This window comes from Oryza glaberrima, chromosome 5 (genome assembly GCF_000147395.1).
Source record: "Oryza glaberrima chromosome 5, OglaRS2, whole genome shotgun sequence".
Taxonomy (NCBI): domain Eukaryota; kingdom Viridiplantae; phylum Streptophyta; class Magnoliopsida; order Poales; family Poaceae; genus Oryza; species Oryza glaberrima.
Window position 1 is genome coordinate 1,870,432 of NC_068330.1, and position 69,874 is coordinate 1,940,305.

Below are 69,874 nucleotides of genomic sequence, written 5' to 3' on the forward strand. Positions count from 1 at the left end.
CTTCTTTGTTCCTTGACCATCTCTCTTCTACACGCTGTCCACCGACCTAGCATATCCCCATCAAAGCTTCTTTTTTTCCTTGACCCATCTTGCGATCTAGGGCCAATAAAATCGAAAACGGGCTGAAAGTAGGTCTGGTTTTCTTGATTAGGGCCCAATTCCAGCCCCCAAGGCTTGTTTTGGGCCGTTTACACAAAATCTTGTTTTGGCTCCATTTCTCAATGAAAAATGGAATTGGAACTGAAAAAAAAAGGAAGACGAAGATGACAAATTTAAAGTTTAAACAGGCAAAAAGTTGGTGTCATTCCTGCTCAAAAACTAGCTTCCGTATATATCCGAAAACTGATTTTCTGATGATTGTAAGATTCCGGCTTCTGAAGATGATCAGAACTGTCTGATGGAACTCACGGTTGGTAAAACAAAAACTGAAAATTTGGTTGAATTGAAATATTATCTCATCACATGCTTTTTGGTTTCAAAGAAACTTTAATTTTGTTTTTACAGTTGGAATCGATTTGATTCGGATCACATCTAGCTTTTGTAACAAATCAATCCTGCAGGACCAATATAGCTTTGCAATGACCGGAAGAATGCATATGAGAAAAGATAAAAGCAAGCTCTTGAACCATGCATTTTGCTCTTCAGTTTTCACTAAATGTACTACAGGCCAAGGAATTGGAATCGATATATCGACTTGATCCAGAATGATATTGTTGCCGATTCATCGCGAGTCGCCATCCGTCAATTTCATTAGTTCACTGATGATGACCTACAAATCTTAATGCCGGGCTAGCTTGCTTGCTGCTAGCTGATGATCAGTAGTATTAGTCACGGTTCACAATTCTGACGAAAACTGGCCGAATTCAATGTTTCGACGAGGCTTGAAAGTAAAAGCCGTCTGAGATTTCGATGAATTTCATCCAAATTCAACTTTGAATTGATAAAAAAAGAAAAAAAATCTTATAAATAGTATGATATTCATAGAACCTATTGGAATATAAATTTTCGAAAAAAATAATGTATTCCATGTATTTACTGAAATTTATAGTAGGAAAGAAAAGAATAATGAATTAAAAAAGGAAAACAATTTCAGTTTACTCCTTTTTCTAGTTACCGATTGAAATTTCGATGATTTCGCTTGGAATTTCGCTAAAATCGACCGGTTTTCGCGAGCTAATCGGTAAACTCAGGGAATTTGTATTCAAATTTTGGTTTATGAAATTTGTTCAGAATCTACCGATTTTTTTACTGGATTTTGCGAAAACCGTTATTCCGCCATAGCTCAAAACGGGAGACCATCTCGAAATCGTAAACCCTGGTATTAGTACTACGGCAAGTGTTGATGATCATGGCCTAATTAGTGCATGCACGGTTCAACTTATTGTTAGGAGTACTAGCTATTTTAGCTAACAATGTTTGCGTCTAATTATTGGTTGGACTTCGACTCTGATGGCGATGAAGATGACTAAGGGGGTATTTAGGCCATGTTTTTTTCAGCTTGGGATTATTATAATCTAGATTATTGAGTCAGATTACTATAAGTTAGATTGTTATAATCTGTAGTAAAATAAGCGGTTAGTTGTTTCTTTCCTAGATTATTAGAGCCTAGATTATTGGGTTTGCAAGTCTAAAGAGAGAGTGGGGTGGCATGGTGGGTAATTTTTCACCCAATAATCTGGAAAAGCTCACCTAAATGAGCTTATCAGATTATAATAAGCTGGGCTCTAGATTATAATAAGCTACTTTAATAAGTTGTTTGTTTCTTTCAGTTTACTCCCAATAATCTGGATTATAATAATCCCAAGCTGAAAGAAACGGGGCCTTAGATTCAGGGGTGTAAAGTTTTGGCGTATCATATTGGGTATTATAAAGGGTGTCGCATGGGGTGTTCACGCACTAATAAAAAAACTAATTACAGTATCCGTCAGTAAACCGCGAGACGAATTTATTAAGCCTAATTAATCCGTCATTAGCATATGTTTACTGTAGCACCACATTGTCAAATCATGTAACAATTAGGCTTAAAAAATTCATTTCGCAAAGTAGTCGTAATCTGTGTAATTAGTTATTTATTAGCCTATATTTAATACTTTATGCATGTATTTAAATATTCGATATGATAGGGACTAAATTTTTTTTACGGATTAATAAGGCCTTAAACTCAGAAGAGAAAAAGAACTATATACAGTAGCATAATCCAAGAGACCTGTCTCTGACACGACATTACGTGTACATATACTTCTTCCGTCCCAAAATAAATCAACTTCTACCTTCTCATTCACTCTCGGTTCGTAAATTGAAAATTTTTATTCTTTCAATATCCCTTACCTACCTATCCACCAATACTAATTTGCTATTAATTAGGAGTATTTTAGTATTTTATTCTCTTCTTTAATCATGTATTAAGAAGTTAGGAGTTGTTTCTTTATGGGAGAAAGAGAGTAGTATGCATCAATCATGTACCCGATGACTGATGACGAAGACAAAGCAAGTCAGAAATTAGTCAAAGGGTGCTCCTTTCACCGTCTTGGTCATGTACTCCTGTACCTACTCCCTCCGTCTTAAAATATAAATATTTTCAATATAGCGAGAAATTAAATATTTTTAATTTAACTATTAATAGTAAAAAAATTAAAAAAATCAATCATATAAAATTGATATTATTAGATTTATCATCAAACAAACTATCATAATATGTACTTTTTATTTAAAACATCTTACTTTTATAGATATTGTTGGTTAAAGTAGTATCTCGGATATCGTGTTAGAGTTTAAAAATATTTTTATTTTAGAACGAAGGGAGTATATGATGGTTACGTGCAGGCTGCTTCTACTTATCAATTCGGTACAACATATGCTTTGCATGCTGACGCAGCAAAATAAAAGCGCCTGGCTAAGCTCAGCTCTCAACTAATCTGTCAAGCTTATAAATTCTAATATGATTATAGACTAGTTGTCAGCCATAACACGGAAGTAGTAAGATGGAGTTACGAAGATAGATATCGACAGAATTTACGGGTACAGAAACCTAGCTTGATATAATCTAGTATAATAAATCTGAATAATGTTTTTTTTTGGAGGGATTACTTATCACATACAGAAAATCACATGTACTCTTTCTGTCTCTAAAATATCTTATTTTTTGACTTCTTTATTTGCCCACAAATACTTCATTTTAAAGCACTATAGCTTGAAAATTGAAAGTGAACAACAAATACATTAAAGTTTAAGAAAAGCATTAAGCTTAAAAATTAAAAGTGAAAAACAAATACATTAGAATTTGAAAAAAAAGGTAAAGAGCAATATAGTCTTTTCACTTTTGCATTAATTTTGAGGGAAACTACGGTATGCGTTTACCGTCGGAGTAAACCTTATCAATAACGTGATAAAAACAATTTACAATGTAGAGCTTAAGGAGTTTTGTACTACCTCCGTTTCAAATTAATTGTTGCTTTGAATTTTTTTTTAACGTTTGACTATTTGTCTTATTTAAATAATTAGTGCAAATATAAAAAAAGATAAGTGATACTTAAAGTACTTATGATAATGCAAGTCACAAACAAAAATAATAATAATTTCATAATTTTTTGAATAAGATGAATGATCAAACTATACAAACAAAAACTGAAAGTGACTAATATTTTAAGACAGAGGTAGTACAGTTATACAAGAAGTGTCAACCCAAGAGACTAATTAAGAGTGGCTTGAGGCGAAGGGGAGCATCGATGTGACTAGAGGCGAAAATCATTAATGCAGCATTGTCTGAGATGGTGATCAGTTTCGTCCATGTTATTGAAAGCTTTGTTGTTTCGGCACTTCCAAATGTTGCAGGTTATCATGAGGAGTATGGTGCTCTAGATCCGCCGGGGAAAGGGGCGGGTATGCAGTATAAGTGTCAGACGACACTTTCAGTAAAACCAATAGCAAAGCTATTTATCCATATATATATTATAACATCATGATATAATCATAATTAGTATACTATGACACCGATAGACCCGTTATGACACTAACGAATTGATTTTCTGGATCTGCCACTGGTCGGAGAAGGTGAGTTGAGTTGGGGGCTGGACAAGCCAGAGGTCCTCAAGCGACGGTAGTAGCCTTGAGATGCCCACGCTCTGCGCCATGTTTAGATCCAAAGTTTTTCTTCAAACTTCCAACTTTTTCATCACATCAAAACTTTTCTATACACACAAACTTTCAATTTTTCCATCACAAATTTCAACCAAACACTTTTAATTTTGGTGTGAACTAATACACTCCTGGTTGCCCGGGGACAGCGTAGGAAGAGGTGCTCAACATCTTTAACGAGGGGGCAGCTGAAGTGGCAGTTGGGAGATGAAGCAATCGCCCTACGAAAGCAGTGATCGTTGGTGAAAATTCGTCTCCGGTGCAGCGTCCAGAGAAAAGTTGATGTGTGAGATAGGTAAAATTGATGTCTTTTCTAGGATGGAGGTAGTTGAATCGATAGGTGGCATATATATGCAGTAGGACTACACATTTGGGACAAGTGATTAGTAGTGGAGCAAGTAATGGCTAATATAATCAAACGTTCTTGCTTGATTAGTTAGTATATGCAGGGTGTAATTATGCGTGCCGCTGATCGAGCTGATGAAACAGTTGGAGAATCGAGTTAGAGTAGTAACAATTACAAGTAGTAGATGGGCGTGGCTGCAGGTAGCATCTACTGGAGTACTCTATCTTGTTTTCATGTACCACGTATCTATCTATCTATCTCCTCTCTTCGTCCGGATTTTGAGTTTTTATTGCACTGTTTGATCACTTGTCTTATTAAAAAATTTTGAAATTATTATTTATTTATTTGTGATTTACTTTATTATTCAAAGTATTTTTAAGCACAACTTTTTATTTTTTATATTTGTACAATTTTTTTAATAAGACGAGTGGTAAATAATACAAATAAAAACTTAAAATATTCTTATATTATGAGACGGAGGGAATATCTATCAGCTCATAGAAAGTGATCATTATATTCTCCAGCCAATAATGCATCACATTTTGCACGGTCACCAAGAAAAGCACAATCATACCACGTACCACGCCCCCTCATAACCACATGACGCGCATATACATATATAAACAGATCAAACATGTAAAAAGATTAAGGGTAATTTTTTCTAACGAAGATTAAGGGTAAATTAATTAGTCAAGGAGGAATTGCATGCCTCAGTTAGTTGTCGCATGATTACAAGTATGCAATTGAGCTATCCTACAAAGGAATTAGGATTATAGGGTCATCTCTCTACTAAGGCTATGTTCGGCTATAAGGGATGGAAACTAATCCCTTTCACACGAAAAACACAACAGTTCATTAGCGTGTGATTAATTAAATATTAGTTTTTTAAAAAATAATTAATATGATTTTTAAGCAACTTTTGTGCAGAGAATTTTTCCAAAAAAACCTTTAACAGTTTGAAAAGCGTGTGCGCGAAAAATGTGGAGAGTGGGTTCCCAACTCTAGGTGCTGGACGCAGCCTAAATACTTTTCTGTCACACTATACTAAATCGATCATCTCGCTCCGATCATCCAAAATTCCATCCAAATATATACGCGGATGGAATTTATACATGGGAATTGGTAGTTTAATTTGTGACAGAAATTGTAATGAATTTCAGTCATCTCTAATCTAGCACTGGAATTAGAAGTGAGGCGAAAATGAGGAGGGGATGATCAGAGGTGATAGCAACTCATCGGTGGCATCGCGGCGACGATGAGGCCCTCTTCTTTGGCAAAAAAGACTAAGGTTTTGGGGCGGAGGTTGGGGTGGAAAGGGAGGGTTCCCAAGAGCTTAGAGGCAGGGATGGTCTTGAGTGGCCATCGGACTGGTGGTGGGCGGTGAGGCGGCAAGAGCATCGTTGGAGTCATGAGGATGAAGATTGGTGGTGGGTAGGGCGACAGAGGCTGTGGGTGTTAGGACACGGTGATCGACGGCAAATCCGCCCGCATGCCATGGGAGAATGGTGTGGCCTCCAAATAGTTAGTCAGGTAGACCTCACGTGTGGCGCCATTGATAACTTTTGGTCAGCAGACGAGGCTAGGGTTAGTGCCGATGAGTTTGATACGCTCAATCGAGCTCCCATATGTATGGTTGTGCATGAGGAGGGGAAAAGGAGATGAGATGATAAGGTTCAATATTTATGCATGAATCACGAAGTTTTTTCGCGAACGTGTAAAAGGATTACACGTCAATATATTAGAAGAAAAGAGTTATAGTTACACAGCATGAATCACGATGTGATCCTGACCGTCCAAAAGATTAACTGAAATTATTTTCAGGCAGCTTAGAATTAGACAATCTCTTCCTGATTTCTATGTGCACATCAATGATGCATATCATGCAAACTAAACTCTAAGAGATCACTTAAGGAACACGTACGTACCTCTCTGTATGTGTTCTACCTGATAATCTATATCCAACAAAAAGTCATCAATTATGAGTGACCCAATTAAAACTTGTTTAATTTCATTCATCAATTCAGCATGCACGACAAAAACCATATAAATATAATAGTACATCATCGATCATACAAAATTGTTTTTTTTAATTTGTACTGCACTGCATATGGTTGGCATTCCTTGCATGCAACTACTATCTATAAATCTATCTAGGAAATTATTATGAAAGGTTAGCTAATCAATCTCTATAGTAGATTTGATCCCACATGAATAATGAATAGTTGGGGGCAGCTTGCATCAATGCTTGGATGGTCCCTGCAGTTCTTGATCGAGCTGGCTCGAATTATTGCAGGACAGAACCCTGCCGGCCAGATAGCTAAATAACCAATATATATGTACACACATATGATTCAACTTTCAAGGAGAAAAGATCACTGCACTATTATTAGTAGAGTACTAAACTACAGCCGAAAGCAAAACCTACAAGTTAAGAGTGGTTAAGTACTAACACACCTCACTCTAGCTCTCTCTAGATCTCTTTTCCTCCCTCAAAAGAAGAGGATTGAAAATGGAAAACAATGAAACTATAGCTACTTCCCTAATTTAATTATCAAATCAAAGTGAAGCAAAAAAAGATGAAACCTTTGCCGAGTAAAACCCGGAGATGGCTAGTGCATCATTGCATCTATGTGAAAGAAGGGGTTTTTTTTTTCCGGTTGGTACCAAATATGTGCTAGCAAATCTTTTCACTTTATACATATATATCAAGGATAAATAATTATCCTTGTCTGAACATTGCCAAACGGCTCATGATTATGTACTCCATGGAATTAATAGAAGAGGCAGAGATGGTGCACACAAATGAAAGCTGGTCCTCTGCAACATGTATATGATCTTTTTGTAGGGCACACTTCAAAGGACACAAGACATTTCTTCCCTAAAAAGAGATCGATGAACAGGACCATTCCTGCATAGGCCAGATCTTTTTGTTTGGCCTCATCACAGCAAAGTTCTATCCAAGTGCTTGCATCCAAAGGGAAAGGATTAGCAACTATATTATCACTGCAGAATGAAGCTGACCTGTCAAATATTTTTTTGTGCAACATCAATAATATGGATTGGCAATAATTAACATATATTGTGTGAAATGAGCATAATACAACTGGTTAGATTTTTGGTAGTGGAACAAATTTAACACATGTGCTCATATTTACGACTAATTATTTTTTCAATGGTAGGTGACGTACACGTTGACAGCGAGCCACTCATGGTAATTTTGTCAATCTCAAACTATACCGATACAATTAATCTTTCAGATGTGCTCATAGGGTTAAGGTGTGAGCATTTATACGAGTTAGTGTATGCAAGTTATGAGCATATGTGTTTATACTTTGTTTTTAAAAGAACAATTAACGTATATTCTAGGGGATAAAGAGTACAATAAATACCAGTGGTAGCTAGCTCGGAGGATTGTAGAGGGAAAGCATGTAGTAGTAGCTAGCTCCAAGGACAAATGATTGAAAGCAATGGCCATGATGAACAGGGCACATTCATCCATCCAACCATAACTGTGGTGAGAGGTAAGTGTATGAACACCAACGAAGTTGAGCAGGGAAGAACATCCATGTCCAGAGAAAACTATTTATATATCTAATTAATCGCTGGTGTACAATCCAACATTTCAACAGGGTCTTTACTGCAATCACATTACTGCAATCACATTACTACCAACCTGTGTTCACCAATCAATTCCAATACTGTTCACATGCTTGGAACAGTACGGTCTGAGGTGGCCTTGCCGGTCGTCTTCCTCCCCTCATCTTCTTCCTAATTAGCATGTTTCTGTCAGAAAATAGATAGTGGCCGTGTTTAGTTTTAAAATAATTTTTTAAACTTCCAACTTTTCCATCACGTCAAAACTTTCCTACACACACAAACTTCTAACTTTTCTGTCACATCATTCCAATTTTAACTAAACTTTCAATTTTGCTGTGAACTAAACACAGCCAATGTCAATCTGTTAATGGATATGTAAATGAAACATTGGATGTAGGCTAATAAGTAGCCTCTCACATCGTTTACTTGTTAGTTTATCGGTCGCAACCAAAATTTAAATTCTAAAAGTTAAATTTAGAGGGGTTTTATTTTATCATAATCCATTTTTCAATATTACCTTTTAAACTGCTGCTAACATAAATATATTTCTGGTTGCTTCATTCTTTTCCTAGGGCTTATTAACAAGCAACCAGTAGTAGTCATAATCAAGGTGGTTATTGAATGATTAATACAACAGTTAGGAGGAAGACCTGGATGATGACCTGATCTACTCCTATCTATCTATCCAGTAATATAACTCGTGGATGATTAGATTAGGAGTTAATTCTGATGTGGCTGCTTGCAGAATACTACTACTAGTAGTACAACTGCAAGTGATGCTTTGACTAGTGTGTGGCGATGGACAGCTGAAGACAGAGGTCGGTAGGGGTCCACGGGTTCTTGACCCTGACCACAAGCAAACAAGAGCCGGATTTTTTTATGTTTTGGTCCTTTTTAAAAAACATATTTTCAAACTAGGCCTCATAAAAAACTTATGGGGCAATTACTGATATATGCATCCCTATCTCGATGCTAGAGATGTTGGTGCTGATACCAGATCTTTGCGCTAATCATAGACGCTGAACACCTCCTAAGAGCAACTTTTTTTTTCTTCCAAATACTATTGATTTACGGTCAAATTTTGAAAAAAATGACAAATCAATGTATCCTAATTTATTTATGCTAGTTTATTTATAATTGAGAGGAGGATATGAGTCCCTAGCTCCTCCCTATCTGTAAATTTATGCACGGACACATGATTTTTTTTTTCTCAATAGGGGCTGGGAACGAGAAAGAGGGAGGAACCTACATCCTCATCCTAGATTAAGAATTTGTAAATAAAAATAAATTAGTCGGAATGAATTAGAATATATTGATCTATCAATTTTCTAAAATTAATAGTAAACCAATAGGAGAAAACCTAAATAAAGAGGCAACAACAAACTAATTTGCGTCAATTCTAGACACTCGATGCTTAGAGTATTTGGTACAGAGACATTGCGCTTCGATGCCAACGTCCTTGACGTCGAGGTAGAGGTCCATATCTGCAACAAACTTTTCAGGGGTCTAATTGTAAATATATTTTTTAAAACGAGCAAAGTTTGTTAGGGGCCTATTTGCAAAATATATTTTTTAAAATAGCTAAAATGTAAACAAAATTGAACAAATCAAAGACCTACGCCACAGCAAAAGCGAGCCCCTCGATGCCGTCAAACGTCGTCATCTATATTTCAACACCTACTCTCACGTGAAGATTAACGTCTGATGTCCACGTAAAAAAAGTTAACTACAATTTCCTGATATCGTTCATATTAAGTTGCATGTGGTGGTAAAGTATTTTTGTTAGATGAAAGAAAGGATATGAACGATTGAAAGGAAAAAGTACTGTTTTCTATTTGTAATTTGGCAAATAGATACTTTCATAAATTTTGCGTGCTTTTCTGGATTATATTATATTTATTTATTCAGCTTAAGTCGTTTCATTTCATTTGGTTTGCATGCATAAGTCAGGTACCAAAAGGTTTAGACTCGAGAGGAAACAACCTAATAAGCTAAAGAAAAAAGAAAGAAGCAAACAAAATTATTTTTTGTGAAACTTTTATATCCTTGTTATTAGCGGTTTAAAGTTTAAGTCTCAAAAATAGACGATGATAAAAAAAACCTAAAATCAACTCTAAAATTAAGTTTCAAACGTAGAAAATTTGGCTCCGATTTAATATAACAAGCAAACAATTAATGCCGATCTTATTGAAAAACCACATTTGTATAAGGAGAGTGATTACAATGCTAGAGGTATATCCTTGTATATATCCATACCATTACACTTGTCCAGTCGTCCAGATAATGTGATTCACATATTTCAGCAATACAATTAATTCTAGTACTCGTAAATTAACCAGATCTAGTCGACCGATAATGGTCATACATAAAACAAAAATTGTAAAATACTAAAAAGCTTTCATAAACCTGTACAGCAGCAGACGGCAAGCAACCAGAGAAATGTGATGGCAGAGGATGAAAAACCATGTGAAATGTCCTGGAATTTTCCCCACCTTTATTTATCTATTTATTTATATCAAACTTTTGTATTTCTCCAATTATATTATTATGATATTAAGCAAGCAAGAAATTCGGACAGTGTCGGGTAGCTGAGCAAAGGTGCCAGTGTGCTTTGCTTTTTAACTCTGCACCTTTCTCTTTAGCTTCTCCTCGCAAATCGCAATCCCCATCTCTCCTTCGTCTTTAGCTCATCTCTTGATTGATCCACCTCGTTGTTCTTTGATTGATTGGTGCTTTCTTTGAGAGGCATTGGTGGTGGAGATCGATCAAGAATCGTGGTTTGCTTGTGCTTTTCTGAGTTCTTTGCAATGGATGGTGGATTGTAGTTTGGTGTTGCGAATCTTGGGTTTGCAGAGCATGTCGGAGTCGAGCAGGGCGTTCGGGGTGAATGCGTCGTCGTCGTCGTCCGGCGGCGGCGGCGGCGAGGCGGTGGCTGGAACGACGGGGAAGAATGGTGGCGGGGGGAGCGTGGCGTTCCACCGGCTGTTCGCGTTCGCGGACGGCACGGACGCGGCGCTGATGCTGCTCGGGACGCTGGGCGCGGTGGCGAACGGCGCCGCGCTGCCGTTCATGACCGTGCTGTTCGGCGGCCTCATCGACGCCTTCGGCGGCGCCGCGGGCGGCGACGTCGTGGCGCGCGTCTCCGAGGTGTCGCTCCAGTTCATCTACCTCGCCGTCGCCTCGGCCGCCGCGTCGTTCATCCGTAAGTGCGCCGCGCCGCGCCACCACTTGACTCGCAATCTCGCTCGCAGCGACAAGCTCACCGTGATCGATCGTGTTCTTCATCAGAGGTGGCGTGCTGGATGATCACCGGCGAGCGGCAGGCGGCGCGGATACGGAGTCTGTACCTGAGGACGATACTCCGGCAGGAGGTCGCCTTCTTCGACAAGCACACCAACACCGGCGAGGTGGTGGGCAGGATGTCCGGCGACACGGTGCTGATCCAGGACGCCATGGGGGAGAAGGTGGGCAAGTTCGTCCAGCTCCTCGTCACGTTCCTGGGCGGCTTCGGCGTGGCGTTCGCGCAGGGGTGGCTCCTCACCCTCGTCATGCTCGCCACCATCCCGCCGCTCGTCCTCTCCGGCGCCGTCATGTCCAATGTCGTCGCCAGGATGGCGTCGCTCGGCCAGGCCGCCTACGCCGACGCCTCCGTCGTCGTCGAGCAGACCATCGGCTCCATCAGAACAGTAAAAACATTCCGTCGAACACCTCAGCTACCATCCATTTCTCCGCGCCGCCATGGCCCTGAACACCCGGCTCAACACAGGTTGCGTCGTTCACCGGCGAGAAGCAGGCGGTGGCGAAGTACAGCAGGTCACTGAAGAGAACGTACAGCTCCGGCGTCAGGGAGGGGCTCGCCGCCGGCGTGGGCATGGGCACGGTGATGGTGCTCCTCTTCTGTGGCTACTCATTGGGGATTTGGTACGGTGCCAAGCTGATTCTGGAGAAGGGATACACCGGAGCTCAGGTCATGAATGTCATCTTCGCCGTGCTCACCGGCTCGCTGTAAGTTTCACCGCCCCGCGAGCTTCTTGATCAATTCTTCAGAAAGAATACTAAGTTTGTAGCAAATTTAAGAGCATGAAAGTTTTTAGTATTGAAACAAAATGAATATCATGACAGAAGTATGATTGACAAATAATCTTGTCAAGGATATTAAGAGTATGGAAGTTTTTAGGATTGAAAAAAAAATGAATATCATGACAAGTATGATTGACAAATAGTCTTGTCAGAAGGATAATAAGAGTATGAAACTTTTTAGGATTGAAAAAAAATATATCATTAGAGAAAGATTCAGTTAGTTATTTGGTGATTGATAAAGTGGGGTCTTACTACACATTGGGATAATTTGGATTTTGTGGTGATTTAGACATGTTAGGCAAAGAAGCTAAGTTAGCTGCTGTGTTGACAGTGATAAGCACTTGTGTTTCGTGAGCAACCTGCTAAACCAACTGTGCACGTATGGTCTGTTCATTTGTAGCAGCAGCAAGCTAAGTGTGAATATCCACTTTGTCTTTTTGGTGTCAACATTGTACCAATTCACTGTCATAAAAGTTGAATTATCTCATTCAACCAAAGTAATATATGCTTTTGGATTTACGCCGATTGTATTTTCATAGTCTTCTTTTATTAAAAAAAGATGCTTCTTCTCATCTCCTTTTCCTTCAGAAAGAACCTCATCAGATAATTTTAGTGTTTGAGTTTGCAATGGTCACTGAATTTTCTACTACAGTCTCATTATGCCAATCAACTTTTACCATGATTACATATGGTATTTTTTTTCAATTAAACTAACAGGCATAAACTATTTATTACTTCCTGAAGCTGAAACTTTACTATCACATTCACTAGAGCTCTAGGTCAGGCATCACCAAGCATGAAAGCATTCGCGGGAGGGCAGGCTGCGGCATACAAGATGTTTGAGACAATCAACAGGGAGCCAGAGATCGATGCGTACAGCGCCACAGGTAGGAAGCTAGATGACATTCAGGGGGATATCGAGTTCAGAAACGTTTACTTTTCGTACCCGACAAGGCCCGATGAGCAAATATTCAGAGGGTTCTCGCTTGCCATACAGAGTGGAACAACTGTTGCATTGGTTGGACAGAGTGGGAGTGGAAAATCAACAGTCATCAGCTTAATCGAGCGGTTTTACGACCCTCAGCTCGGTGAAGTTCTAATTGATGGAGTGAATCTCAAGGAGTTGCAGCTAAGGTGGATCAGAAGTAAAATTGGCCTTGTGAGCCAGGAGCCAGTCTTGTTTGCTGCTAGCATTAGAGATAACATAGCTTATGGCAGGGATAATGCTACAAATCAGGAAATTAGAGCTGCAGCTGAGCTTGCTAATGCCTCCAAATTCATTGATAAAATGCCCCAGGTCAGTGGACTGTTAACCCCTTGAACTTGTAAATAGTACATCAATAACTGCATAAATTGTGTTGAAAACTAGAAATGGCTACATATAGAAGAATTTTAGCTATTAAGAGAAGCTTGAACTATATATTCTGTATCATATATTGAGCATCTGTAGGTCACAACATGTCACAGGGTTTTGCTACTTTGGTTGGTGAACATGGAACACAATTATCTGGTGGGCAGAAGCAAAGAATTGCCATTGCCAGAGCAATTCTGAAAGATCCAAGGATTCTACTACTGGATGAAGCAACCAGCGCTTTGGACACCGAATCCGAAAGGATTGTGCAGGAGGCTCTTGACAGGGTCATGTCAAACCGGACCACCGTCATAGTCGCTCACCGTTTGACCACTGTCAGGAATGCTGATACTATTGCTGTCATCCATCAAGGATCAATAGTTGAAAAAGGTATCTTCTCAAGCATTGATATTTGCTAATGAAAGTAGACATTTATCCTATTTCATATTTTATATGCACCAAATTCTCATTGCCTCAAACATTTCCACATCACTAGGTTCACACCATGAGCTCATAAGCGATCCAGATGGAGCGTATAGCCAATTGATACGCTTACAGGAAAACAGTCATGATTCTGAGGATGCAAATTACCAGAACAAGTCAGGCAAGAAGAGTGATTCTGGGATTCGCTCGGGCAAACAATCGTTTTCGTACCAGTCGACTCCTCAGAGATCATCTAGGGACAACAGTAACAATCACTCATTCTCAGTATCTGCTACTCCTCTAGAAATTGATGTCCAGGGTGGTTCACCAAAGAAGATAGCTGAAGAAACACCACAGGAAGTGCCTCTCAGTCGCCTCGCAGCGCTTAACAAACCAGAGATCCCAGTGCTTCTGCTTGGTTCTGTTGCTTCTGCTGTCAGTGGAGTTATCTTCCCAATCTTTGCGATACTTTTATCCAATGTGATCAAAGCATTTTATGAGCCCCCACAAGTGCTAAAGAAGGATGCTGAGTTTTGGTCATCGATGTTCTTAGTGTTTGGGGCAGTGTACTTCTTGTCACTTCCTATTGGCTCATACCTTTTTTCAGTGGCTGGGTGTAGGTTGATCAGAAGGATCAGACTGATGACTTTTGAGAAGGTTGTAAATATGGAGATTGAATGGTTTGATCATCCAGAAAACTCAAGTGGATCAATCGGAGCAAGGCTATCGGCCGATGCAGCAAAAATTAGGGGGCTTGTGGGTGATGCACTTCAACTGGTTGTGCAGAATTTAGCAACATTAGTTGCTGGTTTGTTGATTGCTTTTATATCAAACTGGGAGCTATCTCTGATCATCTTGGCGTTGATACCACTCATCGGCGTCAACGGATGGATCCAGATGAAGTTTATTCAGGGATTCAGTGCAGATGCAAAGGTAACCATAAAAATGTTGAAACACCAAATTCTTTTGTTTCAGTCAATCTTTTAGCAAATCTTGTATCTTCAAATTCTTTTGCCTTGGATACTCAAATTTAGATAGTTTGTCAACACTGACATTGATTCTCAATTATTACTGTAGATGATGTATGAAGAGGCAAGCCAAGTGGCAAATGATGCAGTGAGCAGCATAAGGACAGTAGCCTCATTTTCAGCTGAAGAGAAGGTAATGGATTTGTACAAGATGAAATGTGAAGGACCACTAAGAACAGGAATCAGGACGGCGATAATAAGCGGTATCGGTTTCGGTGTTTCCATCTTCCTGCTGTTTGGAGTCTATGCAGCCAGCTTCTATGCCGGTGCTCGGCTTGTCGAGGACAGGAAAACAACATTTCCTAACGTTTTCAGGGTATGTGCAGTGTTCACTACAAGATATTTACAGACTCAAACTTTTAAACTTTTTAGGCACTTGCATGTCAATATGCTAGTTGAAGATTTGCACGTCAATATGCTAGTTGAATATAGATTTTTCAAAGGGTCATTGAGATTTAAACTTCAAGGTGGCTAGTTTGTTATAAATGATGCAATGCTTAGGCTTAGTTAAATATAATTTCAAAGTGAAAGATATCATATCTTGGGCATCTTATTGCAGGTGTTTCTTGCTCTCACAATGGCAGCAATTGGGGTGTCACACACTAGCAACCTCACATCAGATTCTTCCAAGGCAAAATCAGCTGTATCTTCTATATTCGCCATCGTAGACCGTAAATCTAGGATTGATCCAAGTGATGATGCTGGAGTGAGCTTAGAACCACTAAGAGGCGATATCGAGTTCCAGCATGTGAGCTTCAGATATCCTACACGACCAGATGTTCAGATCTTTGAAGACCTGTGCTTAACAATTCAATCTGGAAAGGTACCAAACTCCCTAATTTCAGACTATTAACCTATTAACAAACACTATAAAGGTATCTGAAACTAAACCTAATGTTTTTATCTGGCAGACTGTTGCTCTTGTCGGAGAGAGCGGTAGCGGGAAATCGACAGCGATATCATTGCTTCAGAGGTTCTATGATCCGGATGCAGGCCATATACTTCTAGATGGAGTGGACATTCAAAAGTTTCAGCTAAGGTGGCTAAGGCAACAGATGGGTCTAGTGAGTCAAGAACCAGCTCTGTTCAATGACACGATTCGCGCAAACATCGCGTATGGGAAGGAAGGGGATGCGACAGAATCAGACATCGTATCCTCCGCGCAATTGGCGAATGCGCACAAGTTCATCAGCTCATTGCATCAGGTGAAATTCAAATTCCCGTCCCAACCAGCTCACCCTCATTCATTCAGACATTGTGTTCATGTTTCTGACAGAAAATGTGTTACCTGAAAAAAATGCAGGGATATGAAACCATGGTCGGGGAGCGTGGAGCTCAGCTATCCGGAGGGCAGAAGCAACGCATCGCGATCGCCCGCGCCATTGTCAAGGATCCCAAGATCCTCCTTCTCGATGAAGCCACGAGCGCGCTCGACGCAGAATCGGAGCGCGTCGTCCAAGACGCGCTGGACCGGGTGATGATGAACAGGACCACGGTGATCGTGGCACACCGGCTGTCCACAATTCAGGGCGCAGACATGATCGCGGTGGTGAAGAACGGGATGATCATCGAGAAGGGGAAGCATGATGCATTGATCGGCATCAAGGATGGAGCTTACGCCTCCCTCGTCGCCCTCCATGTTTCTGCTGCTGCCATTTCGTAGCAGAGCTAGCAGACGCCATGGATGAAAAGATCATGGTTTGTTGCTGAATCTGTGAGAGGAGCAAGAGACTGGTGTAACTGTAGCTTGTGCAGGCTCCAGCTCTTGTCATCCAGCAGCAGCAGCAGAAGAAGAAAAATTTGATGAACACAAATATGTCATGTATACATAGATAGATAAGATCATACAAAGATGTGCAAATGTAAATGCAACGAGTTGTATGAATGAATGTTCATATGATATGAAGCAGATGATGATGATGATGATGATATGGATATTCATTGGCATAGTTGTGATGCTTTGTTCTTGTTCTTGCCTCCAAAGTTTCCCCCCATATAAGAAAAGAACCTGATGATTGGATTTAATCTTTTTTTGAAACCTAATGATTGGATTTAATCGAGAAACAAGAATCAGCTGAGCAAAGATAATCTTAAGAGAGCAAGCCAATTTGCTAAAGCAAACACAATTTTGTCAACAGTGACTTGAGAGTCACTGGATAATTAATCAATGATGAACCTCCTGTAAGAAACTGAAGATGTACCAATTTCATTAGGATGAAGAGATAATCCTAATGCTGCAGATAAACTCTTCCAAAGCAATGAAAAAAACAACAGGTTCAACACTTGACAGTAATATATCTTTAGTTATCTTCAATTTTTTTTTGTGGAAAAGAAAATCTGAAGTTCTGAATTTTCTTACTCCCGGTGCAGGGCAGACACGGTCCACGGAACGAGCGACCTCGACGACCAGTCAAACCGCCGCGTGCTGCTGACGTGGCAGTCATCTCAGCCGTCCAAACTCGTCTACCGCCAACCAACAGCCAGGATCTCTCCCCACCACGACCACCGCCTCATTGGTCCACATAAGCCGCAGCCCACTGCCCAGCCAACCACGGCCTGCCACGTACGCACCCAAGGGGCAAAACCGTAAATTCTTAGCAACCCAGACGCCGACGCGTCGACTCGTCGCAACGCAACCTGAGGAGGGAAAAAAAAAGAGAAAAAGAAAAAAGAAAAGGAATAAAAATAAAAATAAAAACTCGCGGAGAGATAGCGTCGTAGCGTGCGGTGCGCAGGTGGGGTCTCGTCTCGTCGCCGGTGAAGCCGCCGCCATGGAGCTCACCGGCGCCGCCATCCGGGGGTCGCTGGCGACGGCCGCGTCCCCGGTGGTGCTGAGGGGGAGGGGGAGGAGGTGCGCGGCCAGGGTTTCCTGCGTCGGGCGCGGAGGCGGGGGATTTGGCGATGAGGGGCACCTCAGGTACTACGAGGCGCCGCCGCGGAAGGCGGTGGAGGCGGTGGCGAGGGACCTGGCCAAGCTCCGAGCCATGGGGATCGCCGCCGGGGACGCGGCCAAGGAGAAGGTCCTCTCGGTGAGACCCTCGATCTCTCTCTGTCTCCTAGGTTCTTGGATTTCCCCCTTTCTGTTTAGGATTGGGAATAATATGAGGGAATCTGAGTATGCCCTAGAAGTTGTCACAAAAGTTAGAGGATTAATTTGATGACGGTGGATTGATGGCGGTAGGACGTTTGATTTGGTCTCGCAATTGTAATCATAAAAATTGTTCGTTTTCTTGTCTAATAATTTCAGTCTTTTGGGCAAGTATGAGAGGTTGATATGGATTTTACTTTTTTAGATGATGGATAAACCGGCCTCTATGTCAAAGACACGTAAATCCCGGATATGGATTTGATTGTATTGATAGTTGTAGACAACAATTTTGCTGAGATTAACAATGCAATATTTTGCTTGAACTTTACTTGGGTTGTAAAAATTAGACAGATGATTCGTTTTGTAGTGTGACATTTGTGTGAGCTAGGAGCTTAGGACTAGAATTGAATTGCTGCAAATGTTTTAATGCAGGAAGCCACAGAGCTACTGCTGGAGGAGTTGAATCGAATGAGGGATGAGGAGGGCGAACTGAAGAAGAAGATGAAGGAGGACAAGGATGCAATGAAAGCACTCAAGAAGCAGCAGAAGGAAGCAATGAAGGCTGCCACGACGATGAAATGCGATGATGATGACTCCTCTGAATCAAGTGAATCAAGTGAGAGTGAGTGTGAGGAGCAGATGATGACAATGAACTGCGTTGCCACTGTTACCGTGCCACAAATTGGGGAAGGCGTTGCGATCTCAACGACAGTTCCCCAAGTTGCTGCATCCGATGTCGCAACAGCACCAGCAATGGAGTATGACAAGGCTGCAATGAAGGCCATGAAGAAGAGAGAAAAGGAAGAGAAGAAAGCCGCAAAGATGGCTATGAAGATGAAGAAGAAGGAAAAGAAGATGGCCACATTGACTCTCTGCAAGGATGAAGACAGCACCTCATGCTCCTCAGAATCTAGCGACAGCGAGTGCAAGGAGGTTGTCAGAATGAGCCGCTGTGCTACGATAACCACACCACAAACACAACCCTCGAGCACCGTTTTCCCTATAATACTGCCCCAGATTCCAGAATCAGTGACACTGGAGCCATGCCAAGATGCTCAGATCTCATCAGAACCTGCAAATACAATGTTGTCCACCACTGCTACCATTGCAGTAGTTGAGAAGCCGATGACGAACAGAATTGAGGTCTGCATGGGAGGCAAATGCAAGAAATCGGGCTCCCTCGCGGTGCTGCAGGAGTTCGAGAAGAAGGTGGGCACCGATGGTGCGGTCGTTGGCTGCAAATGCCTGGGGAAATGCGGTCTAGGCCCGAATGTGCGGCTCCGGAGCGAAGGCGCTGCACAGAAGAAGAATCCCCTCCTCATCGGAGTAGGGTTAGAGGATGTTGGCACCATAGCTTCAGGCTTGTTTGGAGGCGGTGATGACCTGGGCATGGTGAACAACTAGCCCAACCTTTGCCTTACCTATGATGATGTGTACTGAGCAGTAGTAGTATTACACCAAAAAAGTATGGTATAATCACGCCCCTGCTAAAGTTGATGTAACATATGAACCTTATGTATGTTGATCCAGAAGAGATGAATGTTTCATGTTGGAAATGCAATCTGTGATGGTTTCATGTTTTCTTGTCTGGAAATGAGGTCGATATGGAGGATGATTTTAGCATGTAGAACTGGATCGTCAGTTTTGGACACAAATGGGCCCTGTACAGTTGGGCTGGGCCTTCCTTCCTGAAGGAAATTAATCTCATGGGCCATGAAGCTTAAACCGTCCATCCATGAAGTCCTCCGCCATTGGTCCACGTGGCCCATCCTCTCACCAGTCAGTCAGTCGCCATGGTGGGTACTGGGTAGCTGAGCTGAGCTGAGCCTGCGAGAACAATTGAGATCCTGCAGTACTGCTCACTGACATGTGGGCCCGGGGGCTGTGGGGCCCACATGTCAGTGAGTGCAGTACTGCAGACGACCTGCATCCCTGCGAGAAGACGAGAGAAATATCCAGTAGCCACAGCTGCACACCAACCTGTTGCTTTCGCCTTCAGTTTTTTCTTTTTTCACCACCTGTTTCTTGCTCTACTGTAGGAGTATTTATGCCAATCTTTTTCTTCTTTTTAATAATCTCTCATCTTTTCCACGCTACTACTCCAACAATTCTTTCCTTGGAATATCCATCCGGAGCTCCCCCATGCCGTCGTCACCACTGACATGTGGGTCCCAGCTGCGGAGTGGTCGGTGGGCCCACCTCCGAGCTTCCCAATGGGTTTCTCTCACCTCACCTGTCTGAACTCTGATGAAGTCTCAAGAGAAGAAAGAGGAGAGGTTGCTGTATTTATCGTCTTTGTCCTCATCTTTCTTTCTTGCTTTCCTCTACCTTGGACTTTGGCTTCCCCCACTCTCTCTTCTTCTTCTTGGGAGGCTGGGGAGCTACCACCACAACACACCAAGGAACCTGAGGTGAGAACGATTAATTACTTTGCTGGCTGCTCTTAGCTACTACTACAACTGTTCTGTCTTAATCGGTTGATTACATCTCATCTCTCGTCGGTTTAGCTCGCTCTATTAAGATTTCTCACCTCCTCTCGGATGTATTCATGTATATGTTGTGTGGTCTGGTTAAGTTTTTTTTTTTCTGTCCTGATATATGCTGTTTAAGGATTCTTTCTTTGTTCTTTTTTTGATGGACAAAATATAAACTTTGAGCCTTACTGTGAATTGAGTCTGTTGGCTATATCGTTCCCGGTTTATTGGACTGTAGATGAACATGTAACCCTATATGCGGTTGTGTTTTCTCCTTACAAAGATCAGTAGTACCTAATTCAGCTAGTTAGAAGTGGTACCAAGGCTGTAAATTTCCATCTTTTTCTCTGTGAGGTTCATTTCCCTTTTAATCTCTGTTTCGTGAGAAATACCCCACTGTTTGACTTCCAGTAATCTGTTCTCTATTTCTAGTTCAGTTAACCTGCTATTATTGATTCTACAATTTAAGCATAATAAAGATTAAGGTCTATTAGTTTTCTCAATTGATCATTTGGCACGTATTTTAGCAGGTGCGTTGATTTCTTGATATCATGGCCAAGATGCACCTCTTGTTGGTGACAACTTGTTTGTGGGCTCTGTCATGTGCCTTGCTGCTTCATGCTTCCTCTGATGGGTTCCTGAGAGTCAACCTCAACAAGAAGAGATTGGACAAGGAAGATCTCACTGCCGCCAAGTTGGCGCAGCAGGGCAACCGTCTTCTGAAGACCGGCAGTTCAGACAGTGATCCTGTCCCTCTGGTGGACTACCTCAACACCCAGTACTATGGGGTGATTGGCCTCGGCTCGCCGCCGCAGAACTTCACGGTGATATTTGACACTGGAAGCTCCAACCTGTGGGTTCCTTCAGCAAAATGCTATTTTTCGGTGAGTTCCTGTGTTACGGATTGATCTGTGTGGTTGTTTTTTCACATGAAAGCACTTTGATGTCTGATGTGAATGTCTGCAGATAGCATGCTACCTCCACAGCAGATACAACTCGAAAAAGTCGAGCTCTTACAAAGCAGATGGTATGTATATCTTTTTCTTTTCAAGTAGGGTCTTTTAAGTATGGGTCTCATTTGTGCACCATTCAAGAGGCATTACTGAAAATCCACCCATTTTCTCTCAACTGTTCAGGAGAAACTTGCAAAATTACATATGGTTCTGGGGCAATTTCTGGATTCTTCAGTAAGGATAATGTGTTGGTTGGAGACCTTGTAGTAAAAAACCAGGTAAATTGAATGAGGGTAATAGAGTAGTAGTTCTTCTTTTTAGCATTCATGTATCATATTCCTAATGCTGCAGTTCTTTTCCCTCCCATCTGGCTATTTCAGAAGTTCATCGAGGCAACACGCGAAACAAGTGTTACCTTTATCATCGGAAAGTTTGATGGAATTCTTGGTCTTGGCTACCCTGAAATCTCTGTTGGGAAAGCTCCTCCGATTTGGTACGTTTTCAAGCAATTTTAAGCCACCATCATCGCCTCAGCGGCATTTCATAGTCACCTGTAATGTACCTTCGCTCTTCTGTGCAACAATAGGCAGAGCATGCAGGAGCAGGAACTGCTTGCAGATGATGTCTTCTCGTTTTGGCTGAACCGAGACCCGGATGCATCCTCTGGTGGTGAGCTCGTCTTTGGTGGCATGGATCCGAAGCATTATAAGGGGGATCACACCTATGTCCCTGTTTCCCGCAAAGGCTACTGGCAGTTTAACATGGGGGATCTCCTTATTGATGGCCACTCAACTGGCTTCTGTGCAAAAGGCTGTGCTGCTATTGTGGACTCCGGAACTTCCTTGCTTGCTGGTCCAACAGTATGTATTAAATATCTTCAAATTAAGGATCCAGATCGCCTTCATATTTGTTTGTTCATGGTTACTGAGCTCAAAGTTTCCATGCTAAGATAAAATAGTTGATTGGTCAAGGTAGATAGTGTTCAGTGACATATACAAATATGGAGAATACCGCTAGTTACTGAGTGTGGCTGCAATTTTGAGCAATATAATGTGACTTTTAAAATCTTTGCACCTTCTGTTATTTCCAGGCTATAGTTGCTCAAGTGAACCATGCTATTGGGGCTGAAGGAATCATCAGCACGGAATGCAAAGAAGTGGTTAGCGAGTATGGAGAGATGATCCTCAACTTGCTCATAGCACAGGTTTGCTAAGCTCTTTGCTGTATTTTACAGACTTGTGCTGTGTCGTGATTGTGTTGTGTGAGTTACTCTTGAACTCTAGTAATTTGGTGATGTTTTGTGTCTGAGCAGACAGATCCGCAGAAGGTATGCAGCCAGGTTGGTCTGTGTATGTTTGACGGTAAACGCTCAGTAAGGTTAGTTCATTATCTAGTAATGTTCCAATATACATGGAACTACTCTTTTGAAGATGTGATATGTATTCTTATTTGGCAAAAATTTCTGCAGCAATGGGATTGAATCTGTTGTCGACAAAGAAAACCTGGGTTCTGATGCTATGTGTTCAGTTTGTGAGATGGCTGTTGTGTGGATAGAGAACCAGCTACGCGAAAATAAAACGAAGGAGCTGATATTGAATTATGCTAATCAGGTTACTATCACTGTGTCCACACTACTTTCTATGATTCTCAAATTATGTAACTGCTGACAAGGTTTTGCCTTGCATTCCAGTTATGTGAGCGTCTACCAAGCCCCAATGGAGAATCAACTGTCAGCTGCCATCAAATCTCGAAGATGCCTAATCTTGCATTCACCATTGCAAACAAGACATTTATTCTTACACCAGAGCAGGTTCGTGATAGTCTCTCCTAGCTCATTTTGCCAATATTAGTCGGGTCTTTTTCTTTCAGCATGGTATTGTTTTAGGTAAATTCTTTTGACGCATTTGTTTTAGGTAAATGATCGATCAAATTATTGTACCATTTGAATCATGTGCATTCTCCAAGGTCAAACATCTGCTATTGTTTGTTTACCATAGATCTCCTGTAGGATCCTGATGCATTTGAAGTTGTTTACTATTTCAAACGTATGAAGTTAAATAGTGAACTGTTGATATTTGCAATCATGAATATCATTTGCTGATTTATAGTGAATAGTTTGAATCAAAACCTTTTTCACCATGGTAGTCAAGTGAGGTGATTAATATATGAAATACGATTGGCCTTTTTCGTTCGCTCTCTTCAGTTCTTCCTGCATTGAGATGCAAATTTTACCTCAAATTCCTTACTGTCCATAGTCATCACATCATTATTAAATTTTCTAACATTTGCAATATGCAGTACATCGTGAAACTGGAGCAAGGAGGGCAAACCGTCTGCATCAGCGGGTTCATGGCGTTCGACATACCTCCACCACGCGGTCCTCTTTGGTACGCAGCATAACTTATATGCCAATACCTGGCCTCATTATCATTCTGTCTTCTGAATCTCCAAATTTCGCATGAACTCACAAAATTTTGCATGAACTCACAAAATTTTGCATGAACTTTGCCACAGGATTCTTGGAGATGTCTTCATGGGTGCTTATCATACGGTTTTCGACTTCGGCAAAGACAGGATCGGGTTCGCTAAATCTGCATGAAGAGTGTATGTAGATCACTCTTCAGATCACGGAGATTAGCCTGTATATTTCATAAGCTGAAACCAAACATGTATGGTTTTATGATATATAGTAGCTAGTACACGGACAAACCTCTTTGGTTGCTTCTTTCTGAAGAAAAAAGAAGAACAGACATGGATGTATGATCTACCTGATGTGTATAAATTGAATGATGCAGTCTGAGAAATAATCCTCTGATCATATTGTGGATTCTGAAATATATCCGAGTTTCTTTTTTCAACAAAGATGATGCGTTCCAAGTGTATATATGGGCCGTTGACATATTGATGGGCCGCATGTTTGAGATTGAAGGCCTTGATCGGCCCAAAATTAGATCGCTACATTGGGTAACGATATCCAAATTTGGCCGAAATGTTGGTCTTGTGATCCAATTTAGGCCCAAATTTCATAAGTGGATCTCACAATGTGTTCAATGGGCTGTTGAGAATGGACGTAGATTAAATTTTGCTAAATTTAAGTTTCAAAAAGACTAAACCTTCTCTATAATAACCTCTCCAAAAATATGAATATACCAAGAGAAAAATTCATGTACAACAGCAAAACAGTAATACAAACCGACGTGTACGTACGTATCTACGGCGTATTTATATACGCATACGAATGTACAGCTAAGTACGTATATGCATGTATCCCATCGACGGCGGCGGCGTCAGGTGGGAGACGTGCCGCAAGGCTGCGTCGCCGCCGCCGCGGCGCGTGCTCCGGCAGTGGCGTGGTCGGCGCCGCCGCCTCCGTTGATGTCTCCGGCGGCGTCACTCCCGCCGCGTGGAGGTGTTCGAGCTTGGGCGCCGCCTCCCGCCATGATCGAGGAGAGCGCGGCCGCCACCGCCGTGGTGAAGTTGGGGTCCCTGGTGATCGCGGCGGTCATCGTCTCCACCACCGACGACGGCGGGGGCAGGACGACGGGCGGCCGGTGCGAGCCGCCGCCGGCGCCGTACATCGAGAACGGCAATGAGGAGAAGGCATGAGGGCGGTGGAGCTGGAGCATGGCGGCGGCGGCGGTGGTCGTCGTCGTCGGCGGCGGCTGGGTGAGGTCGAGCGTGATGGTCGGGAACGGGGCGGAGGCGGAGAGCGTGGCCATGGTGGACCCGGCGTAGGGGTGGTGGAAGAAGGGCGGCGGCGCGACGACGTGGTGGTGGGCGGCGAACAGCGCGTCGCGGCTGACGGCGGGGCCGGAGAGGAGCATGGCGGCGGCGGCGGAGGTGGTCTTGGCCATGGCGGCGGCGGCCGGCGGCAGCGGGTGGCTGTGGGTGCCCTCGTAGGTGGTGATGAGGATGCTCTTGTCCTCCGCGCATCGTTGCACCTGCACGTACACAAATTATTTCAGTTTTTTAGTCACCGTTAATTACTTAATTTTCATCTCTTTTCGCGCAAATTACTGTATTAATTAGTTAATCCCTCGATCTAGCCATAGCTAATTAAATTGATGTTTAAGATAAAATTTGATCAAAATTTTTAAAACCTCAACGACTATCCGTAGCTAGCTTCTTAATTACTTTTCTAAAAATTAATATGTACTTCTCTGTTAAAATATAAGCATGTTTAGATTATTTAGCAAATAGCCAAAATACGTACCGAGGGAAAAAAAATTTCCTCCCAGTAACAAAATTTAAAATTTTGAATTGTTTATGTGCCTCTCAAGAACATACTACGTACTCTCTTAGTGGGCTAAAAATGTAGGGATTTTCGTGAATTAGAATCAGTGTATCAGAAATGCAGGATAATCTGGTGCAAAATTCGAGTTTTAGAAATGCTTATACTTTGTTACGAGGGAGTATAGATTAACAATTTAAAAGTACCGAAGTAATTATATAGATTTTAAAAGAAAATGATAAAATCTTATTCCAAACATAGCATATATATTTGCTAGAGTGTTTATTTTCTTTTCTTGGATGCTCGTATAAGCCAAACAAGTTGCAGATTGAGATATTTTTATTCGATGATTGACTAATATTTCAACTTGGACAATATGTGTCAGGGTTTTGGTGGGACGTCATGATTTGTGCTTGGAATAAATTAGTGCAGCTAATCCATCATGCTGTTAATTTATATATACATATATGGACCAGTAGGGTCAAGTAAGATACAGAAGAGATTTGCAGCCATGTTGTTAATTAATTATTATTCATTTATATCGTGTGCAAAGGGTGTATCCTGCAAGCCAATGACCTTGTACTAATATATACTATATACGTTCACATTAGTGCCTACGTGCCCTTTAAAAAATTGTACACATTTGTAGTATGTTTTCTTGGAGTTGTTCATATACTTTCAATATATATAAAAATGAGGTACAAATAGCAAATAATAAATTTCCATGGTACTATATATCTATTCCGAGGTAGCGGTAGTACGTAGTACTACTAATTAATTAATTTGATAGTACATGTTCTATTGTTTTCTATTTAAGAATTGCAATAAGCAAATTGTTATATATTCCTTGATCGATTGCAGGGTGCCCAGGAATAATATGTTGTCCTATCTATATGTAAATATTGCTACCGATTCATATTGAAATGAACAAAGTGTACTTTTAGCACGAGGCCGGCACTAATTTAATCGGTTTCCCTCGACATTTTATGCTGGTCCATCATATAGAAAATATCCCCAATTTATTCCTGTTCTCAACAATTATGACAACACCCAATAGATCAGGACATTCAGCTCCCAAAACAATTTTATGAATAATGACTTAGATGGTTGTTGCTTATATAATCTTTTACATATATATCATGTTTGGAACATATCCGTGCACATAAGTTTCCCGTGAATATTTTGTATACACAACTAACAAATGTCACAGAATTCTAGAAAAGTTTAGACACATACTCAGGTTAATTAAATAGTTGCTCTAATTAACAGACATTGTGTGAGAGAAAACTAATATATAAAACATACGTGTGCTACAAACGCGGAATCAGTAATATTGGAGTAATAATCTTCTAAAAAATATACAAAAGACTAGTGTAGACGATGTACCTGTTTTCTGACGGGGCATTGCGAAGCCATTGTGCATCGGTAGTAGGCTCTAGGGCAAGGGTTACCCTTGGCCATCTTCTGCCCGTACTTCCTCCATTGGCATCCATCACTGATCTACATATATAAACATGTATATATGCTTAAAGTTAATTTAATTACTGATTATAAAGCATATATATAACTTTCAGTTTTTTCATCAGCTATATGGTGCATGTGTAATAGCCGGTTTAATTTGCAATGAAGTTCACAAATACTCCATCCGTTTCAGGTTAACATTGTTCACATTTATATAAATGCTAATGAATCTAAGTACACATATATATTTAGATTCATTGATATATATAAATATGGGCAATACTAGAAAGTCTTATAATATGAAACGGAGGAAGTATAATACACTACGAATAAAATTAATTACTTACCATTGGAGCCTCGGATCGTGCTCGCACCGACACCCTGGCCTTCCGGCACGGCGCCATCTCCGCCGCCGGCGCCTGCTCGCCGCCGCCATTATTCTCCCCGCCGCTGCCGCTCTCCGGCGTCAGCCGCGTTAACGTCGCTGCCGCCGCCGGCCTCTTGCTACCAAGAGAAGGCGACACGTTCTCGTCGCCCTCGCCACCATCAGAGTCAGCTGTTCTATCGCCGTCCACCGCCGCCGCCGCTCGTCGCCGGTGGCTCGCCGGAGACGCCGCCGCGAGAGCGTCCAGCAACTGCACGCCGGCGATCGGAGCCTGCACCAATCGATCGAACAGTAGCACGTACGTCAATTGCTATTACTGATAAAGACTAAAGTGATCGAAAAAATCAAGGATTAGCATGTGCCAACTACTACTAAGTAAATGCAGCTTAGCTTCAGTTTCAAGTTCTTTTGTGTTTGGTCTCTTGCAGCATGGATTCTCTCTTGTTTGATTCTGTGGCTAGAAACACACTGCACACTTGTGCATTTGTATCTCGATCGACACACGTCGATCTCTTGCAATTAATTTGTTATAAAAGAGTGATGGATTTGATCACCGGCCTAAATAAATCATGGTGTTGAATTTATGCTGACACGTACGGTATGCATGCACGGTCTCCCTTCGACGATCACAAAATTCAAAGGGTGATGCTTGAGGCACACACCTTAATTAATTAATTGGAAAATGGATGCACAGAAGATGAGAAGAGATCGATATATACATGCAAAAAAATGTGCCAAATAATGTATTTCTCTTGACTACAGATCTAGGTAAGTATACTATCGAATTTATCATGCAAAAATATGTGCCAATTATGAGCCAAAAACGTATTGGGCAATATACATGTAATGTTGGAGTTATTAGATATATAAAGGAATATATGCATCAAAAATAGAAAATTTATCGAATTATATATGTGTACATATATAATTCTATGTTTTAGTTACAATATGCATGGGCATGTCCATGATGCACCTAGAAAATAAACATATTTATAAATGTAATTTTTGAATAATTGACAAATTAGTGCAGAGGTTTGACAAACTAGCTAATCATGAATATTTAGCAAGAAATCTTGCACAAACTAAACCGCACGTCACTGTGATAATCGAGAGTGCCAATCAATATTGGTTAGGTTCATCCATATAGGTCTATATCCAAATGTTTTAGGAAAAAATATATACATCATTGACATCACGGTCTACATTCTGAATTGAATAGTAGTTGGTAACAGACTTAATTTACTTGATTAGTTTGATTATGATCTGAACTAACGACATATTTGAACCGCGGCAATGCGTGCTTGCACGATTTGTGTTAATTAGTGGCGTCTAGCATCTGCATGACCGTGTACTGTTCGTCGAAAAAAATCAATTTTTTCCCTTAATCCTCATCGATGAGTTAATTGTGCATATGTATATATAGAACAAGAAATCAGGAGCAGAATAAGCCGTCGATCGTTAATTTGAAACACAAAATGGGAAGCCAGGTTGCAATCAGCTATGCGGATTTATAGGAGCAGTTTCATGTGAGACATAATTTAATTACTAGTTGCTGCGTAACATATCATCGGTTTCTTTTCTTCTATTGAAAGAAAAACAAATAGTACCATGTAGTATATAATTTGCTGCACATGAAAGTACAGCGTTGACTAGAGATCACTATAAGTTAGTGTGAGAGAATCAAATAAGTCGTACGTGTATCAATTTTTTGGTTGATCGATCAATTAGCAGCAGCAGGCCGGAAAACATATTTGATTTGATCGGGTTAATTGAGATTATTGTCACGAATTGCAAAAATTTGTATTAATTACATACCTGCTGCTGATGCTTGGTGTGCAGCTGCTGCGCCTGGACGAGCTGGTGGTAGAGGGCGCCATAGCTGCTGGTGAGCTCCTCCAGCCTCCGCCGCAGCCGCCGGTTCTCTTCGCCGGCTTGCCGGAGCTCCCCCTCCACCGTCGTCGCCGCCGCATCCATCTGCTGCATATATATATAATGTTATGAATTAATTCCGACGTACGTACTCCCTTAAGGTCATGAAAAGTATATATATGTGTGTGTGAATTGATCCCCCATAATAGATCAAGATGAGTAAAGTAAGTAAGATGCTTAATTACCTTGCTTTGGTGAATATTTGACTGCCCTTTCTTCTCCTCATGATGATCACCGTCGTTGACCGCTGTCAGCAAGTCCAGCGCAGTCTGCTCGATCGATCGATCAAACACAATCAGAAATACTAATCAAGATCCATCGATCAAGCCATCGATCGAGATCACATGCATCTTGCAACCTAAATCCCATAATTCATGAAACATATATATGCAAGCATGGATGTATCGTCAAGCAAGCTATTAGCTAGATCTTGACGACGACGACGACGACTTACGCTGACCATAAATCCGGCGTGGCTGCTGCTGATCCCATCCGCACGGAGGACGTCGTCGTCGTCCCTCCGGCCGGCACCGGCACCGGCGGCCGAGAAGAAGTCGAGCTCCTTGATCTCGCGGGCGCACAAGCCTCCTCGCTCCTCTTCCCCCTCCTCGTGTCGTTGCTTCTGCACCATCATCTCCATGGATAGAGCTCGATCGATCGATCAGTAGAGTGAGAAGGAGAGAAATCAATTAAAGTAGGGGAGAGCTAGCTAGGTCGTAGCTAGCTAGCTTTATATGGCTCTTGCTCCTACTACTACTCCTAGCTAGTTAGCTAGGTTCCAAGAGAGAGAGAGAGAGAGAGTGAGAAATTAGTAAAGTAGTTTAACCTATAGCTAGCTAACGACGAGAAGCTATAGCATATGTAACGTGAAACGGAAAGACTTGGACTTGGACCAAATTATGCAAGAGAATGGGGATCGGAATCGATGGGGATGGTGGGCCAGCCATGTCAGACGGCGGCGTACGTCAGCGTGACAGGTGGATGAGGCACTCGCGTCCACGTGTACTGCATGGGCCGGGTCAACGGAGTCAACGCGATGTAGGCTCCCTTTCGATCACCAAGTTGATCGATCGAGATAAGCTATAGCCTAGGAGTGGTGGTGCGTGCAAGAGAGGATATGCCACGCTCTGCAGCAAACAATTAACTCCATTCAGTACGATCTCTCTCTCTCTCAAACGTCCATGATTTTTTCAGCTAGCGTCTATAAAGTTGTGTGCTAGATGATCTAGGTTTGAAGTCTCGCTCTTCTAATTATCTGATATTAGGTTCTTCCCTAATATTCGCTTCTTTTAATCATCTCTCTTTTACTTGACTTGATATCATTAATTACACAAGAATTAATCATATCGATTAGATTTATCTCGCAAAATATATTTTTTAAATATAGGCTGTGTTTAGTTCCTCCTCTAATTTTTTTTTGAAGAATACGGACACACATTTGAAGTATTAAATATATACTAATAATAAAATAAATTACAGATTCCGCCTGTAAACTGCGAGACGAATTTATTAAGCCTAATTAATTTGCCATTAGCAAATGTTTACTGTAGCACCACATTGTCAAATCACGGCGTAATTAGGCTCAAAAGATTCGTCTCGTAATTTACATGCAAACTGTGTAATTGGTTTTTTTCGTCCACATTTAATGCTCTATGCATGTATCCAAATATTTGATGTGACGGGATTTTTGGAAGTTTGAAGGGAACTAAACACAACCATAGTTTCATTATTATTTTTTTTGCTATGTAAAGAAAGTAATAAACCAGTGTCAACCACTTGCGGATTAATGCGCATGCACTTGTAGCCAATCGAAATCAATATGCATGGAATTCAAAAAGATAAACATGTGTAAACTCTCTTTCTTCATAAGCGTAGTTTCATGAGAAAGGTTTGATGGCATTTTCACGGCCGGATCTATATATATCTCTACGACTCTACCTAGCGTGTTGGATCCGTTCTTGCACATTCACACACCATATGGACTGATGCCTAAGTGTACATTATCCAGCCGCAACATGGGTGGAGAAATCATGAAGAAATTGACACATGAGGCTTAGTATTTAGCTACAGAGTCAAGGCCTTCATCAGCTAGTAGTTGACAATATCTGCATATATATCAAGAACTGAAGACCTTTTCAGTTTAGACTTCAGAGTGCAAAAACCAGCTAGGGTAGGTTGTTTCTGCAAGTTAATTAGTTGTTTCCATGATTTGTATGTGAACACTAAGATTATTAACTAATGAAACATTGAAACACTACTTGTTTTTGTGGACGTTCTCCACTGACACATGCATTGACAATCTTAGCCTGCCGGCGACTAGACTGTACTTGTCGATCTACGCCACTACACTGTTTATAATTTTTGAGTCTCCATTGACGGCTAGCTAGAAATTAAACTGCAAAAGATATTAAGGACAAACAGTGCTAGGATATTATTGTTCCCTTCCATGATGATGGAGTACTAGCTAGTAGACATCATCTGTCAGGAATCAATTGAACTGAAGCAATAACAATCACAAACATATCTTTTGTTGTAGACTCATGAAATATTAATTTATTTACAGTGAAATTGAATAATCATGTTACTACAACACATGAAGCACAATATGAGCAGTATATTTAGTTAATTTCCTATTTGAATTATATACGTGGTTCTGAGCTTGCGTGGTGATCCGAATTATTTCAAGTTATATATATTCACACTCTAGTCATCTTCTATATGTATATATATTTCTCAAGCCAATTATTGGTTGCTAACCAACAAAAGATAAAAAGTAGAGTGCATACATATGAAATTAAATATATTTAATTAATTGCAGCCAACATGGTCCGATTAAGGTCTTAATTTGACGTATATGTTTACAAGTAGCCAATGAAACTTTTAGAGACTAATGACCATCTGGTCCAGCTTTAATGTTAGAGAAAGAAAACAGGGAAAACACTAGCCAATAAAGTACAAGCATAAATCAATGTGATCAAATGTGTACTACTACGTCGTACAGTTAGATATATCATAAATATATCACCGTGACATACAAATATATTTATATATGATGGACAACCTTAATCAGACATCCAATCATATATCAAGTTGATAAGAGGCAACGTGTGTTTGTTCAACCTGCAGGTCTTAACAAAATAAAGAAATGAAATAAATGCGAGATGTGCTTCTATACTTCTTAAAAAAAAAGTTGCACGAAAATCGAAGCACATCAGTGGCTGTGATTAAAAGTGGGTTAACAGTTTAATCCTCATTAGTGAGGGGTATTTTCATCCATAGACCCACAACGATATCGTTCTCTCCTCGTCAGGCAGCGCCACTGCCCGCTGGTTTCCTCTGCAACGTAAGCGCCACCCGCTTCCCCTCCCTGCCCTGCTAGACCACCCTAACTAGATCCCATCGATGGATCGATGGATTTGCGGTGATTTGAGTCGGTAGTTCGCTCGCAACACGATGAGCGGGAGCTCCAGTGAATAATATGCTGCCCCACAATGAAGATCGTTGCCGCCATGCTCAACATGATCAGCCTCGAGCACGAGGACTATATATAGCAACGTCGACATCCTCATCAAGGGCCACCACCTCGCGCCGCCGCCACTGCCACATTGAGCACGCCGCCGTGCCGGTAGTAGTCAGGCCACCCCAGCGACAGCTGCAGCAGCTTCTCTGGTGCCATGATCTACACCTCATTTAAGGCCAAGTCGCAATTCGATTGAACCAAAGTTTAAACAGAAGAAATAACACAAAATAAGCTTGTGCCCTTCATGCTTTGGCTTGTTTGATATTTGTCTGTCTGCAATCTGCAACGGCAAGTTCGATGTGACTTGCGATGGTGGTGAGCTGTAAATGAACGGGGTAGACATAATGGCATGCAGATACTTGTTTTATGACTACTGGCTGTGAGATGGACAAAATGGAGCGTCGTGCTGCACCGCGCGTCGAGAGGAAGAAGAGGGTGGAGCGGCGGCACTGTTTGCAAGAGGAAGCCGGGCAACAAGGGGAGGAAGAGGGAGGGGAGGTGGCGAGGCAAGGGAAGCGCGGGCAGTGCTTGCGAGGCTGAGGAGCGGCGCTACCCAAGGAGAGAGCATCCCGGACTAGCGGTCGTAGTCATGGAGGAATCGGCGTCGCCATTGGTAATTTGGTATCGCTGCAGAGTTGGACCGGGGCTCAAAATTCCATGGACGAAAATACCCCTCACTAATGAGGATTAGAGTGTTAATCTCTCTTTTAATCTCAGCCACTTATGTGCTTTGATTTTCGTGCAACCTTTTTTTAGAAGTATAGAAGCACATCTCAATAAATGCTCCTACAAGACAAATATGCGTAGGTTAGCTAGGCATACTTGCTCCATCCCAAAATATATTAGTTTACTTTTGTAGGCTAAGGTTGTGTTTGTTCGGATAAGAAAAAGAGAAGAAATCTCTCATTTTTCGCTTTTTTTTTTTGCAAAATTATCTATAGGAATGTTACTATAAAAAATATACTACCTCCGTCCTAGAATAATTGTATTTCTAGAAGATTAGAGACAGATTAGCAACACACAAAAATGACCGTAATAACTCTATTTAATAAGCACACTGCATGCACACATTACATACTTAAACTTGATTAAAAGAAATTTTGGGAGATGAGGATGAAAAGATGGGAGGCTAGGAGACAATATATCTTCATCTAATTAATTTATTGGATTCTACACATAATTAGAAATACATTTTTTTTACAAAATTTGTATGGTAAAAATACAATTATTTAAGGACGGAGGTAGTATTAATTAATTTTTCAAGTTCAGAATAATTAATACTCAATCAATCATATGCTAATGACTCACATCGTTTTACGTATACTCTCAATCTTCATTTTTTTCTCCTCTCAAACACACCCTACTAAACTTATTTTTAGGTAGGAGGGAGTAGCGTGCATTCGGTGCGTGCATGTGTGCAGTGGCGGATTTAGGCCATTTCTGTGGGGTCGGCTGACCCCACAGTTTTTTGAAAAACACCCTTTAAATCTCGATTTTCATGTATAAATCCAAAAATAATTAGAGAAATGACCCTACTTAAATATAAACCACTAGTAATTGATCCTATAGGTATAAAATCCTGGCTCTGATGTCTAGTGTGTATATGTATGTAGCAAAGGTGCTGATGAAAACAAAACAAGATCAATGCTGAGTTACTGTCTTACATACTGACCATTATATTACACACGTCTCTCTCCAAAGACCATGGCCAAGTCTAGTGTGTATATGTATGACCATTTGCAAGGAGGAGAATGTATGCAAAGTTGCTTGCATTTGTATCGATCCTTGATCTGCATGCACTTAATTTCTACATATGCATCTCGTGTGCATGCATGGGCCGGCCTCATTATTGTTTTGGTTTAATTTAATAAGTAAGTTAAAGTTCCTTCAAAAATATGGCTGGTACGTTATGTGTCTATCAATGGCACCACAAGAATATAATTAACTTATATATGAACATGCACATGCAAGATCATGAGAGGCCCTAGTTATAAATATAATTAACGATCACTAATTAATCTAGTCTTCACAAGGTGACATATGCGACATTGTTGAGGTCAATCACCGACGGCCGTGGAAAGAGAAAGGCATAATAAAGATCACAACTCACAAGTAAAATCTGTAATTTGCATTGTGAGGTAAACTTGAAAGCAAAAGGCAAGGAAAATTAGGAGAGAGATCGATGGATGAGAACGACACGTTGACGTGTATATGCAGAGACAAATTAAGGAGCTGAGATTGTATTGGCAGAGCTACTAGCTGCAAGAGAAGATCGACCAGAAACAAATAAACAGATCAATCCATCGAGTTCTTGTTGATAGCTTTTAGCTGGTAAAAGAAAGCGGCGCCCAGCTTAGAGTCAATAGCTTAATTAGCTTGCACTGATCTGGAGTCTTCTCTGGACCAGACTAAGCTACTAGTACTACAGCAGTAGTTGTTGATGATAGTAAAAGGTAATACTAGTTCTATGTATTGGTCCAGCCAATAGTCCAACGAGACAATCCAATTAACCATGCAACTGGACCAATTTGCAGAGGAAATTAAGCAGATTAATATGCATATGGAATATATAATGTATTTTGTGTACATTCTAGTTTATATGATACAGACATCAGAGGCGCCTATACCTTCTAGCTAGCTAGTTGATGCAAAGTTGATATGCATATCAGAGTAGTCCATTAATTTGTATACCTTGAAACTTAAGAATTTAATTAATTTAGCTTGGAGAAAGACATTATTGATTCATCAGAAATAGATATATCTTAATTTCGAGTAATTAAGGTTGCTAGGTTGATGCCCATGACCGTTTTCTTACCTTTCATGCAGTTAATTATAATTCTGGCATATATTGATTGCAACCAGAGGCCAAAATTTTCCAGTTAGCTAGAAGGCGACATCGATCGTGAAGGCGTCGGAATAAGCCGTCAGGTTCAGAGAGGTTAATTCTTCGTCAATTCGCGTCGTTTGGAGATCGCATGGATAGATGGTATAGTAGCTAGCGGTCTTGCATGTCTGCTTAATTGATCTATCAATCGACCTGTATGTCTTGAATTCGTCAGTTCCTTTGAAGATTTTGAGACTAGAATGATCAACAGATAGCTAGCTAGCTAGGAGCTAGACGGCCGGAAAATTCATCTTAGAATTGAATTGGGCAAAAAAAAAAAAAGAAGAAGGAAATTCTCTCTTTTAATTCTTCCCATGGATCCTTCGCTTTCAGTATATATTCCTTAGCTACAAGTCCAATAAACGACGGCGATCTTTTTCACAGCTAGCTGAGTTTAGGAAAGACGGATAATTCGCTTATACTTCAACACACATCTTCACAAGAAAGCTAACTCATAATTTAATTGTGAGGATCTTTCGTAGTCCTAACTACAAGTCTAACGAACAATAACCTCTTCTTTCTCTTTAGAGTTACATGCACCAACCAATAATTCATGTGAAAAATTGAAAGAACTGGCGATGAGTAGTACTTCACATGTATAAACATGTATATGTTCAATCCCACACACAATGAGAGAAAATAACTACATGCATGCATGATGGGTTCTCCACATCCTTAAGGATGTGTTCGCTCGATTGAGTTGGGAACCTTCTCTTGTGAAAACAAGCTAGCCCTATAGCGTATGATTAATAAATATTAGAAAAACTTTAAAAATTAATTAATATTATTTTTTTCAATAAATTTTCAATAGCTTTTTTTTAAAAAAGCATACCTTTAGCAATTTGGAAGCGTGTACGTGGAAAACAGAAGAGGTATGAGCTGAGAAATTAGACTCCTGAACACATACCACCATTTCAAAGCTAGGAAGGTTGAACTGGTTTAGAAGCAAGTTTACGTTTAGCAACATAATTGTGAATTTTCAATCCTATTCTAACATGTAAGTTCAGTTTTGATTCCTCTCTTTAATTATCACCTCATATAATTGTGAACAACATGTACGGGTTAAACAATTAAAAATATGGGTATGTACTTGTTAATTTAATAGGATTGTCTAGTTTTTCACTTACTTGAAAATACCCACAAATTTCAATTACTTTTGGATGTTTTTTACTTACTTGAAAATACCCATAAATTTCAATTACTTTTGGACGGCTCATATCGTACCAAGATTTATACAGCCATCCTAGCTTATTTTCTCCTTCCCACTCTCTGTCCCCCACAAGGCTGCAACATACAAAGAGATTACAAGCATGCACCACCGCCACTCATCACCTTCCCCACACCCCCCTCCCCCTTTGTTGCAAGTGAAAGGATTACCCGGCCAATCTCTCTAACACTCTGTCCCACGCCCTCCTCCTCCTCCCCCTCCCCTCCCACCAACCGCTCCTTCTATGAGTGATAGCAAGATATCCCCGCCTCGCCTTCTTCACTACTAAAGATGCCACTGCCGCCTCCACCTTGTACTTACTCAGGATATTGCGTCCTCACCTGTCATCTTCCTCCAACCCTACGGCTCTTGTTCCGCGTCTTTGTTGCCTCACCGTATGCAAGCCTTTGTCAAGCTTCCTCCCCTCTTCCTCCTCAACCCCCGTCCCGTTCCGACCCCTACCCCAAAGTCCTGAACTGAAGAAGAGAGAGGTTAGCCACCGTACCATCACTGTCATGGGTGAGTACTCACCATCTCCCTCCCTCTCATCTCTTGGTGCCTCCTCTTTTGCACAGGTTGAGGGTGACTAAAATTTCTCATCACAACAACGATCAGTCACCCCTAATTCAATCGCTAGCTATGTACGTACCTAAAAGTCCTCCATCGATGGAATCATGGAAAGATGTATCTGACCTTGTGAAAAGCAACGTAACAGCTCCAAATCAAGTCGTAATTAACATCTACAAAGAATTGCGTAACACAGTACTGTTCCTTTGATTAGATGTGCATAATTAATGCATATATGATATTTCCAGGTCGGCGCTGCCATTGTCAGTTGCTGGTACCTGCATCTCTGCTGGCCTAATGTGTATGGGTCCTAGCTAGCTTAATTCTGCATGGACGGCAAAGCCATGGAAAAAAACGATGAAGCTAAGATCCGGTTTAGTTCACTCCAAACTTCCCCTCAATTCCTAACTTTCTATCACATCACATCACATTCAAAACTTTTCTACACACATAAACTCTCAATTTTTTTTCTAAACTACCAATTTTCCCTAAACTTCTCCCCGATTTTAGAAACTAAACACAGCCTAACTACTTCCTCTGTTTCAGGTTATAAGATGTTTTAACTTTGATCAAAGTTAAACTACTTAAAGTTTTACCAAGTTTATAAAAAATAGTAATATTTCCAACCCAAAATAAATTTATTATATATATATATATATATTTAATTACTATATTTGTTTATAAACTTAGTTAAACTTGAAGCCAGTTTGACTTTGACCAAAGCCAAAAACATGTTAACCTGAAACCGAGGGAGTACTTAATTAGCTAGAGTATCTCTCACTCGAAGTCAATTTATTGATGAATGCTTGCATGAAATATATTTGACCGATGGATGGATGGATATATCGTACGTAGTGCATGTTGATATCTAGTCCAAAGTCGTGCAAGCTCAAACATCACGGCATTTGACTGACGGTGACAAAACTTACCAAAGCCATAGTCAAATGAAAGCCATCTTTTTTTAATTATTATTTTCTTAGCTAGGTATCGAGTGCTGCTGGTAATGTTGATCACCATGATTAATAATGTGTGGCACGTAGGATGGAATGTACTAATGTTTGAAAAGAAATTTCCTTTTCAAAAGGATGTGACAAAATAAACTAAGTACTGTGTGAAGGAGAAACAAAAAAAAATTCCATCCCAAAATTTATTTTAGAATTCATAATTGGATTTTGAGGCGTGAATAGATTTCTCTCTCAAAGATATATACTAATTGACTTTCAATAATAAAAAGTGTATCCAAACCCCAAATAAATAGGATCAGAATTCACTCTGAGCAAATAAAAGCCCAGGGATCTTTAGGCTAACCGGTCTGTATTTAAAGCCTCACTCCTTCTATTTATTAGATATTAGATCATTCTCTAATGTTCGTGGTTTTTTTTTTTACTCCGAGCGAGGGATTAGGAGCCAGAGCACTACATGATCGACTTGTGGAGAGCGGAAGATTAGGGTCCCAAAAGTTTTGGGATCTAGCTTTGAGGTCTGCTGGAGCCACTTTTTCTTTAAAAACACATCCAGTTTTTTTGTGATAGGAAATAGCATTAGTCATCTATTGCGCATGCTCTAATAATAACCATGTGTTATATATGGTATTCATGAATATAACTGTATGTATCTTTAGTTGGTGTATAGAGGACATACTCTGTTTGGACATGTACAAAGGTAATATTCGATATAATCTCTTAATTAATACATACTGTAAAATCAAAGGTGTTTTTATTATTATTCTGTGATGAACAATTGGCGTCGGAGGTTATTGGTTTTGCTATTTGGAATTTATTCACGAAGTGGTTTTAGAGATGATTGGATTTCGCATGTGATCTACAGGTACTGCTGTTTATTGGACCGATCAGATCGGGCATGTGCTGCCGGTCAGACCGGCGTGTATTGCGCGGTCAGACCGGCGCAGCCTACGGTCTGACCGGCCGACGCTGTGTCGGTTTCGGTTTCGAGTTGTTTGTTTGGATATCCGTGATTGTTTCATGATTATGGCTTCTAGATGTATACTATACGTATGTAATACTGTTGTTTGCTACTAATGAGTTAAGTTGGAGATAGCTTGGTCTCGGAATATGGTTTTTTTGTTTATTTCATGTGTAGGTAACTTGATGCCTCGGGAGAGTATTTGCGGTGATGGACCGGGAGTTGGCTTGGGGATAAGACGACGTCCGTGGTGGTCAGAGATTATGCGGGATACTTAGGCTAGAGTTGATGCACGTGGTTGATGGAGATTCCATATGGCATACGATGGAAGTATTGTGTGCGTATGGGATACGGAGTCGAATTTGGAAGGACTCCGAATTTGATATGATTGGTTATGTAAAGTTTGTTTCTTGTACTAGAGGGTTTCCTAAGGTGTTTAGGACTCTTAGTATAAGTTGGTTCGTGGCTTTAGGCTGCCTACCTCGGGTATAAATAGAGGGGGAGCGTGAGGCTTCCCTGTATCACTTTTGAGAGCAATTGAGTTGCGTTTTGAGTTAGGGTTTCGAGTTTAGTCGGAATTTTTGTAAGGAGTGCTGCTGGTGCACTTTGTAAATACAGAGAGAATCAATAAAGTCGTCATCCACTTTAAGAGTTCTTCGATTTGTGTTTCATCGGGTTTCGGCGGTGTAACCGGCGACATACCGGCGGTCAGACTGGTGACAAGCGGCGGTCAGACCGGCGGGAGAGAGGCGGTCAGACCGGTGGCGGCGACAGCAAGCGGCAGCTGATCTCGGCGGTCAGACTGGAGATCTAATCTCGGTCAGACCGACGGCAACCAGGTGGTCAGACCGGCAGAGCAACTTCGGTCAGACCGCGATCCATCGAATTCGAGGGTAACTTTTATTTCCGCTAAAAGTTTTCGGTTTTTGGGTATACCAACCATTCACCCCCTCTGGTTGGCTTAGTGTTGACAGAAAACACGTGGCCTGGGAGATCTGCTTAACTCCAGTGCAGGTTCAAAGCTCGCCTTCGGATGTGTTAGCGTGCCAGTTGATTTGATCCTGTAATCAACAAGAAATAGAAGCAAATAAATTGTGGTTAAATCTATAAATGATAGCCGATCGGCTAGATGCCGATGACATATCATTTATCTTTGAGCCGATGTCATATGTGTATCGATCGGCAGTCATGAATAAGTAAAGAAGAACTAAATCTACTCGATCGGCTGTAGATATTAACGATATATACTCCTTATATCGATGTATACTTAAATCAAGTGATTGGGATAGATCGGTCATCATGCCGAGATAGTATAAATCACTTAGATCGAAATATATATCAATAACAGGACTATATATGTTTATAGCGTAGCCGATCAGATAGATCTAGCATGTATCGGCTAATACTCCGATACTACTCTATATCATGATATTAAAGTAAGAATAATATATCGGACAAGAGCCTAATATACTCAGACACATCAATATCTTGATATAAAGGGTAGATTTAATATGTCAATGAAGCATATAGAACAAATATAATTAAATCAGATAAGATCGGCTGAAACTCTGATGCTATTCTAATCGGCAACTAGAAGGCAGGCTATAGATCGGTATTCTAAGCACGATTCAATAGGTCAAACTCAACTGATACAATATTAAGTATGAAAAGAAGAACGATATCTAGAAAGTATCATAAAGAGTGAAGCACTAATCCTAAAAACATAATTTGTCATAACGAGTTTTACCTCTTGTTGAAGATCGAAACCGATGCAGCTCAACCCGAAAGCAAGAACTCGTCGAAACAAAACTAAAGCAAAAAGGTGGCGATGCGCCGAGATTGTATTGAACGTGTGTTGTTAATTACATAAGGCTTGGGGTCTATTTATACCCGAGAATTACAAGATATGCCCATACCGGACACGACTATTATCTCTAACAAACTCTAAGATACCATAAGTCTTTGCGGCAGACTTTTGCCCATATTTATCTATAAGGAATTTACATAAAACATTCTAATTAATAGATACAAGGACTCTATCCGTGCGTGGCAATCATCTTGAAATACATTAACTTGAACCCGATGTCGCGTACGATTCGTATTGTCGGAATCGGCTATATCGGCTTACTCAACCCGACTCAGACCCAGCTGGTCCTAATCGTAGCCAATTTGGACTTCAGCTGATTCCTGCTCTATTTCCGAACTCGATCTCCTCCTCCAACTTTGCTTTAATCTAATCTTCTTTCCTGACACAGATGCTACCAAATTTAGTTGTTAACACTTAGTTATTGTGATTCGATCCTACACATAGTATCACTTAGAGATCATCCTTTCTACAATAGTTAAGATAACAAAACCTCTTATAACCATTAATGCACCAAAATAAACTTTTACTACCCTTATTTCCTTTTATTCTCTCCCATGCAACAAAATTTCTTTTAATAAATGCTAAGAATTGATTCTGAGCCATTATCATGCATAACAACGATGTTTTCCTTAATAGTATACACGAGGGTTGTCTTATCCTCTGCTCCCCTCTCATTTTTCTACATCACCAAATTTACTTACGTATCAATATACGTGCCCTTATATCCCAATTTTTTAACCAAACAGATTTGTTAGAAAACTTCCGCAAGTTTTTTTTTGCCTCTGACCATCGAATCGCCTTGAGATTTGTGCATGAAGGAAAAAAATTGCTAGAAAAATTTTTTCACACATGTCACACGTAAGATCCTGGTGCTAACTAACTAAACCATAGTTGAATGAAAATTTTATATGTTATATCATAATTACAGTACAGTTATAACATAATTATACTTTAGTTATATCATAGTCACATCTAAAAAGTTTTTGACTAGAAAAACTTGCGGTAGTTTTTTAATACTCCCTAACCAAATTGTCAGACTTCTGGTTCCTTCGTCTCTATCATGTTGGGCTTCAGATGATGGGCCTGGGTGGCCCAAGCCCATGTTTCTCGGCCTTTCTTGAACACTCTCTCACTATCAGGTACCCACTCCACGATGATGGGCCTCGCGAGCTCTCGCCCGCCGCTCGTCTCCGCGCCGGCGACGGCGACGGCGACGGCGAGGCTGCCTCCTCACCGCCACCGCCGCCGCCGCCTCTATCTCAGTGCCACCTCATGCGCTTCGACCACTTCCTACTCCTCCAGCGTCCTGTCCCATGGAGGAACCAGTGCTCCGCGCTCCCTAGTGGCGGCGGAGTTGCAGTCGCAGTCGCGGCCGCCTCCGCTCGCCGCCGGCGTGTCCGTACGGGGAGATGCCGCGACGGGGCTCGCGTTCCTCCTCTTCGTTCTCGCTGTGGTATGCCCCCGCGGATTCGTCTCCCCACTTCGTCCTGTCGGTTAATTTTCAGTGGTTCGTCGAGCAGTGCGCGAGGTGTTCGATGCGAGTTCTTTGTTTGCTTTTAGTTTCCCTTTTCACAATGCGTTGTTGAAGAGGTTCAATTTCGGATAAGTGTTACATCATTCGAATGCATCGGTGTACATTAGGATTTCTTGTTCTAGGGATATACATCAAGATTTGGGTATAGGTGACAAGTCCAAAGAGCATGTCATTCTTGGGCTACAGATTCATCAGTGCTCTTCACTTGCAAATGGCACTTTTGACTTAGGAATTAGTAGAATGGAGAGAGAAATGTGTAAATTCTTCTCTCTCATTTTTCTTTTTTTTTTTTCATATTAGCTGCTGTCGAAGGTTGCCTTCAGATTCAATCCACCACAAATTTTCAATGAATATATACTATGACTTCTTAGCTACTGTGAGAGGTTACATTCGTTGTTTCTTATGGTCAAAGTTAGTTAGACTGTCCTGATAAATGGATGGAGTTTTAACTTTATGGATCCTAAATTCAGGTGATGAGTTCCTTTCTGTCACTGGCCATCTTCTCATTTCCAACATGGAGAGTGAGTAAAATCATCTAAACAAACACTACTTTTTCCACAGAACTTCCTCTAACTTACCCTTTTTGTGTATGCGTGTGTGAATTAGGCTCTGAAGCGATTGGAAATTGCTGTGCATAAATTGTCGAAAGTAGTTGCAGAAGAGGTACCAGGAACACTATCTTCACTAAAGCTATCATGCCTGGAGATCAATGATTTAACTAGCCAACTAAAGAACTTCAGGTAATACTCTTTTGTTTTTGGTGAGAAGGTAGCACATTTTATAGCAGTCAAAATGTAACTGAAGGAAAATGATAGTATCTATTTTTTGTTTTATTTTGACATTATGCAGACAAAGGCTCATGATAAATATATTTGGAAACAACAGTAGTGTTGATGCAAGATCACAGACTGGATGGCCAAAACGGGGAAAAATATGACTTATTTAACCTGTAAGTTTTATGGTAACTCTTAGCTTATCACTCTTGCTGAAATGCATTATCAAGTCGATACATGTGTGTCACAGTAGCCCTTGACGACTTGCAGCCACATCAAACATGTTGTGATGCAAGTAGCAAACTGTGCCTTGAGCCAAGACCTTCCATAAAAGACTGGCATTATTGATAATGAGATGCTTTCTTGTACAATTACATTTTAAGCTATACTTTTTTATTTGCGCTGTCTGTAATACATCGTGCTCCCTACAGTTTTGCATGTTTCTTGATAAAACCTTGTTCATAGTGCTTCAAATCCTCTGGTGTTGGTAGGTTGCATAGTAGGGTAACCCTTGCTGTTGACACTAGATGTTTGCACTCTGATGTGGAAGGATCTATCCGCCATATCTGGACCTCCCAAACCTGTCAGAATTAGTAAAACAGAAATGCTTGAGATGTCTTGAAATCAGAAGGTTGTGCAAAATATAATTGAGACACTTGATGAGAACAGAAGAACAAAGAAGAGAAACCATGTATCACCACTTATGATTCTGATTTCTGAAGACAACATACTTTACACAAACTGAAAGTTTAAGTGTATACTACTGCTACTAAGCACCTGCCTCATACATATATTCTGCTAATTGAGAGTTCTGTCTGTAGAACTGAAGGTTTACAGGCAACTAGAAGCAGGTAACAGGAAACCAAAAGTGCCTTTTGCAAGATTTTTGCAACTTTGAGGAAGGCTAGAATGATTGATGTAACTTATATGAACTTTAGGTAATACAATTGGACAAACTTCCTGACTGATGCTAATCTTGTACTAGCATTATGACTTCAATATAAATAGTCAGCATGATGTGTTGACACTATGAGTTATGGGCTGCAAGAGATGACCTTGTTTGGCACTTTCTGAACAATTTTCTTCTTAGTGCCTCAGTCAGAGAAGACTGCTCGGCAGAAAGTCCAACTTTTTTCTGTTGTAAGTCTCATCTTTCACTCTCCTAACCCCCAACTAACATGGAATCTTGATCTTCCTTTCCAAATGATGAACTTGCCAATAATTACTTTGTTTGATCTAATTGTAATCTAGTGTTCCAGATTCTGGTCAGCTGGAGTACTGTACTGGTCCTACTAGGCATATTCAATTAACAACTACAATGACAAGTAGGTTGTGTGATGAATTATTTATCTGTTTGGATCTTTGAAGAAAATAGTACAGTACTCTAGAAAGCAAGTAAGAGAATTTTGATTAGTGGGTAATTAATTAAGCTGTTAATAATTTTTACCTGGATGGTACGGCCGAGCTGGATGGGCTTGGCCTTCGCCTGGACGGTCTCGCCGAGGTGGGCCGGCCTGATGTGGTTGATGGACAGCTGCACGCCGGCGACTCTCCGGTAGCCGGACGCGATGTAGCCGCCGATGCTCGCCGCCGCCTCCGCCATCAGCGCCGACACGCCGCCGCCGAGCACCTTGAACGGCTGCACGCAAGCACGAACGTCGAGACATTATTTTTTGGAAGCCAAGAAGGACGGGACGGCCGGCCGGCGGCGGCGATCGTACCTGGCAGCAGGTGGCGGTGACGAGGAGGCGGCCGACGACCTCGCCGGCGGTGATGGTGGTGAACTCCATTCCCAGGGAGTGCAGAGCATTGTCCGGCGGGCCGTACTCCGGCGGCCATGGCCAGCTACTCTCTCTCTTTCCGTCCTCGCCGGCGCCGGCCATTGCTCTGCTCACTCCGGTGAGGTGAGAGAGGGCAGAAGAGGAGGCCTTGCCGGATATGGTTGGGCCGGAGTGCATATATATTAATCAGCCCACTTAATGGCCTGTTCTTTTCTAATCAAAGGATGGACGTATGCGCATGCTTCTTTGGTTTTTAGTTTTAAAAGTAATTTTTAACTTTATGATCGTTAATTTATTCATTTGTATCATCTATACTAATTATCACAATCATGTAACTATTCATTCATTCAGATATTCAACACAAAATAATTATTCTGTACTCCACCAGTCCTGGAATGTAAGAACATGTAGACATTTTGTAAGAGATTAAGGTTGAGGTAAGAGTTGGTTGTGATTCTTTAATACGAATAAGGTTGGGTTCTTAAGTCTACCTTCTTAACTTTGCATTCCTGGTTGTTCACATGCACGTTTTCCAAACTGCTAAACGGTAGTTTTTAAAAAAAAATTATAGGAAAGTTACTTTAAAAAATCATATTAATATTTTTTTTAATGGTTTAGCTAATACTTAATTAATCGTGTGTTAAGGCATGTATCGTTTTGCGTACGAAAGAGGAGGGTTCCGAACCCCTCCTTCCCTCCTGAACACAACTTTAGTAGGTAGAAAAACTATAATGGATGGTTTGTGATTGATTGATATGAGAAGTGTGTGATTTATGTTTTTGGATAATTTAGATGTATATTTCTGAACAGAGGTAGTAAGTAACCAACTAAGCTAAACCACTTCAACTTAGTCATTGGTTTTAACGTATGTCTAGAATACTATGTTGTGTAGCTTCGGTACTAACCAAGTTCTTATTAATTACTAATTTGGCCAAAGAAAACCTCAATTGCTTTTGACCGCACACTACATTACATTACTACAACCAAGGACATATCTTTGTCCTCCACACATCAATAGAAAACCAACAACTTTACTTTGTTGTACATAAGCAGAGCTTCAACCTACAGCTTTATCTCTTCTCTAGTCTAGCCAAATTATTTCAGCTTCAATTAAAAATGAGAGTCGAGCTAGCTGATCAATGGGTTTAGTTTGTGTTACAACTTCACTCTAGATCCAGCTCTTGAAAATAAAATTAAAAGTTAGAGCCTCGGCAAACAAACATGCATATATATATATTGATCAAAAGAAAATTTGGTCCTGAAAGAGGTGAGTTACGCAATAAGATTAGTACTAGCATCATACTCTTTCCGTTCAAAAAAAGCTCAACCTAGAAGGAGATGTGACCGATAACTCTCTGTTCAGATTTGTTGTACTAGTTTTTTTTTTTGGACGGAGGGAGTATGTTATTAACAGGCAATTTCGCAACAGGTCGCGATCCTATTTACAGCTAGCTAATTGCAAGTCGTCAAAAATTAATTTCGATTAATTTTGTATACTTGCAGTTGTGCATATATATGCAGTCGATCATATCTGAATCCATCATGTTCTTACATTCCAGGACTGGTGGAGTACAGAATTAATCAGTACGATCAAAACGTGTGCCACCCATCGTGCAGTATTCTACTACTTCGCGTACGGCGCAATACTCCCATTTTTGTTGGTTGGATTGTGGGCTTTGTCCCACTTTTGTTGAGCCCAAAAAGGGCCACAGCCCGTCCTAAAAGAAAAGAGCCCAGTTATAGTTTTCTACATAAAAGAAAGGAAAAAGTACACCGAAGTTCCCTCAACTTGTCATCGAGTTACAAAATCGTCCCCCAACCGTAAAACCAGGTATCCAGCATCCCTTAACTAACCAAAACCGGTCACAATAGGTCCTTTAGTGGTTTTGACCCCGGTTTTATCCTACGTGGCGGCTGAGTCAGCGCGGGACCCACGTGGGCCCCACATGTCAGGCGGCCACATCAGCCTCCTCTCTCTCCCTTTTCTCCTCATCTCTCCCTTCCTCATCTCCCTCTCTCCCTTCTGTAAGTCAACCGGCAGGAGGAGGATGGCGTCGGCGGCCGGCGACGGGCGACGCGGCAGCGGTGGGGGAGGAACTGCAGGCGTGCGGCGGGGGGAGGAGCGGCGGGCGGGCTCCTCCACTAGCGGCCGCCCACGAGGCAAAGGAGCAACGCGCGGGCGGACGACGGGGGCGGGCGGCGCGCGGGCGGGCGGCGGGGGAGGAGCGACGCGCAGGCTCCCCCGTCGGGCGCCGCCCACCCGGCAGAGGAACGGCGACGACGACACAGCATCGGCCTCGTCGGAGGCGAGCGCGGCGGCCCCACCCTCCTCGACCGCGAGGCGGGAAAAGAGCCCAGGACATTTTCCTCTGAAAATTAAAAGCCTAGAGCCTGGGGGGCACAGGTTCTTGGCACTATTTAGCAAAGATTTGAACTATAATCTATACAGACCTTTCAAAAAGTATCTGGTCAAGGGAAATGCCAAAATCAAATGCAACCAGTATATACATTACAACCAACTTTATGAGGACATAAAACTTTTATCCCTACTTCCTCCTCATTTCTGTATATTAACACCTGCATCAACAAAAAGGCATAGGAGAAAAGCATGAAAATCACAAAATTGGAAACCTCTCTTTACTAATGAACAATGACCACTGGGTCGTGCTGAGATTTGCATTTGACACATAATGAGATTTGCATGTTCGAATCAGATTTGAACACAAAGTACGATTTAGTAGAAAAGATAGACTTGTCTGAAGGAACAAGTACTGTGTATCAGGGTAGAACACTTGAAGAACTGCACCTCAAAGGTGCAAAGTAATCCTGAGAGCTGGGAGCAAAGGAAAGAAATACTTTACTGCCGAAGTTAAGCTCACAAGACACTCTGCAGTCGGCAAAATGAAGGGTTTAAAAGTACAAGAGGGAGTTCTCTGCCTCTGCATCCTAAAATATCGAACTCCCAAAATCTCTGCTTTACAAGACCATATAGTAGATAAACTTCAATCCTTTCTTAATTGCAGTACTCTTTTTATGTTGTACTCCTGAAAACCCTTTTAGTTTTATGTCCAGTAAAAGTCCAACGAATAAGCACAAAAGTCTGCTCATGTTCAATTAGATGACTGAAATTTGCTACTAGAGAATTTGTTGCCCACGCACATTTTGCTAACAAAACTCTTCATTACTGGTTGGGGGATGAGTTGAATCAGCTGGTGTAGCTTAGAACTTGAACACGTTGCGGCACTGCATATATGCATCTAACACAACTACTCAGTACTCACTGCACCTAAAAATATGCTAAGAAAATTATAGACCGGGCAAAGCTTTAGTAAAATATGGAACACAATAGAAATATGTAGCAAAATTTTAAAAATTGGCAAAACATATGGCTCTTGAGGTTTTTTTGCTATAGTAGCAGATCACAAAACAAAGCTATGTTAGGTATAAGTTAGGTTTAATCTGAACTAGAAAACAAAAATAACAAAACTGTATACAGCTAGTAGAACTGTACTAACTAAAAATGTGCTGCCATTTTTTCTGGAGATATATGAATGGTATGCAGTGTTTGCTACAATCTTGAGTCAATTTGTTGAACGCTAATTACAGCAGAACCGGAAGTGTGTAGAACTCTAGATTCTACTAGAAATGGTCAGGCATATCGGAAACTGAAAGATACAGTCTGAACAGAAACATTTGAACAGAAACAGTTTGAACAATAGTCTTGCCTCTGTAGTTTGCACAATGTGAAGTAGCACATAGGAATTGCTCACTTTGGCACATTTGGAATTGCTTGGGTCTCTAGAAAGGCATCGTTGGCCATGGCCCCTAGGCTCCTCTTGCTCTGAACTCCTACAGAGAAAAACGATAGAAATATGTAGCTAAATTTTATAAAAGTTGACAAAGACAAAGACAAAGACAAAAACAAATACAAAGACAAAGATGCAGCAAAGCTTTATAGACCGGGCAAAGCTTTAGTAAAATATGGAACACAATAGAAATATGTAGCAAAATTTTAAAAATTGACAAAAACAAAAACAAATATGACAAAATTTAAAAATGTGAGATGCTGCCAAATAAAAAATATGACTTTTTTTTAAAGAACTAACAAATTCATGTTTAGTAGCTGACAAAACTACAAAATTCACAAATCTGACAAAACTAAGTACTCTTCACTTAAAATTGTGAGGTGATGCATTCTAATTACTGACAAAAATAACAAAACCATGTACTGTTAATAGCTTACAAAATTACAAAATGACGGTTGAATCCTTCACCTCTTAGTCTACAAAATCATCTAAGATTTGTCATTGTCCCACAGCCATATACCCTTTTAGTTTTGATTGAAAACAATGACAGAAATATGGATCTATATGGCCGCAAAAATGCAAAAAAATTGCTCACATATTGAAATAGATCAGGACGCAAAAAACAGCTAATTACTCAAAAAGCACATATCATAACTTTCTGCTACTTCATCTATTACCAAAATTCCAAATCTTTTTAGACAAAATGTGCAACGGAATCAGAATAGGGAATAATCTTGACCAAACTAAGGAATTCCAATGAAAAGCAAAACTAGCTGACATCAAATAGATGATACATGCTATGTCTAAGTTCTAACTAAACTAAGTATCCATGGGAGCATCAGCAAACAAATCCACTTTATTAGCAAACAAACGAGTCAGCAGCATCAGCAAGCACGTAGGATTCATAGCTCCATGTGTAGCCAGCCTTGCTACACAGGAGCGCTCCAGATTCTTCTCTTCTTTTTTTTTTTTTGCGGGGAGATTCTTCTCTTCTTTGAAAATCAACTGCTACTAGCACTCTACGGGCAGCAAACAAATCCAATTTAACAAACTGCATCGCCTCTATAGAAGGAGGGATTTGAATTAGGTTTGCAACAAGGGGAATTGAATCAACAAAGTGCGGGAGGATCTCCACGCAGAATGTTACCTTCGAGACGAGGTTCGCGGGCGGAAGGAGGGCTAGAGGGAAAACAGCAGGCGGCTGGATCGGAGCAGCGGCTGGCGAGGAGAGGGGCTCGCATTACACCCTCCTTTGTGCCGGGCTGTAAGTCCACCGGAGGAGAAGACGACATCAAGGGCTCCATCCGCCGGAGGAGAGAGCGATGTCGAGGGCATCAGCCGCGTCATGGTCCCGCCGCCGCATCGCCGCCGGCGATCCAAACACCTCCCTTCGCTATGACTGCGAGTGTGTGGATGTGAAGGAAGCAGGAGAGCTGATGCAGCGTGTAGCTCGCCTCCATCACCAGGTTAGGTTCAGATGCAACAAACGGGTCTCAGCCCAGTAGCTTATGCGGGCCCGATAAGGGGAGAACGAATCTTGGAACACATCGGACGATCACAAATTCAGCTGATAAGACGAAAAATTTCAGCAGGCTGTTGTATAGCAAATCCCAAAAAAAAAGGCAAAAAGGCTTTGTTTGCATGTACGCAATATGCAGTTAACAAGTGGGCCTCTGTATTTAGAATCGAACGGCCCAACCTCCTGGTAGATTCGTGGGCTGTGTGAACATTTGCAAACAAATCCCTATCTCCGATCACAATTTCTGTTTTACGTCCTTATTTTACATTTAGATCCTCGTTTCCCTCTATGTGATTTTTCATTTTGGTCCCTGTCTCCGGAAATCACTGGCTCTCGCAGTCTCGCTGCCCCCCCCCCCCCCCCCCCCCCCTCCGCCTCCGGCGGCATCCTCGCCGTCGCTGGAGGCATGGCGACACGGCGGGCTGAGAATCCCCCACCGCCGGATCCTGCGGATCGACATCCTCACATCCCTCCTCCGCCGACGAGGTCAGCGCACCAAATCCCCTCGTTTTATGGCCTCACAGATCGATTCTGAAAGTGAATATGTGTGTATCTCTTTGATGCAAATCCGAGTGGTTACTGATGATTAGTTGCCGTAACCTCAACATATCATATCATCAAATTGGCTGTTGTAAAGAGCTGGTTTGGATGTAATTTGCCCCTTTCGGGGATTTAGGAAACAATATTACTACCAAATTGCAGAAACCTGCCTGAACTTTTTATCATGAGATTTGCTCTAGTCCAATAAAAAATACTCCGAGATATCGGTACCTCATGGTACCAAATCGTTTTCGATCGTTGGATCCAGTTCGATTGGAAACGATTTGGTGCCGTGAGGTACCGGTATCTCGAGATATTTTTTGCTGGACTGGAGCAAATCTTGCAATTTAATACTCATATCGACTACTGCAAATCTATAATCATTCCCAGATTAATTATCAAATCTAGGAGAAGTGCGCACATGCAGGTTTCTGCAATGTAGCAGTGTTGTTTTTCACATTAACATTTTGTTATCCTATAAACATGTATGCACAAACAGAAATTCCTAAATCAACAACTATAAACATGTATGATAAAAGATTGCTGCATTAGGGTACTGGACAACTTAATTCGACAGCTTCTTTGACAATGGCAGTATCATTTCCTGATGAGTTTCATTTGAAATTGGATGATAACTTTGCTTACTGAAACTGCAATTTAGATCCTGAACTAATTTTCAGTAGTAAAATGAAATGAATAGATGAAGCATCTCTGTGCTTCATAGGTGAAAAAAAAAAAAGACAATGCTGATATATCAAACTGCATTTCGGTAGTACATTCAAAATCATCAAGAGAACGGGTAAGGCTGTGAATAGATGATGTTTTTCTCATTATGAATCCTGGCTTTTTCTTCCTACAATTTGCTTTCTGCAAGATTTGTGCAGCTAGCTGCCTCCTTTCCTTTTTCATGTCATGTATCTGGTAGCATGAGGCAATGTTATTTGGCAAGAACAGATCAAGAGATCATGCATAGGAAATGCAATGAATGATGAAAAATAACTCTGATTTCACATGCACCAGAATTCATATGCAAGCACATCATATCCCCTGGACTCTGAAGAATCTGCATGAAGCCATGTTCAGACTGAGAGGTCCGAAGCATATATTTTTGTTCCGGTGTGTTTATGCATGTGCCCTTCTAAAAACCATAGATGAAAAAAAAATGTCTGGACTAATATGCATTAGTGTATATATCAGAGTCAGAGATGACCATTTTGGATAAAAGTTAGGCACCGTTGCTATATTAGAGCCTTGAGAATTTATTCAACCAGCAACAAACAGATGGTGATGATAAGTCACATGGATCAAACCTGCAGAGACCACAACAATGATCAATCTGCAAGTAGACTACAACGACGGTAGTAAAAGCAGCACATGTATATGAATCTGGCCGGAATTCATGGCCGGTCATTTCGACGTCGACGGATCGGCCGGCCGGCCGGCGGTGCATCACATGGACGGTGGCCGGAGGTAACGACGGCAGTGCCTAATCCCTTTTGCTTCCATGTCTTATTGTTTCAACACTCTGAGCTTACTGTCACCTACTCACGTGAAGGCATATGTGATGCAAATTATACTATTAAACCTATTGTTTTTCAGGCCAACTGAATTGAGTAGTAGTAGTAGACTAGTAGGAGATATTTCCTGTGCTTGAACGGTGATTGGTCCATGCTTGAAACGAATAAGTTCTTTTATTTAATTACTCTGCCCAATTAGGGTCTAGTGCCAATAGGATATATAGCTAATCATATCAGAGATGTTTGTTAACTTGACTATTCTGATTCCAATCTTGTTAAAATATGTGTGCATCTGAATGTGTGCTACATGCATATGTTTGATCACCGGAGCTAGATGATAGATCATGTTACTGCCAAATTAAAGCCGCATTATTACATACACATGCCTTACATGGATATCAGCAGATGTCGGTTTTGAGAAATTGACAATAATTAACCGGCCAATCACGTGGATGAACTTCTTTTACTTGGTTGATCAAGCGACCACATAGAGAGGGAGTTGAACAAGCTGTTGATTATTAACTGCCCTATTTGTCTAGAAAATTAATTTAGTTTGCTTTCTCCAATGTTATCCTCCAGTAGGTGATGTAGGTATCTGCGTACACCATACACAATAGTTTTCATTTCCCTTCCCTAATCAACCAACCCTGAAATAAAATATAAATTTTTATAGTAATTAAGCCCTCTGATAGCGTGTGTATATCATTAGGTGTTCTTTCAGGTACATAGCTTGGATATTAGAAAAAATCATATAACATGTTACTTCAAAGTATAAAATAACCGGCCATCACGTGGAGGAAGGCTTAATTGTTGGTTGAGCCAATGCATGATTAAGTACATGCCGACATGTTAGTGATGTATATAGTTCTCCTTTCCCTAATCAATCGATTGATTTAAAACGTTTTCTTGGCCTCTGATAGCGTGCTTAATTAGGCACTCTGTCAGAAGATTGATATATATAACTCATATAAGATATTAGGCTGCATTATTATTGACGGTCAGCCCATACCGCCCGGACACTGAAAAACCGTTAGTGGCCGGCCGCCGCGGAGACCGGTTTTCAAACTGAAATTGTTTTTGTTTTTGGTTTTAATTTACTACTGGATCTAGTATCTGCTAGTATCTTGATGTTGCATCATAGTAGTAGAGAAATAATAATCATACATAGGCCTATTTGGTATGCAATAATAACCATAAGGATTGAAATGTTAACAGTAACTTAGAAATATTGCTACGAGCAAAAGCGTCATCGGACGAGAAATGTTGAGTATGTTGGCTAGGAAAATTGGCCTATAAACATCCTTGTATTTCCATCCCATAATATCTATAAGTATATTCCGTAACCTGATTAAAGATATTATGGGATAAGTATATTCCGTAACCTGATTTGGGAAAATTTTTTTGGTTGGTATTGTGATAGGAAACCGTCTATGAATATGGCCTTTGTGAAGATTAGTTTCTAGTGTAGTCATCTCGCACCTCTTGATCGGTAATATTTGTGATATCCCAATAAATTAAAATTAAAGTAGAATAAGTAATATGGTACGTTGGCTAGTACAATAATGTAAGTAGGCTTAAACCCGCCATATATACTATCTAAGATATAATTGATGAATTCTACCTCCGTTCTATATTGCACTTTATATCGGGAAAAGTGCATCTAGTTTCACTTCACGTCAGGTTTAGCTCATAGTTTTAGTTTGCACCGGGTCGCTTTCAAATAAGTTTCACTTAACACCAGGATACATCATCCAAACCTTTAGAAATTTCATCGAATTTTATAAGATATGGATGAAACTTTGTGAAGCATAGTCTAAATTCAAAACAAAGATCGTAAGTTACCCGTTTATAAGATTTGGCGCAATTTAGTGCGACATAAAAATTATTTTGATATATACCCTGATGTAAATTGAAAATATGTACTCCCTCTATCCCAAAATATAAGGCGTCCACACATTTCAAGATTCTAACTTCGAAACATTTTGACCAACATTTAGTATAATATGAATTTAATTTTACTTGCTAAAAATTATATCATTGGATTGACATTTGAATTTCCTTTCATACGGTTATAATTTTATTACTACAAATCTTATAATATATGATAAATTATAAGATAAAGATTAGTTTTGAAGACCGTGCCAAGTTTGACTATGTCTTATATTATGGGATAGAGAGAGTACTATAAAACAACCTGGTGTAAAGTCCAATTTACATTTTAAAATACAAATATTTTTTACCATGCGTCTACATAAGTACTCCCTGGGTTCTAGGTTAATTCTTTTTAGGACGGAGAGAGTAGTTAAGAAGACGGGTCTGAATTAGTCTGGACTGGACTGGACTATATAGGAATGAACCTCTGAATCGCTGATCGCCGTACGTGTATCATGCGTATGAATGAGAGAGAGATTGATGATGATGAGCGAGCCCACTTGTATGATCAATCATGGAGATGGAGGGTACGTAGCTGCTGCTTGTCAACGTTGGATGGATCGATCAAACTGGTGTCTGAAATTTGAAAGGAAATGAAGGGAGGGCTCTGAATTAACGGTACATGCATGCAGTTGTTGGGTGGAAGAAGACGGCACATGGATCACGCGACGCTGCTGCGTGAGGATCGATCGCCCATGTGAGAGTGAGACACGGCCTTCTCCAGTTCCGCTCGTTCGCGCTCATCTCATGATACTGTCGTCCCAACCCCAGGAAAAACCCAACGTTGAGCGGAGCCCAAGCCACCACCGCCGCCGAGCACGTGCACTCCCCACCTTTCACATTACCACTCCTCCATCTACGCATGAAAATTTAGGATTTGTCTAAGCAGGCTTAAAATTAATTCTGAGATGTAGTTAGTTTGTAGCTAGTTCTTGAGAATATAGAAAAGCCGGGGTTTTCAATTTTTTTGTGTTAGTTCATTTTCTGAATTATACAATTATTATACTTTCTTAAAATTTAGAAAAAAGAACTGAACTGTTTTTCAGTTTATGATTTTGGGAGAAACTGCAGCAGTCAAAAACTCCCTAAACAAGCCCTATAGTATATATGTACTACTATGCGTTGTGAGTGTCTGCGTTGTACCATGTAATTCTAAAAAAAAAAGTATGTACTATGTTGCATTATTAGAGCAGGTATAATAGTCTTTAAGCTAGCTATAAACACATGTCAAGAAGATTAAATAGGAGAGAGAGAAGCAGTGGGCTACAGATCTGTAATCAGCTGCAGCACGGACTCCAATACACAATGTGTGTATGACAGGTAGACTATGTGTTAATAATGTAGTATATGTTTACAGATGACTATTGCATGAATTGGCTATTAAATTGACTATAAATGATTTGAAGCTGATAGTTGGCTATATTATTAAACTTAAACTTGCTCTTAGTATTATTCTTAGATTTCTATTCTCACTTTGTAATGTGATGGTGTAGTACTAGCTTAATTAATGCAACGGAAAGATTAAACTTTTGTAACTCTAAAAAGTTTAAAGACATCAGACAACACAAGTACCATAATAGAAATAAAAATGTATTGATTTATTGTATATATTATAATACAAAAAAAATATAGTATGGCTTCTCACCTCGGTTGATTGATTTTTGATCGATCCGCGGCATCAGCAAAACGTGCATCCCCACCAATCTTGTCTTCCGGATCTTGCCTCCCACCTTCCTCTCTCTCTCTCTCTCTCTCTTCATCCAAGAATCGCCCATGGCTATCTCTACTCTATATATTGCCCATCACCACCACCCACTGCAACCGGCTGTTAATTCGTTCCCCTTCTTAATTCAGTTCTTCAAGCTTTGCATATATATAAACACACATTCTGATCCATCTCACTCTCTCTAGCTTGCTACCTAGCTTGTTAATTTCACACTCTCTTACTAGCTAGCTAACCATTAGTATCATCAATCAGAGAGTGTAGTAGTAGCTAAGCTAGCTACTGACCATCGATCGAGATGGGTTCTTGGGTTCGCACCATCACGTCGCCATTCAGGAAGGCACGCACCATCCTCAACCAGCAGGCGACCAACACCAGCGGCAGCATCGACGAGCATCATCATCGCCACCGCGCCAAGAAGCCGCGCCGCCACTCCTCCTCCTCCTCCGCCGCCGGCACGCCGTCGTCGTCGTCGTCGTCGTCGACGACGACGGCGACGCGCACCGGCGGCGACGTGGAGGAGGAGGTGGTGATGAGGAGGTCGTCGCAGCTGTACGGCGACGTGATGGCGTGCGCCTACGAGGACGTTCAGGTCATGTGGTCCATGCTCGACAACAAGTCCAGGCTCTGCGCCGCCGCCGCCGCCGCCACCTCCTGACGCCGGCCGGCCGCCATTAACGGCCGATCCATCCATCCATCCATTGCATGGAGATCGAGATGGGATCGAGTACATACAGCCATTGCATCATCGTTGCAAATTTGCAGAGAAATGCAGCAGCATTAGTAGTTTACTAGTACTAGTCCATTTCATTGTTTTGATTTTCCATGTTGATTTGTGTGATCGATCGATCGGTCCATGGTCGAGTCTGAATCCCCATTTTTACCGGCAAAGCACCTCTGAATGCATGTGCGGTGCTTAAGCTGGATTAATGGAGAGATTTAATTTAATTTAACTTGAGCTTCAATTCACAACTTCCAACTACACTTGTGCTACCATAGCATCTACTATCAGATTCTTTTTCTTTTCTTTAGAGAGAGGGAGAGAGGGAGCATCTATCAGATTCTTGGTTAATTATTGTTTTCGAGGCAGCCATGTTCTCTGCTCCCTTTTTTTCCCCCTTTTTCTCGTCTCTCCTCTTTCGGTTTAGAGATAATGTATTCCTGCATCATCCGATCCATGAATTAAATTACTATATACTTCTTTTTTTTTAAGATCCAGTTGGTCGGTCGAGTTCAGGCTCAGCGAGCCTGCACCGACTCTGCTTTCTTTGCCCCTCCTCTTCTGTTCTTTACTTTTTTTTTTTTTTGAAATACAGGTTTTATAATGAAAGTAACTTCCGACCTTATCAAGTTCTTTCTTTACATCCATTATATTAAGTTGCCACTTGGTTTGGTTTGCCCCCATGGATTAGTTCATTTCAATCTCCATTAGAAAACTCTATTTTGGTTGTGCTAGCTGCTCAGTCTCTATTGCTCTTGCAACAAACTACGGGATGATGGCACACATTACCAAATGACTTGGTAGTCTCCTAGATAATGTGATAATGCTGTATACAAAATCTCTTTTTTTTAAAAAAAACAATATGTATAATATTAATAATGTTGTAAACATAATCTCTTCTTTTTTCAAAAAAAAAGTATACACAATAGTAATAATGTTGTATACATAATCTTTTAAATACTGATGTACACATTTTCTTTAAAAAGAAAAACAATGTTCTATACACATATGCGTGGCTAACAACTTAGACTATAAGACCGAGAATGGTAAAACCACAACTTCAAAATAAAAACTCTAGGTCCCATCAAGACTACAATGCAGTATCATCTACGCATCAATTATAGAACTAAAATGATTAGTAGTACTGGGGATATAGATTTCTCCTAGAGCCTGGTTAGAACACAATTTGGTTCAAACAGCCATAGACCACTATTAAACAGTTAATTAATGAATTAGTGTTAATTGTGGCCGGTTATCAGGATAATGCATTATAACACATTGTGGTCCAAATCAACTCAGGTGTACACATATTTTTCAGCAACCCACAGAAACAAATCAACCATTAGCCAAGTGATACAAAAATGATTATTAACCCTTGCTTGTTTAAGTGATTTGGCCTTGTATATGTTAGCATATGCAAGCCCAACCTGCGCAAGCATGCATTTGCATTTGCAGACAAAACACATAGGCTACATTTGGGCCTAATCTTAAGTGGGCTAGAATGTGTCACATATGCACCTTGTGACAATTAAGGCCCCATTCATAGAGAATGAAATTTGATAGTACTACCAAATATATGTTTCCTGCTTTGTGAATAAATCATGGGTAAATTGGAACATAATAATAATCGTACTAACACACAAACACAACTTCTTTATTGCACCTACCGTTTCACTAAGATACCTCTAGTTAAACTAACGTTACCGTATTAAATTCCAATCGTCTAGACACACTATGATTACAAAAATCTGCAAATTACTGCTTGGATTGTCATGCAGAAGACTTGGGCTTGTCAAAGATTTTACTGTTAGTAATTCAGGCTTCTCCTAAAGATTAACTGAAAAAAAAGGATGCCTGTCAGACAACCTATGGGCCAACTATGATTACAAAAATCTGCAAATTACTGTTTGGATTGTCATGCAGATGACTTGGGCTTGTCAAAGATTTTACTGTTAGTAATTCAGGTTTCAATTTTCCCATAAATCAATATATTGCCACATCAAATATGTTCAGGAATGCTAGGGACGGGATACCATACATCCCCCAAACAGGATAACCAGCTAGCATCATCACCGACTAGCAAGAGACTGTGAGAGGAAGCATCGATGGAAGCTGGCAGCAGGCGCGACCCCGTTCTTCTCTCCGCCATCCACGCGGACCATGCCCCCTCCGTCAGGCCCATCTTCCTCGTCAGCTCCTTCTCAACGAGGTCCACTTCTACGGCCTCCACGACCAACTCCTCGCTGCCCTCTCCCCTCCACTCCTCATCGGCTTCTCCGCCTCTCTCACCTCCACGCTCTCCTCACCCTCCGTCGGGCCCATCTTCCTCGTCGTCTCCTCCTCAACGAGGTCCACTTCTACGGCCTCCACGACCAACTCCTCGCCGCCCTCTCCCCTCCACTCCTCATCGGCTTCTCCGCCTCTCTCGCCTCCACGCTCTCCTCACCCTCCGAGCCCTTTCCCACCACCAGCCGGCGGTGGCTGGTGAGAGGAGGGACGGCAGTGGTGGTAGCCGGATTCGGGGGAGGAAGGGACGCCGGTGGTGGGAGCTGGATCTGGGAGAGAGAGCGGCGGCGGCGGCCGGAGCCGGGGGAGGGTGCATCACCAAAGCCGGGGAGGGAGCAGCAGCGGTGGCCGGAGCTAGCGAGGGAGGAGCGCTGGGGCGGTAGTGGTCGTCAGCATCGGCGTCGGGTATGTATTGCGTGATACTGACAAGTATCACCTGATATCTCGTAAGTATCACCTTCTTATGGTAAGAATCGCATGATACCTGATAGGTATCACCTGATACCTTGCAAGTATCATCTTCTATGCGGTAAGAATCGCATGATACTTGATAAATATTACTTGATATTTCGCAAGTACCATCTGAAACGTGGTAGAATCGCCTAATACCTAATATATATCACCCGATACTAGACCTGATACCTAACCGGTATCATCCCGTTTGAAAACGGGATTTCATTATATAGCAGCCCTCAATATGTTTCTGCACACATGAAATTGGCAACAAACTAAATCCTGAAAGTTATCGATAATAATCCATATAATACTGCCATATGAGCCTACCTGACAATCTTCAAAATTTTGTATGCTATGTAAAAGCACATAAAAGTCGATCATGAAATATTGCAAAGGCCAAACTCCTCGATATTAAAAACTGGTAAAATATTACGCACATGTGGGTGGACTTTCAATATAACTTTAGTAAGATCAGAGATGTACCGTTGGTTTTTGTCTCTTAAAGTATGTGTTAGGTGTTGGTGTTGCGTGTGTTTGCCGTGTAATAAAAAAAATGGTAAAATATCTTCAAATATACTCCAGTTTGCATGCACCATTAATACATCGATAGAGCCAGATAGATGCTCTGTCCAAGGCTCGTGCATGAGGCCATTGACCTAGCCTGATTCTCGAGGATATATATATATATATATATATATATATATATATATATATATATATATATATATATATATATATATATATATATATATATATATATATATATATATATATATATATATATATATCATAAGAAATATTATCGTTCCTGACTTCCTGTAGAAAAAATTACTCCGTTTTAGACATTGACATGATTTAATTATGACATAACTTTTGAGACCTGTGATGATAAAATCTGATTAGTTTGTAACATTTGGGAAAAAAAATACATTTCAAGACCATCGTAGATTAATCCATACAATTTTACATGTCGTACACACATCATATCAAAATATTACAAAACATGTTTTTTTAAAAAAAAAAATCGATAGAGCGCGCGCTAACCATGTTTATATGTACAAACCTTTTTTTTTTTTTTGCGGTGAAGCAAAAAACAACAACTTGTATTTGTGATCGTTATAATGAGTACTAACCAAAAAATTTGGCAATTAATAACAAGTATTGCTAGATCAAATCATCAAAGTCAAACCGTTGAAGATACTCACCTATACTTACTCAAGTCGCCGCCATGCATGCACATGTGGTCACGTTCTCTCTACTCCATAATCCATACTCCATCCGTTACAAAAATAAACAAATATAACACTGTATCTGTTTTTAAATAGATGACAGCGTTAACCTTCGGTTACATGTTTAACCGTTCGCCTTATTAAAGAAATTACGTAATTATAATTTATTTTATTATAAGTTATTTTATCACTTAAAATACTTTAACCATGATTTATATCTTATATATTTGTATAAATTTTTTAATTAAGATGAATAATTAAACATGTGTTAAAAGATCAACGGTATTTTCTATTAAAAAATAAAGTAAGTATAAAATATGACACATCTTACTACTACTACAGCGAAATTGACGGTACGAAGGGATCATATAACTAGAAATGCAAAATTGTTCATCGCCATTTCTTGCATTTTCTCCATCAATAATGGCGGGACGACGACGACGCCCATTCGCTGCTCCGGTCATCAACTATCTCCTCCTAGCCCTGTGGCTCGCCGCGTCGTCGTCGTTCGCCGTCGCCGTCGCCGTCGCCGGCCATGGCCGCGGTCGCCGCAGCCATGTGTCGTCGATCGTGACGGAGGAGATGTACAACAAGTCGCTGTTCATCCACAAGGACGACGCCGCCTGCCCGGCGAGGAACTTCTACACCTACGCCGCCTTCCTCCGCGCCGCCGACCAGTACCCGAGCTTCGGCGGCGCCGGCGGCCGCGACACGCGCCGGCGGGAGGTCGCCGCCTTCCTCGCGCAGGTCTCCCACGAGACCACCGGCGGCTGGGCCACCGCCCCCGACGGGCCCTACACCTGGGGCCTCTGCTTCAAGGAGGAGCTCAAGCCGGCGAGCAACTACTGCGACGCCGCCGTCGCCGCGCGGTGGCCGTGCTTCCCCGGCAAGTCGTACCATGGCCGCGGCCCCATCCAGCTGTCGTGGAACTTCAACTACGGGCCGGCCGGCGAGGCGGTGGGGTTCGACGGGCTCCGGGAGCCGGAGGTGGTCGCCGGCGACGCCGTGGTGGCGTTCAAGACGGCGCTGTGGTTCTGGATGACGCCGCGGCCGCCGTCGAAGCCGTACTCGTGCCACGACGTGATGACGGGGAGGTACCGGCCGTCGAGGGCCGACGCGGCGGCGAACCGGACGGCGGCCGGGTTCGGGCTGACGACGAACATCATCAATGGCGGTCTCGAGTGCAACAACCGCACCGGCGGCGATCCCCGGGTGGAGGACCGGATCGGATTCTTCCGGCGATACTGCGGCGCGCTCGGCGTCGATGTCGGTGACAACCTCGACTGCGCACACCAGTTGCCCTACTCATAATCGCGATTTGTTCATTGCTACTATTACGACATCCTTTTTTTTTTTGTTTTACTTCTTGATGATGTTTAATTAGTTTACTTGATTATGTCTCTTTCAATAATGCAAATTAAAAGTTCCAATAATGAAAAAATTGGTTAATAGGATCGACAAGTTTGCTTGAAAGAATGTGTTGTAGTGTATACTTCTCGTCTGTTCTAAATTACTCTTTCATTCACCGTTCAAAAAAAATTACTCTTCATTCTACCTTTGTCTTATGAATTTGATACTCCCTCCGTTCTTATTTACCCCAAGACCAATAAAGTTTTCTTTACTTCTTGATGATGTTTAGTTAGTTTACTTGATATTATGTCTCTTCCAATAATTCTAAATTAAGTTTCAATAATGAAAATGTTGGTTAACAGGGTCGACACATTAGCTTGAAAGAATGTGATGCGCGTGTATATACTTTCACTGTTTTAAATTACTTATTCGTTCTAACTTTATTTTAATTTGTCAATCTCCATCGATGACCATCAATTTTTAAAAATCGTACTTCACCTCACGCTCTGTCCATAGCGGTAGTGCGTGGTTTACTGACACGGCAAGGCAATTGAATGCAAACATTTCACTCTCTTCATATCAAGAGTGATTTGGACAACAACATTTTGCAAACACACGAAATTCAAATTAATCGCAACTTAGCAAGAATATACAATAGCCGGTCCGACCCAACATAAATTTACCGAAGAAATTTCAGCTAAATCAGACACAAGAGACATCTTGTACCAGTAGTGCAGCTCTGAAAGTCTGAAACTACTGCATCTGAAGCGTCGGCCCTTTCAATAAACCTGAAGAAAAGCTAACCTGGGCCGTCAACCTCAACCCCCCGTGAGGAGAATTTCGGCCCATCCAAAGAAGGGGCCCACGGGAAGAGAAAAATATGGCAGCCCATGAAAGTCCATGTAAGCGAGAGGGCCCACTTGAATTCTGCCTCAATCACTCTGAAGATAATCACGTTCCAACAAACCTGATATTATTTGGCTATTTTAGTGACGCGAACCAAATCCCAAAAAGAAAAACAAAAGGTTTTTTCAATGGATAAAGGGGAAAAAAGAGATAGCGATGAGTGCAACTTTATGATCCAAGTTGATGCTCCTTTTTATTAAAGGGATTTGAGTGAGATAATTGTACTAATTATCTGCAATTATGACTACATTCAGAGCACTCTTGAGCAGTGCAGGCACAATTATTGATTCAGTTCCAGTGTTGGAACAAGATATACAGACAGACAGGGAAGCAAGTCTCAAGCTCTCAATAATCAAGTTTACTAGTAAAACAAGTCATAGATAGATATACATAAGAGGGGAGCTTATTCACACGAAAGCAACAGATTAACAGCAAGAGATTCTACATATCATCAAACATTAGAGGAGGAGACTGGGGGGACATTGAAAATGACTAGATGACAAGAATTGGAGCACTCAGGACTGAATTTTGGATGCATATATCATTTCCAAATTCCAACAAGCACACGGCAATCGAGAAGATAGATGAAGCGGTTTGGAGCCCATCCCTGCATACATACATCCAGAAAACAAAGGAAACTTTAGATTGATATGTGTGGAAAAATATTAAGTGAAGTTTTGATGAATTAGCTAGGAGGAGGTAGATTAGGGAATTCGATTTCACTACTTCACCTTGAGGATTTGGTTGATGATGTAGTAACTAATGATGAATTACTTGGTGATGGCGTAGATGGCGTAGATGATGCCGGGGATGTAGCCGAGGAAGGTGAGCAACAGGCAGATCCAGAACTCATGCTGCATATATATGTGCAAGTTAATTAGCAAGAGCAAATCGATCGACCAAATTAAGCAAAAGGCATGGAAGAAACTAAGGTAACAGAGAGTAATTTAATTAGGTACTCCATAATTACCCCGCATCCGAACTTGAGGAAGACGCCGAGGGGCGGGAGGATGATGGCGATGAGGATGTCGATGCAGTTCGCCGTTCCCGCCATCTCTCCTCGATCAAAAATTGATAGTAGATGAACACTCTACTGATTAATTTCTCTCGCAGTATTACCAACAGCAACAAGAACAAGAAGAAGCAGAAGCAAAATAGCTGCAAAGTAAAGTAGCAGTGGGCAACTCTGAACTGCAACTGATGAACTGACTGGCTTTGGCTTTGGCTTCCATATATTTATACTAAGAGAAGACATGGCAGAGTGCCACGTACTTGTGGGGACTAGCAAATTAAGCTACTTCATTCACTGCACGAGACGCGCTCGATCACCGGCCAAATTGCCTTCGCGTCGAAATGATCACGCGGTAGTGACGCGTTGCCTGCTAACTTTGTCTCTTGTTTGCCTGAATTTTGGCCGATTTCTTAGCTGTTAAGCACGGGCGTTTTTGGCATATAGTACATGTACATATATACGAAAACCAGGACAAATTCATTTCCTCGATTTCTTTGCTTCCTACAGCTTTTTTTTCCTCGCAACAGTCAAGGTTTATACGCTACATAAAAGCTCGACAGTTTTCATCCGATCGTATTAGGAGGAAAAAAGTTGTCTGTCTGTCTGTCTCTTTCAAAGCACTAGCTTAATTGCACGATCGTCGTATACAGAATCATCACAGCTTGTTAGGGAGGGACCCTGCAGCAAATCAATGGCCTTTGTTCCCTCCACCATCTCAAACGAATATTGTTTTAAGAGGAATATGTGTCTTTTTCTTTCTTTTTTACTTTTCGTTTAAAGCATGGACAAACTATGTATTCTACTGTTCTGTGCATAAATGCCTAAATGGATGGAATGTTGAACATGAAAATGATTCGAGGATACGAACGACTGAATTGATTAGTTGAGAAACAGATTTTAAAACTATATTATAAGAAAGAAATTACACATAAAAATTTCTCTAAAAATTTATACCATTTAGATGCTCGAAAAACGTACGTTATTATTTGTTCCATCCAGGTCAAACAGAGGCATCTGGATATGCAAGGTGGTGTCATCGTCAAACACGTCGCTGCCATGCTAGCTAGCTGCGACGGATTAGAACACGATTTCATGTGTCTACCTCTGCTTCTGCCACGACACTAGTTGCAAGGAAGCTTCTCTTCTGCACTGTCATCGACGGCACAAATCTTCCAACCAACTCGATAGAAACGTATGGATGTGAATCATACAGGCAAGATATATACTGATCCAATTGATTTGACAAATTCTCGCATTGATGTACGAGTATCAGCGATTAGTCTCATAATTAATCCATGGAAGCAGCCAAGGCCCAACTGAACTGGCTTAATTAGTAGGCCTAAACACTGACGGCCTATAGACCCACTCCTTCCAAACACACAACAAGCCCAAAACATGGTCAATACTATTAACAAAGTGAAGAGGAAAGCTCCAGGCAGTTTGTGAATCTATGCGGTTCTTTTTTTAAATGAGCACAACACATTAAACATATAATTAAACATATACAGAATTACAGATATAACATAGAAACCTTACCTAGTGCTCTCTCAGTGGCTTCCTCAGATCTGCAGCCACAACTCACAACCAGCTGAAAGGTTTGCAGACAGCGTTGGAGTTACATGGGTTAAAAGGCTCCCATCCTTTTTTTTCTTCCAGCCTCTTGCTCAACATGTCAGGATCATCAGATGTAGTAGTGCTTAAAGCTTCAAGTCATACATTCCTAGCAACAGTTATGTCCGGTTACAACTTCAAGTCAAGAAGAATGCCCACATAAAATACTCATGATCATTAGTACAATATTTGGATTCACTGATCATCCCTCACCTGGATTTAATTTCCTCTGTTGAATCAGTTAGACAGTTACTCCAATTTCCTCATTAGGCACGACATCAGTACAACAGCTATCCAAATGGGCCGGACCCAACAGTGCCGGCATGGGCACGAAGGGACTGTAGCGGCCCATGGCCCGACACGACAGAAAATTGGCCGTGCTGGCACGACGCCGCGCCGTTCTTGGGCCTCCACCCCGGCACGGGCCTGGGCCGTGACGTGAAGGGCGACCCATTTGGACAGCGCCGTCGCGTCGACGGTGTTGGGCGGGCCTCGACTCCCCGTCCGTCTCCGTCTTCGTCTCCGGCGCCGATCGATCTGCTCCCACCTACCGGAGCAAACAAACCAATGGCTTCCACCAACGAATCCTACTTCGACTGCCGCGAGTACCGCCGCAAGGCCGTCTTCTTCCTCCGGTGCTATGCCCTCTCTACATCGTGAGTTTTCATCTCTTTTTTTTTTTTTGGGACATTTAATTTGGGCCACTTTTAAGATGTCCAGTAAGTTCAATTTTACACAAAGTACCTTTTAGTTATTGAAAATAACAAAAGATGGAATTGAGCAAAATGTTGAAATCTAGGATGCTACCATTGGCTAATGTGTTAATAAACACTTATGTTTGTGTAGTAATGTTTAGTTCAAAAGGACCTCACTTTGATTTGTTTTGTTAAGCGGTGCCTGTTTGCTTGACTCTCGCATCTTAGAGTGGGAACTGGAATATCATGCTCCCATTCGTAAATAATCAATCTTTATTTGATCTCTTCTTTCTGATGATTCTGATTCACTACCACTTGTACGTTGTATATTTACAGGAAAGGGAAACTGCAAAAACTATTTTGCAAGGGCTAAAAAGAGCAAACTCAGTACTTCGGATGATGGATATCTACCATTTTGCAATGTAAATTTGACTCGCAGATGCAAGTTATTTAGGTGGAAAACTAAGGTGGTAAGTGAAATGCACAAGAGGAAACCAATTCTGAGCTTTATAATGTGATCCTTATCGTCTATATCCTTGCCAGAGAACTCCATATTGCTGGAGATTTTGACCTTGTGTCTGCATGATGATCGCTTCCAGTTGCTGAAGCTTGGTAAATTAGTAACACTAGGCGCCGGAAATTGCTGCTTGTTTTCTGCTAGGTTCTGTTTCTATGGATTTTCTTCACTAGATTGCTTTGGTCTGTGTTGCGGCTCCCATGGACTAGATATGCTGCTTGGAAGATTTGCCTTGTCTGGATTCCACTTCTTATGCCCTGTTTGGTACAGCTCCAACTCCTAAATTTAGCTATAGGAGTTGAGTCTGTAGTGGAGTTGTGGAGCTGCCTAAACCCAGCTCCACAACTCTAGTACATTTTATGAGAGAGCTCCACCCAACTTCACTCCCAATTTTAGTGGAGCTGAAACTGTTTAGCTAGAGCTGGAGCTGAAGTTGTGCCAAACATTCTTGCTTGACATGATAATCGTCGATGTTCTCTTCTTCAATAGTTCCAGTTTTGTCAGTTTTATTCTGTCAGGCACATATCATCAGAATTTGTTAGAAATGGCCCTGCCATGAGAATCTGTTTGACCTTGCATCACTTGAGACTGAAGCTGGGAAAGTATACACACTAAAACTTTCCCTTCCTTTTTTTTTGCTTTTTGCCAGGAAGTTCACAGTGAAACTTAACATTGGCATGGCAGTCCGTGAATTGAAGTTTACTCTGCACTTAAAGCAATTAAGGGATTGACCACCTGCATGCATGCTTGATTTCTTGCATTTAGTCGTCATCACTCAATGACATAATTGACATTTCCTTCTGAATGGCCAAACTTGGTTAATTTGCTTCAGGAAATTAAACTCTACTTGCTATAGGGAAATAAAAGAGACCTACTAGTTAGTACTAGGAATAAGTTCACCAGAGGTCCCTCAACTTAACAGCGAGATTTTTTAAGGTCCCTCAACCACAATACTAGAAATGTTCACCCCTAAACTCACTAAAACCGTTCACCGAAGATCCCTCGGCAGTATTTTTGCCCGGTTTTACTGACGTGGGATCCTAGTCAGCAAAAAATTAAAAAATAAATATGTGGGGCCCACATGTAAGTGACACAAAAATGTGGGGCCCACATGTAAGTGACACAAAAAATGTGGGGCCAACAATCCTAGTCAGCAATCTTCTCTCTTTTCCTTTTTCTCTTCTTCTCTTTCATTTTTAGAGGAGGAGCAGTGTCGGCGGGCGAGCTAGGCTGCATAGCGTTGGCGGCGGCAGCAGGCGGTGGAAAGTGGAGCGGCGGGCGAGAGCGGCCGCAGAGGGCGAGCGGCAGCGCGCGGCGGCGCGCGGCCGGAGCAGGAGAAAGGGCGGCGGCGTGGTAGGAGAGGGGGGAAGAGGCGGCTGGGACAGCGGCGCTCGTCATGCTCCAGCTCTTCACCGCCAGCGTCGTTGTCGTGTTGGTTGACCTCCTCCATGAGCGCGGCAGGCGGAGCAGCGGCGGGCGAGTGCGACGGAGTGGAGGGCCTGGTCGGCGAGCGGCAGGGGGCAAGTGCGGCTGCGGAGCGGCGGCATGCGGTCAGCGGCGACCTCTTCGCCGATGCGGCGCGCCACCCCCTCTCCCGCCAGCCTCATCTCAGCCCTTGATGCCGCCCTTCTTTTTCTTCTTCGGCCGCGAGGGCATCGAAGGCACTGAAGGATCTCACGCCACCGCCGCTGCCCTTCTTCTTCTTCTTCTTCTTACCGGTGAAGACGAGGTTGATGGGTTCCTCGTCGTCGTCGTCATCTCTGGGCGGGGTTGGTAGTGGATGCAGATGAGGTGTTCGATGTAATGCCGGGGTGGTTGTTTGGTGCAGCAGAAGGACAGCGGCGGCGGTTCAGGGCGATCCTGCGGGCGACGAGCAGGCGGCGGAAGCGGGCGCCTGACGTGAAGAGCTTCTGGCACGAGCTTAACATGCACGGACTGCTCCTCCACCGGCTGCAGCAGCAGAAGCCGCGCGTGTGCGTGAACAGTCCGGAGGAGTTCATCGGCGCCATCAGGACCAAGTTCATCAGGCTCAAGGAGGAGGTCGACGCCGAGCTCGGGGTGTTTGCCAGGGACCTCGTCGGCGCGCTCGACAAGGCCGACGGGGGCGAGGAGCGCGTCGCGCTCGAGGACCTACTCGTCGTCGCGCAGCGGTGCGCCGAGATGAGCCCTGAGGAGCCCCGTCGCCGCATGCATGCTCCGCCCTCCGCCGCTCGCCCGCCGACGGCGCCGCTCCGCCTGCGTCCAGCCGCACGCCGCTGCCGCTCCCCGTTTGCGCTGATTGCTGACTAGGATTGTTGACCTCATATTTTTTTTGTGTCACTTACATGTGGGCCCCTATATATTTATTTTTTTATTTTTCGCTGAATAGAATACCACGTCAGCAAAACCGGGCAAAAATACTGCTGAGGGACCTACGATTTTAGTGAGTTTAGGGGTGAACATTTCTGAAATTGTGGTTGAGGGGCCTTAAAAAATCTCGCTGTTAAGTTGAGGGACCTCCGGTGAACTTATTCCTTAG

At 41.6% G+C, this 69,874-nt stretch overlaps 8 protein-coding genes and 2 long non-coding RNA genes across 14 annotated transcripts; 7 read left to right on the forward strand and 3 right to left on the reverse strand.

Annotated features, from left to right (window-relative positions):
* Nucleotides 1-10,664: 10,664 nt before the first annotated feature.
* LOC127773700 (ABC transporter B family member 21-like) lies at nt 10,665-16,894 on the forward strand. Its single transcript, XM_052299836.1, has 10 exons — nt 10,665-11,279; nt 11,366-11,763; nt 11,844-12,082; nt 12,929-13,454; nt 13,625-13,898; nt 14,005-14,864; nt 15,009-15,275; nt 15,519-15,782; nt 15,871-16,164; nt 16,263-16,894. The coding sequence occupies exons 1-10, from the start codon at nt 10,889-10,891 to the stop codon at nt 16,620-16,622; spliced, it is 3,873 nt and encodes a 1,290-aa protein (XP_052155796.1). The 5' UTR covers nt 10,665-10,888; the 3' UTR covers nt 16,623-16,894.
* Nucleotides 16,895-17,619: 725 nt separating this feature from the next.
* On the forward strand, nt 17,620-19,628 carry LOC127773283 (diacylglycerol O-acyltransferase 3). Its single transcript, XM_052299323.1, has 2 exons — nt 17,620-17,988; nt 18,480-19,628. The coding sequence occupies exons 1-2, from the start codon at nt 17,731-17,733 to the stop codon at nt 19,449-19,451; spliced, it is 1,230 nt and encodes a 409-aa protein (XP_052155283.1). The 5' UTR covers nt 17,620-17,730; the 3' UTR covers nt 19,452-19,628.
* Nucleotides 19,629-20,307: 679 nt separating this feature from the next.
* Nucleotides 20,308-24,309, forward strand: LOC127773282 (aspartic proteinase-like). Its single transcript, XM_052299322.1, is given in 14 exon segments — nt 20,308-20,458; nt 21,052-21,405; nt 21,488-21,548; nt 21,658-21,752; nt 21,855-21,967; nt 22,061-22,334; nt 22,565-22,678; nt 22,787-22,851; nt 22,943-23,084; nt 23,165-23,284; nt 23,773-23,861; nt 23,989-24,068; nt 24,071-24,094; nt 24,097-24,309. Coding segments are annotated over 13 exon segments (1,542 nt in total). The 5' UTR covers nt 20,308-20,458; nt 21,052-21,072; the 3' UTR covers nt 24,129-24,309.
* Nucleotides 24,310-24,548: 239 nt separating this feature from the next.
* On the reverse strand, nt 24,549-30,305 carry LOC127773099 (transcription factor WRKY5). 2 transcript variants are annotated; one of them, XM_052299114.1, is made up of 6 exons: nt 29,935-30,305; nt 29,666-29,749; nt 29,367-29,525; nt 27,514-27,822; nt 27,092-27,205; nt 24,549-25,415 (listed from the first exon to the last, which is right to left on the reverse strand). In XM_052299114.1, the coding sequence occupies exons 1-6, from the start codon at nt 30,118-30,120 to the stop codon at nt 24,762-24,764; spliced, it is 1,506 nt and encodes a 501-aa protein (XP_052155074.1). In that variant the 5' UTR covers nt 30,121-30,305; the 3' UTR covers nt 24,549-24,761. The 2 variants fall into 2 exon arrangements, with proteins under 2 accessions (XP_052155074.1, XP_052155073.1); XM_052299113.1 differs by having other exon boundaries at nt 29,367-29,528.
* Nucleotides 30,306-42,601: 12,296 nt separating this feature from the next.
* On the forward strand, nt 42,602-44,785 carry LOC127773933 (uncharacterized). 2 transcript variants are annotated; one of them, XM_052300179.1, is made up of 5 exons: nt 42,602-42,901; nt 43,453-43,503; nt 43,589-43,722; nt 43,832-43,931; nt 44,577-44,785. In XM_052300179.1, the coding sequence occupies exons 1-4, from the start codon at nt 42,602-42,604 to the stop codon at nt 43,917-43,919; spliced, it is 573 nt and encodes a 190-aa protein (XP_052156139.1). In that variant the 3' UTR covers nt 43,920-43,931; nt 44,577-44,785. The 2 variants fall into 2 exon arrangements, with proteins under 2 accessions (XP_052156139.1, XP_052156140.1); XM_052300180.1 differs by lacking the exon at nt 44,577-44,785 and adding an exon at nt 44,026-44,146.
* Nucleotides 44,169-45,638, reverse strand: LOC127773934 (1,4-dihydroxy-2-naphthoyl-CoA thioesterase 1-like). The gene is made up of 3 exons (XM_052300181.1): nt 45,477-45,638; nt 45,203-45,394; nt 44,169-44,336 (listed from the first exon to the last, which is right to left on the reverse strand). Exons 1-3 carry the CDS (start codon nt 45,636-45,638, stop codon nt 44,181-44,183), a joined length of 510 nt encoding a protein of 169 aa, XP_052156141.1. The 3' UTR covers nt 44,169-44,180.
* A 3,421-nt stretch (nt 45,639-49,059) lies between these two features.
* Nucleotides 49,060-50,800, reverse strand: LOC127773936 (uncharacterized). 3 transcript variants are annotated; one of them, XR_008017684.1, is made up of 2 exons: nt 50,490-50,800; nt 49,060-49,385 (listed from the first exon to the last, which is right to left on the reverse strand). It is a non-coding gene; the product is annotated as an uncharacterized LOC127773936 (long non-coding RNA). The 3 variants fall into 3 exon arrangements; XR_008017686.1 differs by having other exon boundaries at nt 49,060-50,361; XR_008017685.1 differs by having other exon boundaries at nt 49,060-50,404.
* A 431-nt stretch (nt 50,801-51,231) lies between these two features.
* Nucleotides 51,232-53,095, forward strand: LOC127772813 (uncharacterized). Its single transcript, XR_008017471.1, has 2 exons — nt 51,232-51,347; nt 52,422-53,095. It is a non-coding gene; the product is annotated as an uncharacterized LOC127772813 (long non-coding RNA).
* Nucleotides 53,096-56,224: 3,129 nt separating this feature from the next.
* LOC127772812 (probable glycosidase CRH2) lies at nt 56,225-57,526 on the forward strand. The gene has a single exon (XM_052298789.1). The coding sequence runs from the start codon at nt 56,872-56,874 to the stop codon at nt 57,229-57,231; it is 360 nt and encodes a 119-aa protein (XP_052154749.1). The 5' UTR covers nt 56,225-56,871; the 3' UTR covers nt 57,232-57,526.
* A 4,118-nt stretch (nt 57,527-61,644) lies between these two features.
* Nucleotides 61,645-62,855, forward strand: LOC127774048 (chitinase 10-like). The gene has a single exon (XM_052300318.1). It carries the CDS (start codon nt 61,689-61,691, stop codon nt 62,574-62,576), a length of 888 nt encoding a protein of 295 aa, XP_052156278.1. The 5' UTR covers nt 61,645-61,688; the 3' UTR covers nt 62,577-62,855.
* The last annotated feature ends 7,019 nt before the right edge of the window (nt 62,856-69,874 follow it).

Excerpts from the sequence above, each read along its gene's own strand:
- LOC127773700 (XM_052299836.1), top strand. The coding sequence starts at position 10,889 with ATGGTGGATTGTAGTTTGGTGTTGCGAATCTTGGGTTTGCAGAGCATG. Across the intron at positions 12,083-12,928 it reads GCCGTGCTCACCGGCTCGCT|AGCTCTAGGTCAGGCATCAC; the intron begins GTAAGTTTCACC and ends CACATTCACTAG. Across the intron at positions 14,865-15,008 it reads GATTCAGTGCAGATGCAAAG|ATGATGTATGAAGAGGCAAG; the intron begins GTAACCATAAAA and ends TTATTACTGTAG.
- LOC127773283 (XM_052299323.1), top strand. The coding sequence starts at position 17,731 with ATGGAGCTCACCGGCGCCGCCATCCGGGGGTCGCTGGCGACGGCCGCG. Across the intron at positions 17,989-18,479 it reads CCAAGGAGAAGGTCCTCTCG|GAAGCCACAGAGCTACTGCT; the intron begins GTGAGACCCTCG and ends GTTTTAATGCAG.
- LOC127773099 (XM_052299113.1), bottom strand. The coding sequence starts at position 30,120 with ATGGAGATGATGGTGCAGAAGCAACGACACGAGGAGGGGGAAGAGGAG. Across the intron at positions 29,529-29,665 it reads CAAATATTCACCAAAGCAAG|CAGATGGATGCGGCGGCGAC; the intron begins GTAATTAAGCAT and ends ATATATATGCAG. Across the intron at positions 25,416-27,091 it reads AATGCCCCGTCAGAAAACAG|GTGCAACGATGCGCGGAGGA; the intron begins GTACATCGTCTA and ends GTGTACGTGCAG.
- LOC127773933 (XM_052300179.1), top strand. The coding sequence starts at position 42,602 with ATGATGGGCCTCGCGAGCTCTCGCCCGCCGCTCGTCTCCGCGCCGGCG. Across the intron at positions 43,504-43,588 it reads TCTCATTTCCAACATGGAGA|GCTCTGAAGCGATTGGAAAT; the intron begins GTGAGTAAAATC and ends TGTGTGAATTAG. Across the intron at positions 43,723-43,831 it reads AGCCAACTAAAGAACTTCAG|ACAAAGGCTCATGATAAATA; the intron begins GTAATACTCTTT and ends GACATTATGCAG.
- LOC127773934 (XM_052300181.1), bottom strand. The coding sequence starts at position 45,638 with ATGGCCGGCGCCGGCGAGGACGGAAAGAGAGAGAGTAGCTGGCCATGG. Across the intron at positions 45,395-45,476 it reads TCACCGCCACCTGCTGCCAG|CCGTTCAAGGTGCTCGGCGG; the intron begins GTACGATCGCCG and ends GCTTGCGTGCAG. Across the intron at positions 44,337-45,202 it reads AGCTCGGCCGTACCATCCAG|GTTTGGGAGGTCCAGATATG; the intron begins GTAAAAATTATT and ends TAATTCTGACAG.
- LOC127772812 (XM_052298789.1), top strand. The coding sequence starts at position 56,872 with ATGGGTTCTTGGGTTCGCACCATCACGTCGCCATTCAGGAAGGCACGC.
- LOC127774048 (XM_052300318.1), top strand. The coding sequence starts at position 61,689 with ATGGCGGGACGACGACGACGCCCATTCGCTGCTCCGGTCATCAACTAT.